Source organism: Podarcis raffonei, chromosome 5 (genome assembly GCF_027172205.1).
Source record: "Podarcis raffonei isolate rPodRaf1 chromosome 5, rPodRaf1.pri, whole genome shotgun sequence".
NCBI lineage: Eukaryota > Metazoa > Chordata > Lepidosauria > Squamata > Lacertidae > Podarcis > Podarcis raffonei.
In genome coordinates this window covers 38266988-38327935 of record NC_070606.1, presented here as the reverse complement: position 1 = coordinate 38327935, position 60948 = coordinate 38266988, and the positions used below count along the sequence as shown (strand labels likewise).

The following is a 60948-nucleotide window of genomic DNA, read 5'->3' as shown; positions in this document are numbered from 1 at the left end:
AGTGGCAGCACTGCAACAATGCTAACCACTTATTAGAACACTGGGATGATGTTATAGCTGAACTAATGTAAAACTTCCCATTCAGGAGTATGTGTCTGAGGCTACTTTACATAGGTGAGCACGGAGAGCAAAGCAAGCTCACTCACACCATCAAGGATATGGAAGCATGAAGGGGGTTAATTACAATAATCACAAGATTTAGTGTCGTTTGGCAAAAGTGAGTAACTTCTCAATAGAAATGTCCTTTTGTGTGACTGTGCCTATCCTACATAGCTGCCTTTGTGGTCCAAAGAGCAACTCTAAGATTGGGGAAACATGATTATTCCTTTGTATAGCCAACTTTAGGGGGAGGTCACTTTAAATCTCATTCTGTACAGGGAATCCTGCTACTTGAAGAACAAGGACTTCCAAAACAACTACTTCACTTGCTCCTGACAGTCCTGTCAGAATTAATTTGGTTTCCCCTCTTCTTCTGCAGAAATATGGGGAGTAAGGCCAGGCCACAGCAATGCAGCCTTCAAGCAAGATAACAAGCAGTGAATAATTATAATTTGCGAGTGAACTTAACTCCAAAGTTTAAGGGAGGGGGGGGGAAATGTCTGCTGTTGGTGGGTCGCTGCCCTTTTTGCCACGCTTAATTGTAATGATGCAACCATACCAAAAAGTTTGTGAATGAAGTTTATTTGGGGCTGAACGGAATGGAATGTCGTACAATACAGGTAAGACACTTCAAGATGAGTAAAGCACTAATTGCACAGGAGGCTGGAATTTCACCTCAAGTCAACACAAGCAAAACCATTACTTCAGAAAAAGCAAGGTATGTCATGCAAAATTAAAAACAAAAAACCATTCTAACCAATCTTGTGGTACCATTTAAAATGCTACCCATACCACAATAATTTACATCACATTAAATAATCATTCACAAAGAATGAAGTATTTTCAGCAATGAAATGAATTATCTCAGTGCTTAAATGATAGTTAGCAGATTTTGCATGAACACTCGATCCAGCATTTAATTAAGCTAGCGAGTGGAAAACATGCAGTGATATAGTACCATACAAATCAAGACCCCTTTATATTTTTGTATTGCTTGCAGGAGCAATCACATAAAAGTGATATTTACTATATTTCCCACATGATTTGATAACTATCCATGCACTGACTTCATGTGCAATGCAATTGTTTAGGACTCAAGTCTCAAGTCCCCATATGAATCAGACAGCCCAAGCAGTCTTGGCAATCTCTCTTAAACCCTAATGTGATAATGATCCACAATTAAATTACATTATGGGTCACAATGTTGAAGAACTCCCATTGAAATGCTTAATTAAAGAAGTGGACAAATGAAACGTGGGATTATTTACATTTACGTAAGAGACTCTGAAACAAATGGGTAATCCTAGATGGAACTGAAATAAGGAAAACAGATGTTAGGAGAGGGTGTGAAAAAAGTTGACAGTGCCTTGAGGAGATGTGAGTACTTCCTTTTCTGCCTTTTTGCCTCCAGTGACTTTCATGGGGAAATCCAGCTACCGTCTACAATGAGCAGAGCATGTCTTACAGGAAGTTGGTTAGCTAAACTGTAGACAGCAGACTTCACTCACGGAGTCCTACATGCAAAAAGAAATTTGATCTCATTGCATCTCTACGCTTAGCTTTGTACTGCTAGAGGTATAGATATAGATTGGCTCATTACAAAATATATTGCCTTTGTATGAAATGGGTGCCCAAAGGTTTAACTGCACCATGTGTATAAAGTTTATTTACCTCCTCCAATAGACACCCTGTGGAGGATCTGTTGAGGAATTGGAATGTTCTGTTTCTCAGGAATGCATAAGACTTAATGACTGCTGGGGCATTTCCTCCACTAAACTCTGCTTACTTAGCTAAAATCATGTGTATGTTTCTATTTGATTGGCAAATTACATGGGGTTCCCAATTCTCATGGATAGTGAAATGCAGATGAGTAATACAACATTTGGGTGGGGGAATATTTGCGTATGTTGTGGCTGTGAAACACTTTATATTACAAAACCAATGTAAATAAATACCAGGCTAGTAGAAAAGCTCTTATTTACAGGTTTTACAAATACAATTTTACTCAGTGTAAATGTAGTGTTTTAAAGAACACAGTATTAGTAAAATGAGTTCCTATATAGCAATACAATTTGTTAAGATTTCACTGTAACAGCATATAGAAAACAAAGTTCAAGTTAATGTTTTATAATTTAGTACAGACAAACCCAGTATCACCTGGAATGAGATCTGTTAAAGTGCTGAAAAAAGGAAGTTTCTGAAATTTTAGAAAACTTACTATATATTTATTAAAGCTTTACTAAGTCAAAATGTTAGATTTTATTCACATTTTCTACCACAATGCTGTGGGGGTAGGATACATTTTTTCAGCAATTCAGTGTACTCTTCATTTTGATCTCTGCAAAACATCTGGGGTTTCAAGCTTCTGTGGCAGTTTCAGGTTTCATAATCTGGTACGTAATCAAATATTCTGGATAGGCCTGAAATATGAAATTATGTTTATTATTCTCTGTCATCTGTAAACATGTTATGGGAATAATGCATGTGATGAAAAATAAGTGCTTATAGTAAGGACAAAATAGCTAAAAGTACCATGCACTTCTGAGCAAGTGAAGAACTCTCACGGCTTCAGGCTGCAATCTATGTGCTTACTTGGGAGTTAATCCCACTGAAATCAATGGAACCCACTACGGAGTAGACATGTGCAGGTTTTTGTTGCAAAAAGCTATTTCTCTTATTAAACAAACTGGAAGGCGAGATATACAAATCCAAGATGCCTATGAATACCAACCTTCAAATTTAAGGAAAACCGTGTTTAGAAAGTGAAACTAAAAATACACTACCTGCTCTCCTCTGTAGATGACATATTCTGCTAAAGCTAGTCCATTTACACTAGGCCGCCCAGTAACTGAATGGTGTCCTGGAGGAGAATGAGCCATTTTCATTGCACTGAACTGTAGAAAAGACTTGCCCAATGTAACACGACAAAACAGCAACTGCCTATATTAAAGAAAACAAACCCTTTACTTATAAATGCGCAAAGGCAAAAATAAACAAGCAATACCATTTCTTAATATGCAAATAAGCATTACTTTTACTTGAGTATTATCCATATCCTCTTAATATTGAGTTTGATCCAAGAACACCAAGACACCTATTTTTGTTCTCCACACTGTTCTCTCAGAAATTCTGATCACATAACAAAAATGTGTTAAAGCACATGATTAAAGAACACTATGTAGCTTAAAGAATATTGCCTTAGCTTTTCATAGAATTGTAGAGTTGGAAGGGGCCATAAGGGTCACCTAGTCCAACCTCCTGTGATGAAGGAATATTTTTGCCCAACGTGTGTCTTGAACCCACGAACCTGAGATTAAGAGTCTCATGAATGAAAAGGCAACAAACTGCTAACGATCTGGCTAGGATTCCAACACAGATAAAACTTAAAAAGGGAATGCTTGCTAATATAAAACTCACAATTTAAGGGCTCACTACAATCCATAAAACCATAAATGGGTGGCTAAAATTCAGACATGATATTCCAGCTACAATTTGGACAGGTGTGAGAAAAGTCGGTATCTTTACCCTTACCCCACATAGGTAGCAGGCCACTTTCTCCATGACAATCCAACACTGAACCAGGCATATTTTAAGTCTATTTTTTTCCAGTGAACTTAAACTAATTTTAACTTTTACAGATTCTGACCAAAATTGGATAATTAAAAGATCACCTATCCAATGTAGAGAAATTAATGTTCTTATGCAGAAGCAGACATACAAGGTTTTAATAGTCAATACTACTTTTTCCTCATCTGGCAAACTTTACTTGGTTGCAAGTAACATAATATGCACCCATTTTTTGGGTTGATAGCTGTGCTGATAGAGACACTAGGGACAAACAAGACAGAAACATTCTACCTTGATTTTATAGATGTAAATGATGGATTGGATCCAGAGTCTGCACAGGCAGAAGCAACTCAAGCAACAGGACTAACCCTCCCTTCTCAGACCCACTGTAACTCTGTATCCTCTCTCATAAGAGATGTGTCAGAAAAGTAACATATACATTCACTAAATAAGCAATGATGAGTCTTCCTACAATTTTTAGTACAATTCATTTTAGTTCTGTTAGGTTGTTTATTTTATTGCCCGCCCTTCAGCGCAAGGTTCCAGAGTGGGCTACAACAACGTGATCACAAAGATTAAAAACCAGGTCAAACAACTTTTACTACAACTTACCTATGGCAGACGTAACAAGATCTGTCTTTGTGAATTGGGCAACCAGTGCCACCACCAATACCATACACATACTGGTTGCTTTTGGAGGAATTTTCAGCAAAATAAATTCCTGCTCCAAACATTCCGCCTATGTATGCATGCCTCTCGTCAAAACCTTTATGAATAATTGCATTCACAAAAGGGGAGCCTGTGAGTACATTATAATAAAAAGTGTTAATCTTTATTACAGTCATACCTCATGTTATGTTTGCTTCATGTTACGTTCTTTCAGGTTACGTCCCGCGGCAACCCGGAAGCACTGGAAAGGGTTAGTTCCGGGTTCCGCCACTCGCGCATGCGCAGAAGCACAAAATGACATCAGCGCATGCACAGAAGCAGTGAATATCAACCCGCACACGTGCAGATGCGCCGCTGCAGTTTGCGTTCTTTTCATGTTACGAACAGGCCTCCAGAACGGATCCCATTCGCAACCAGAGGTACCGCTGTATATATGTTCTTAGCACTGAATATTCTACCATCTTGTAAATAATACTCATCACTATCCAGGGAAATACTGCAGTGACATTTTTATTACGACAAAATCAGAAGCACTGTCCAACTGAATACATTAGGGGGAGGGGGAAGCAAAAAAAGGGGGGGTGGGGATACAAAATCAGGAGTGCCTTGCTGTTGCTTGCACAAATTTTGGCACCAAGCCTGGTCCATAAATCCCATTAATAGTGTTGCCATAATATCACAGGAGAGGTTTGCTTTAGGCCTGCAAACACATCACCACTGTGCTATCTGGGGATGTTTTGACACTAAAGGAGGCATGACTGGCAACCAAAAATCCTGTTTCAAGTAGAGATGCTGCAGTCAGGAGAAATGACCCTTGAGACTCACAAAGTAGATCTAGGATGCACTGATGTATATCAGGCTGCAACTGTAAATTAACAGGATAGACAGGTGCCTGGCATAGTTGATGACTGGCATGCTCTTTGTGACAACCATCTTTTGGGGATAAAGTGTTTTTGCCCAGTCTCTTTGCTTTCACAATTACACTTGCTGGAAAACTATATACCCCACCTGATTCTCCTTATTGCTTTCTGTGTCATCATACTGAGGGAGAATATTTGGGGTGTGTGGGTATATATAATAAACACACAATTATTAAATACTGGCAAACAAAGACAACTAAAAAGAGCAGAACGAAAAGGCGAAAACAGCTGAGCATTAAAAACCAATATTTTTATGTTCACTCAGCTTTTTAGGCTTTTAATGTTCAATTGTAATGGAAATCTCAATGAAAAAAATCAATACAAATTGTTCTGTATAATATAATCCCAGATTTGAGAAGAGATTTAAGCACACAATGCCATTTTAAGAGGTTTATCGGTTCTTCTCTTTTTCAGGCACTTAATGCTAACAGTATTGTACAAATACCAGTAAAATATTAACAATATGAAATTACATGGTAGCTACTGGTCAATAATATTTATGAGTTTTAAAAGACTTTAATGCTAAACATTATTTGGAGTTGAACTGCAGATCATTTCAAATTTCAGAATTAAAAAAAGCAGAACATTATCAATAGTAATGACTGGACATGAGAAAAAAATAATTTGAAATACCATGGAACAACATCCTTTCATTAGCATGATTATGATTCTCTTCAGAAACTTCTTTCCTCCTGTGAGTGTATCTTTCCCAGAGCTTTTTGTTACATACTTTTTGTATCTAAAAGGGCAGAAAATCCAGACTTCACAATTAGTTTTCTTCAGTTGTCTGAAGTATAAGCAATTTCCACAAATCTGCTTAGGAAAAGGAATTACAACTAAGAAATTCAACTTTCTTGATTTTGCCCTGAATACAGAGAATTAGTTCTTTTCTCACTATAAATGCTAGTTAATAACGTCAAGATGCTTGCTTTATCATCTATCACATTGTTGTACAATATCATTGTTCTTCTCTTGTTCATATTCTAACCGAACTGCCACTATCTGTACTTTTTGTATTTTTCTCTAACCACACTTCCTTACAACCCCCATGTGTGTCTGCATATGTGTATGTGTGTGTATGCAAGCATGCATTTCAGGATTACACTTTATGCATTTGATGAAACAGAACTGTATCCAGAAAAGCAGTTCCATAAGTGTAAGGAGGGTGGGGTGGGGGGAATCCCCAAGAACAGATTTAGGGATGTATGTGGAGAGGGAAGAGAAGTTTCATTCACACCCAGAAGTCCTTGGGCTAATGTAAGTATTTCACTGGAAATCACCCATGGCCTCTAGACCATGACATCTTAGGCCATAACAACATTTATTAATGCCACAACTCATCTTAGTTTTCTTCCTACTGAAGTGTTTCTATTTCTTTAACAGCCTACTGACAGCATTGTCAATAAACTGAAAGTTGCACATTTGTTTCTAATTCATTACAAATCCAGTTTTTGTTTCCTTGGCACAGTATATATTTCTACTTTCCAGACTGCACAATTAATTCAAGGGCAAGGGCAAGAACTGATAGCACAAACAATGACTTCTTGGTGACAGACACACCAATTAGTTACCTTTAGGATGTTGTATCTGTTGAAAACCCCGCCAGCATGTCCACCATCTCTGTGCTCTCGAACAGTGCTCTGCATCTGAAGTGGAACAAACAAAGACTTTCTAACAATAACTTTTATTAGATTCCATTGTGCTGAATAAAAAATTGCCCATCCACAGCAAATACATGTCAGCACTATGTTAGTTCAGGGTATTTGGAAAAGTCACAAGAATTGCTTGGCCTATCTTATCTCAAGTAATACTGTCTCCTCAGTTGGGGACAATGATTAATAACAAAATTAAAAGACATAACATGAGGATGAGCACCATGTGTTTAACACTGAATCAGCCAAGGCTGAAAAAATGAATGAAGTTTATTACATCTGATTACACAACAGTGAGATTTTTTATATGGAATATAAATCGAAAGATATACCTCTTCTTCCACTGACTGAAACTCTTTATCATCAGGGGATAGGTCTATGAGGATTGTTCCGCTACCTGAAGTATTCAAAGCTAGGTAGGGGTTAAGACCTATGAGAAAATGCAACAGGTAATATTTAGACACATACAGCTCAATTAAAAATATATAATAGATAAGGTTATAATTTTAGAACTTAAGAGTTGTATCTAACAAAGCTGTTCTTAGTGCAAGGACTTCTGGTTGCACAATTAAACTTCCCCCTCTCTCTTCCCTCAATTTGCGCCTGAATCTGTCCTGGGTTTTTTCCCCCAACAGTCTGGAACAGGTTTTTGGGGAGCCTGTGCAAATTCTGTTGTACGAGCAAGAAGTCCTTGCGCTAATGGAACTATTGGATTCAAGCCACAGAATTCATGTAATACATAATAATTTCTGCTTGCAAGGTTTCCTGGTTCCAATACTATAGAAAAATGAGCTTGCATATCACAAACATGCTCTAAAACCCCCCAAAAAAACTTAGGGTGACATTGAGCGGTATTAAGCCCACACCCCCACATCAATATGTTCCCTTCCTCTTTTCCTCCACAACTTGCAACACAACCCCGAAAATTTCATCTGCAACATACCTTGTTGTCCTGAGATTAGTCTTTCAACTCCCTTTATTATTTTGTGTCTGTGCCCATAAGCGTTAATACCAATTTCCTTTAATTCTTTGTGCCCCATTTCAACCAGTACATCTAATGTTATCTACAAAGAAAAGTAACATAAATGCAGTTTCACATTAAACTCATCGATTACAGCTCAGATCTTCAGCATGGAAAACATCAAGTTGCTAAGAACTGAAGCTATTATGCGCGCGCGCACACACACACACACGCAATTTAAAATTTCTCATTTTACATTTGCATCATGCAACTTGTTTCCCTAACAATAAAGCTACGCACCTGCTCTCTCTCAAATACATCAATTAGATGTTCAAGTCCAAGATTTCTCACAAATTGATTTATGCTAAAATCAACACCTGAAACTGTATAAGAAAAGCGGACATTAGTTGCATATTAAAGGGCTAAGTGTATTTTACCTTTTCTGCAGGTTCACGAGAGTATAAATTAGAAACAATCTTCTGGATACAGGTCCAATAACACTTGGGACATGCTGTGGCACACTTTACAAGTTCATGGTAAACCATAGGCACTAGTCTGCAGTAAGCATGCTGATTTTGCCTGCTGTGCTCCTTCCCACAAGAGAAACAAACCCACAATCTGTGGCTTAGTGTTAATATTAAAATTATGATCAGCAAGTCAAGAACAAACTTTGGGTACAAATCATAGTTTGTGTATAGTGAAACGCATCCAAACTAGAATTTTTGTTTAACAGAATTAAGCTGGGGACTGTAGCAAAATGGGCAAAATGACCCAATCCCAGTAAACTATTAACTATGGTTGACCCGTGAATGAAGACAATGCATGTTTTAAGCATAAAATCAAAGTACTTGCTGACCTTATATTCTATATAATCAAAATAAAACATATTTAGCTCGATTTATTCTTAGGGAAATCTTCTCAAACCTGTACATAAATCCAACGAAGTGGAAGTACAAAAAATTATTTCAGAAATAACTACAGGAATGGCACTGGGAGGATGAGGGCGTTGTGTGAGAAACCATTCGTAAATTTAACACACATAAGCCTCACATTCAAGTAATCTTTCTACCATACGGCTAATCAAGTTGCCCTGAAAAAAAATGTATTGGCATGTGACTATCTTAGAAATAGAAAAGATCATTTTTAGATATATCTATTTATCTAAAATCCAAATCACACATACATGCCTTTCACTGAATGACCTGCAGAGCACTACTGTGCCTAAAGTTACATCAGATTCTATCTGTCTGCAATAATGAAACTGGTGTGGATAGGAATACCACTTGTAGCACCATTGGTATATGTTGCAGTCTTTGATGCATGTGTGGACTGTCCTAATTCTTCATAAATCATCTACCCATCTGAGTAAGCCAATTCATCAGTAAAGGAAGGACTCACCTTCCTTCTTCTCCAAACCAGCGGCCCCATCAGCACTACTTGTACTAACAACTGAAAGTTCAGAAAAGCTACCAGACAAGTTGTCAAGGCTACTGGCAGCAGACAGATTAGAAGGGCTGGATGGAACAGAAGAAAGTGAATCTGCTGAAGATGCTGTGTTTTGAGATACATTTATAACCTGAGGCTTGTAACAAGATGGCAAGGCGGAAGGTGGCATGGCAGCTGTCAATAATGCACTAACATCATCTGCCTGAAAATAATAATTTAAAAAATTAGAATATCATAAAGACATTCAGAAATTTATTCAAGCATATATGAATACAAGGTAACCTTTACAGTGAGTGGCCTTTTACTTGAGCTATCCTAAGAAGCCAAGTTTTCTTACATTCTGCTATTTACCAGTATCACCAGATATATTATCACTCTTATCCAGAGTCTGCTTGTGTATAATTACAATGCAATGAAAGGCATGACCCTAGAGACAAATCCTATACAAAAATCACTCACTTGCAGTGTACCCCACCTCACACATTAAAAAGGTAAAAAGACCATTTTTTTAATGTGGCAAACACTATTGTAGAAAGATTGGCAATGCAGCCCTATACATACCTACATACCTCAGAAGTCCCCTTAAGTTCAAGAGGATTACTTCCAGGAAAGTATGCTTATGATCCTAGGCTAAATATAAACTGCAAGCTCCTAGGGTGCCACAGAGTGAACAATGATGCTATCTTTAACATTATACTAAGTAAGAAATTCTGTGTTGCGAGTTTTGGACCTAGACATTTTTACTCACAAACTGTGAATGACAGGTCGCTATCAATAGTTTAACTTGAAGACATAAAGTAGCCCAGAAAATACTAGGTAATAACATCAAGCAATATGTTTGTAAATGAGCACAAATTCAATAACATAGTTTATCTCCTCTCTGAAAAATGTACTTCAAAAAGCCACACCTAAACTAAATTCCTTGAGTCCATCTTCAGTCCCAACTTTAGGGAACTGCTTTTTAGCTTCCAGCCCACCATAATAACACCACGTTTTTAATCTCTCAAATTTCATGTCTGGGTCAGGAACCAGGAACTGAAGCTTAATGCAAACTTCTCAAAAAATCCCATCACTTACGGTGACTAGGTCTAAAGGCGTTTGTCCTTCCTGGTTTTTCAGAGTAGGATCAGCTCCATGTGCCAACAATAAGGCACAAAGCTGTGTCCTTCCTTTCTGGGCTGCTTCATGCAAAGGTGTGAAAGCCCATTTGTCCGTAGCATTTACACACGCATTATACTTTATAAGTAAAGCTGCTACATCTACATGCTGGAAAATAAAATACATTTATGTAGTGCAACCCTTGGGGGGGAAGTTTGCTGCAATTTTCCTTTGGATTTCCTAAAAAGTGAACGTTGCAAAATACATTCCATCAAAACAAAGAGGGCAGTTCAAGTCTCGGTACTCCGCTATTGCACGCAGGTCAGCTCACCCCACCCTGTTTTGTGGTTTGTTCAAATAGCCACGCTGTCTTGGAAACTCTAATATGAGATATGATATTGCTAGAAATGCCTTTCTTATTCAACTGTTTGTCTCCATCTCTATACAGGGAGACTCTGGGGCATTGGGGAACAGCCTGCTGGAGAGACAGCGTCTTGCCCAAGGCCATCATATGACCTCAATACCAAGTTGAGATTTGAGCAGACAGCTTGTAGTTCATACTCCATGCTCTTAAACCCTAGCCCCATCTACATGTAACCTTTTACCCATGTGTGTAAACAAGCAGCATGCTTAACAGCATGTCTGTTTTACAATACTGTGAGTAGAACATAGCTATGGAGATTACCTGTTATAATGGTCACTAGAATGGGCAACGTCTGGATAGTGCCTTTCCTAGGGAACATCATGCTGGGTAATCTCCATATCTAGGAAGCCCATGACAGTGTATACACTCAATGTTCGTACAAAGAACACGTGTTCTGCAAGAAATCAAATGTATTCATACACTTTCTTTATCCAGGGCATTAGCAAAGTGTATAACTTGGTTCACAGAGCCACAACATAGCTTTCATGAAACCGTCGCCTCTGAGATATTCTACTTCTGACCATCAGCCTAATTTGGAAACGATTCCTTCAAAGTGTTCTAGGATTAGAGAGCAGATCAGGAAATAAAAGTAAGAAATGGCTTAATCTTGCCTGTAAACTTTAGTTTCTCACAATGTAAACTATTCTGGTTAGATTCCCTTCTTCACTAGAGTTGTGCTAGTAACTAAAAACATCGACGCTCACCCTCCAAAATCATCTGTGGCAGCTGGTTTCGGAAGTACTGCTTCTAGTCTGTTAGCAGTATTCCTCTATCCCATATATTCTTTGGAGTGAGATGGGGGGACACACACAATCAGAGCAGTAACAACAGAAGTTTTAATTACAAGTTCTCAATAGATAGGTGTAAAAATCAACAGCTTGAGTTGGAATTCACTGAAATTAAACATGCAAATACACATGAGTTGAAACAGCATGAGGGACACGTGTGTGTGTGTGTGTGTGTGTGTGTATTACTCAATACTGAGTTATGAAAAAGAACTGTTTTCCACAAATATTATGAAGTTTAGAAAACCCTCATACACCCTGGGCTGTATCCAGGCAAAATACTGGGAGAGTGAACACACAATCCTGTATTTAAGCAAACACCAACAAACATTGATTTGTGCTCAAATAAATTTTAGATCTTCTGGTTCAATCATTCACTTCTTCCCATAGAGTTTATGATATACTTACCCCATAGGATGCTGCATTGTGTAGAGGAATTAGACCCCCTTTATCTTGTGCATTTACATCAGCTCCATGTTGTAACAGATATTCTGCAACCTCCAAATTGTTGTAACCAGCTAGCAAGAGAATAAATTTTTTATGGATTATCAAAAGGCACCTGAAAAATATTACTATAAATGTATCAACAAACTTCTTTTCCAGCTTACCTGAACCATAAAATTCTGAACTTTTTTTTTTTAATTGCAGAGTAAACACGGTTATATGTCTACTCTGAGATGGAGAAGCCCAACTCAAAGGCAAAACACAAGCTTCACATACATAGCCTTCCATATTCAGCCTTGTGTGTGTGCGTCCATTCCCATAAGGTGCTGTTAGCAAGCTTACAAGGCCGAGATACTAGACTTGCACAGTCACCTGTCACTCTTGCTATTTTCTACTATTGAGACAATTTCATTGGGTTGTATCCAATCTCTCTTCCCCTTTCCCGCCCCCTCTCCAGAGGTTCAGGGAAGCCCTCCTTAACAGTGTAGGCTGCACTGCACTGAGTGTGAAAGGTTGCCTAAAACCAGGTGGGGTTTTTGTAAGATCTCTCAAGCCAAATTCAATTCCCTTGGTACAGAACAATACAGCCCATGTTTTTCCACTGGGCCTCCAATGCTTTGGAGAGATTTCTTTTTTCAGGGTGAAGGGGAGTGCAAAGAAAGAAAAGAGAAAGATTGGATGTAACCCATTGTAACTGTCTAAATAGCAATTTTTGAGGGTACAGAAGACTGCAGGGGAAAGGAAGTAAAAAAGCAAGATTAGCCTGAGGATCTGCCTTTGGCTTTTGCAACTGCTGACTACAATCCAATTACTTTAAATAACCCCTTTTCAAGTTCTAGTCCAAGACAGATCCTTAACAAATGCATTAATATGGTAACACCAACCTGCCAAGTGGAGCGGAGTGGAGTGTCGGCCTTGTGTATCACGGCAATTTACATTATCAGGGGAGCACAATTTCTTCACCCGAGCCAAGCAGCCCTTTTTCGCAGCATCTAGCAAAGCTGCATCTCCTCTAAGGAGATCCTGAATATCTGTGTCACCATCTTTAACAAGGTCTAATGGTGTGTTCCCATCTCTGTTTTTCTTTGTGGGGTCAGCCCCATGCTATGTTGATAATAAGAAAAAAACCCAACAACACATTCATTAGCTTTCATAACTCAAGTAGAAACATATTTAAGATTTGTATCATTGTCAGCTGATTATTTCTTTCTCTATTAACAAATATTCAAATATACTAAGAAAGCTCACCAGCTCTATGTGTAGCCCAATTAATGAGGCAAACGAAGGTGATTTGGGTTGTGATTCCATGTTGCTGACTTGGGTCCTGCTATTAACAAGGCATCTTCAGGAGGCTAATGGACCCTCCAAGCATCCTCATTACCCCCACCCCACAAAAGGTTAAATGGACAATCATTCTCCCACCTTCCCTTTCCTGAGAAATGAAACCAAGCTGATTGGGGAAAAGCAGAGGGTGAGTGAGGTGGTGGGATCTGTAGTATTGTGTTTTAAAGTTGTAAACAGTCTTGCAACATTTTATATGAAAGTGCAGTATATAAAATAAACAAACACACAAACACCTTTAAAGGTTCCTGTAGAAAGTCTGTCCAACATTTAGCAGGCTTAATTCACTTAATTCCCCATTATAATCCATGGGGATGAAAGACAACTTCAGATTTTAACCCAAATAATGAACTGAATGGGAACAATATGGCGCAGAAATGAAACACAGTGGACTGCTTCTAAATGCAACAAACACAAGGTGAATCTTGTAGTAGCTGCTCTAATATAGAACATGGGATAGTTTGAAACATTTCTTTAAACACAAATTTAATACCACAAAATGGAAATAAGCAAACTAATGAAACTGAAACATGCTTCAGTTTTCCATGTGACGCACCTGTAACAAAAGCTTACAAATCTCGTATTTCCCTTTTGCAGCAGCTTCATGTAAAGGAGTGAACTTCCATAAATCAGCTACATTGACAACTGCACCATGTTTAACCAGCAGTTCAGCCACTTCATAGTGTCCATAAGAACAAGCATTGTGCAAAGGGACAAGGCCTCTGAAAATATGAAGGAAAAACATCCATTAGTGTTTGCATCACTTGGCAGGGTACCTTAATTTTGGCTAACATTTTCAGTATCTTAAAAAATACCTCAATTTTCTAATGACTGACCTAAACATACAGTTAAGTATAGCTGTTATTAAAAACAAAATTATTTCAGAAAAAAGAAGTGCATGAAGAATTATGTGTTCATATGGTGATAAATCAAATACTTTAGTCAACTAGATACATTTAATTCAAATAGCCTCCAGTTGCAAAGCAGTCTTCCCCAACCTAGTACCCTCCATATATTTTGAACTACAATTCTGATCAGCATAGACACCAGATTGGGGAAGATTAATATAGTGTATATATTTAAGGTCAACACAAAGATCATACAGCCATCATAATTCTGTAATTTGTAAAGTTGACATCAGCTAGAAGACCAGTTGTTGGGGTTCCAGGCTTTGTAAATGTTAAGCCGCTGAAGGTATAGAAGAATCGAGAATTGTCTTCCGCCCTCTGCTCCACTCCCTACATTCACTATGAGCTATTTAATGGAATATTTACCCCTTGTCTTTTGCATGAACATCAGCACCATGCTGCAGAAGATACTCAACCACTGATACTCTGTTGTATCCTGCTGCAAAGTGGAGTGGAGTGGACTGGCGGCCTTCAATATCCCGGCAATTCACGCTTTGTACCGTACATAACTTCTAAGGAACACAACAGTTGAGACACACATTACTTCAACCAAATATTCAGCCAACCCCCCCCAAAAGCAACTGTCTTGAAATCAGAACTTTTATATGATTTTGTATTTCAAAGCAATTAAAATAGTTATCTAAATTTTCAACGTTTTCTCATCTCTGAAGACCTGAGAATAATCTTCACAAATTAGCCTGCAACACTTATATAAGTCATCTTTTTGATAGAAAGAAAAGCCACAATCCGTTTCTAAACTTACTTTTACTGTGTCCACATCACCTGCCTTTGCAGCTTCCAGCAATTGCCGATCTGCTTCTGAGTTGCCTAAAGGGACACCTTCTATAAAATAAATGAGGGTATAAATTACTTAACGAAGTTCAAATAGCAAATACCATTTTGAGATCTCATAGTCTACAAAAATATAACTATCCTAAACAAAAGGCTCGATTTACAATTTAACTGAACATGCCAACTAAACTTTCAATTACCAGTTAGAGAAACTCAGGTACAACAAGTAGCTGCAGGACTATTATTAATGCAAAATTAGACATGCGCTGTTGGAACTGAACCTGACATTTTTTACTCAGACATAAGTATTTTTCATAATGAATTACAGTATGCAGTATTAACATATACAAACTGTCAGATAATTACCACCAGCTGAATGACAAAGGTTCATGAAACAGCCAACTAAAGTTGCAACTACAACACACAATCTTATACTGTAGACATAACTTTAGCAAGATGAAAGAAAGAAGGAAACCACCAGTCATTACGCTCTTCGTCTCTGAATTGGAAAAGGGGGTCACTTGAAGAAGAGTGACAATACTCCCCCACTTTAACATTGTGCAATAGCCTAGCCTGAAAAAGCAAGGCCAACCATTTGTACCTATTCTAAGAAAACAGGCCACCATTAATTGCCCATGACATTTTTTCTGTTTTGAAGTTCCTTCAGCATGTTCCTCAGGTGGAGAAGAATCTGTGGGCGCAAGGGATGAAGGTTTCAGAATTAGTTTTAGCTTGTAGTGCAGCAAACATTTGCTGGTACTGCAAATCATACACATCAATTATTTTTCAGTTCCAACAGAAAAAATTCTAAAGATTGCTTAAGTAGCCGATACATTGACAAGGCAGAAGTGTTAAAATTATTACCTTGTAATAATTGCTGAACACTCTCATTTCCCATCTGAGAGGCTGTGAAACCCTGCAGTGACACAATTGATGGATCACACCCAGAGCTCAACAACAGGCGGCAGGTCTGCAGATGACCACAGTGTGCTGCTCTATGCAGAGGTGTCTGCCCAAGGTTATCCAAAGCATTGACCTAGAGATGATCACAGAATGTTAAAAATATCATTAACATAAAAGTGTGCAGAATACATTTTTCAAGAACAATCTGAAGGAATTCCACTTACAAAAACCAAAAAACTACAGTGTGGAATATTGGTTTGCAAATTTTATTGCCTGCAAAACATCTTTACAGCAAAAATGGACTGTTTATCAAGAGTTCAAACATTCCCAAAAATCTTCATCTTAGTCTCTATATAATGCCAAGAATGTAACAGTTGGGCAAATCACAAAAAGATACCGTATTTTTCGCCCTATAGGACGCACTTTTCCCCTCCAAAAATGAAGGGGAAATGTGTGTGCGTCCTATGGGGCGAATGCAGGCTTTCGCTGAAGCCTGGAGAGTGAGAGGGGTCGGTGCGCACCGACCCCTCTCGCTCTCCAGGCTTCAGGAAGCTATCCGCAAGCCTCCCAAGGCTTGCGGACAGCAGCATGCAGCCCGAAACCCGGGGAGCGCAGCAGCGCTACAGCGCTGCGCTCCCCGGGCTTCGGATAGCAACAAGCTCCCGGACCTGTTCTGGGGTCGGGGAAAGCTCAGGCTTTCCCCGCCCCCAGCCTTGCAAGCTCCAGGAGCGATGGCGAGGTTGCGCAACCTTGCCTTCGCTCCCGGAGCCATTCTGAAGGCTGGGGTCGGGGGAAGCTCGGGCTTCCCCCGCCCCCAGCCTTTCAAGCTCCAGCCCCGAGGCTAAAAACGAAGCCAGGACAGCTAGCGGGATCCATCCTGCTCGCTGTCATGGCTTCTTTGCTCTTTGGGGCTTGGGGGGGAATAAAAATGTTTTTCTTTATTCCCCCCCCCAAAAAAAAATAAGTGCGCCCTATGGGCCGGTGCGCCCTATAGGGCGAAAAATACGGTACACGCCTGAAGGTTATTATTAGGAGTAAGTTACAAAATTTGCAGGTTTGCAATTCTCTACTTTATTATATACAAAAATATGCCTGATTAGAATTAAGTGGCTCATACCTTTGCTTCATGTTTCATGACTACTTCAACAACATCATTATGACCTTTTTCTGCTGCCACATGGAGAGGTGTCAGGAAGCTTGATTTAAAAAAAGTAATGACAGTTTCCACTGAGTTTTCTTAGACTGATAATTAGTATGCAAATACAATGGCTAGAGCATCAGTTTGCAACTGGGGAGAACTCCAATTATGCATTATTTATTTAAGTATTTATAAACTGCACTTCTCATAAAAATATAACAAGGTACTATACATTGATAAAAGCAACATTAAAATAATCTTTGTGTGGCCTTCAACAAGTCAATGGCTACATCTGCATGTCCTGTTAAAGTTTACCATGAAGTCCATAAACCAGAACAAGCCGCAGCCTTCTCCTCCTTCCATGCAACCAAGTAGTTCAGAAGCTTTTGCTTCTGTTTCAAGTTAATTACAGTTTGTCATGTTGCCTGCACCTGGAATTATGGCTGACGTTAACTATTGTTTCAACAAGATAGCTTCATAAACCATGGTTTGAAGTTGACTTGTTATGCAGTGAGCACATTCTAAGGCAACTAAGTCTGCACACTGGAATGAACCAGAGGCTTCATCTGTCTCCCTAGTTCTCATCTCACATGGCCAGAAGGACTTTGGCAGCATTTAGATTCACTTTCTTCCAATCTTAACTTGTTCTGTTGTATGCATCTACAATCATGGTGTTTATCACAAACTGGACAATTTCCAAACCACTAATGGAAGGACTGTCCTGAGATGCTTGGAAGCAGGGTGGAATAAAAAAGTGAAATGAAAACTCACTCTTTTGTCTTTTCATTGATGTTGGCTCCTTTTCTTAAAAGCAGTTCACAGATTTGTTTTCTTTTAGGATATGGAGATGCAGCAGCACAGTGCTATTAAAAGTGAAATCATTATATCATTTGCTTATCAGCTTATGGTGAAACCAAACCATATGAAAGTATGTGACTTTCAAACCAAACCACATGGAAATACGGGAGTATTTTTTTCAGGCCTAAGTGCTTGGGAGAAATGATTTTCATGGAGATTACCTCTGGGAAGGGTTAAGCCTCCACCACTGCCATCTCCACAACAGAAAGGTCACACCCCCAACCAGCAATTAGGCTAAAAACAGCCTTGCATTAAAGTCAACTGGGATGCTCTTTCCATGTTGAACTGCTGCACTAATGACAGTTTTCAGAACTACCTGGAAAATGCTTCCCATTAAGTTTGGAAAAAAAGCATAACTGTCATTTGGAAGGGTCATAGTGCTGGAGGTTAACATGCTCTCCCAAACTGTACCCTACCCATCCCATGTGGCAATTAAGACTTGAAAATGCCTTCCATGGGCTCCAATGGGAGGCTGGTTTTAAGACTAACTGCTGCATGCAGGGTGCAGGGGACAAGGAAGGGTAGCTGAGGACCAGATGCAGAAGCCACACAGGCCCTACACCTTTATTCAGGCGTCAGTTGTTCCCTTCTCCTTAATCAGTATTTTAGAGATGAATGAAGTTCAAGGAACTATCAACAAATGGTTTGGATAAACTATGCCTAAAAAACAACAATGCATGTTAAACAGTATGGCCACCGAAGCTGGTTAAAAGGAAAATAGCTGCATGTCAACTTGCCTAGTTTAGCTACCACACAACATAAATATATATTCAACAAATTACCAAGGCAGTTTCATGAGTCTGGGGATGTTTGAAATTTACAGTCTCAAGAGAAAGGTGCTTTTTTACACGAGCTGCATCAGATTCCCTTGCAGCATGTAGCAGTGAGTGACCTTTGAATTCATCTAGAAGAGAAAACAAGATTTCATGATGTATAGGTCTCAAGCCATTATCACAGGTACATCTTATTGCTCCTAGGATAGAATTACTTTCAAACAAATACACACACTGTTCTGCATTAAGACACATTTGCAGAAATCATTAAGAATGGTTCCTCTAATTTCAAAAAGATAAGAAATTTGTCTTCTCACAGAATAGTCATCATGCCCAGTCTTGAGGGGGGGAAAGATGCCTTTAAATGTCTTGATACTAGAAACATATATATATTTTCTAGTGTATATATATATAGAGAGAGAGAGTGAGTGAGTGTGTGTGGGGGGGAGATTTTGTGCCCCTGATTTTGTGTGTAATAGAGGACTCAGGGGAGAAGCAAGGATGGTAGGTATCACAAATAATGACTGGCTACAAAGTGTGGGTCCCTACTGGAAACTGGGGGGGGGGGGATGTTCATATCCATCAGTTGTTCTCAGTGAATCCCATTTCCTCTATACTCACATGCCAATCGTTCTTTTAACTGAGGTGTTGGGGCCAAGTCGATTGTACTTTTATTATGGCAGTTTAACAGTGTAGGATCAGCACCATAGCTCAGCAAGAGAGAACACACTTCCACTCTGTTCTTAGAAGCTGCTTCATGCAGAGGAGTAAACTGCCACAGATCCATTGCATTCACAGATGCTCCATGCTAGGAGAGGAAAGATAACTTATGATTTTATGCTGGATAATACTAAACTAGAACTCTGATGTCATAGGAAAGACATGATCCATCTAACATGACCCCATAAACACTCATATACAGAAGGTTGAGAACTCTAATGTTAGATTAGTAGTCCTCCTTTCCTTCAAACTGTGACTGTTTAGCTTCATGACAAGACACATGCCTTTATCCATAAATGGCTTGAACTCAAGTTTCCTTAAAAAAACCAAAAAAACCCCAAGACCAATACGTTCAGTAACAATCTCAAAACACGTTGGGCAAGTGTTTGTTACAGCCAATATAATTACAGTAATTTCAGAAGCCCAGTATCTTTATCTTGAATCACTCTCCTAATCCCATGTTTCTCTCATGAGACATTTTTATCAAAAGAAAAAGTAGTATTACTTGATCCCATACAGAAAGTCAAGTGTAAATTTAGCATTTTCAGACGTACAAGCCCTAAACACAATCAGCCCAACATTTTCTTCCATAATTTCTTTTACCTCATGCAATCTAAAATGGGTTACACATTAAATAATATGCATACTTGAATGCCCATTTTGAAAATCTAGGTGACAGGAAGTAATTTTCAAAATACCAAAACAGAAAGAAACAAAATTGCAATAACCTTCCCATAAAAATTGCACACAATTAAGAAACTAACCTTTACTAGAAGTTCTGTTACTTCGTAATGTCCATAGGAGCAAGCATTGTGAAGAGGAACAAGATCTCTGTGGGGGGGAAACCCAATAACTTAGCACATGAACACTGAAAAATCTCCTTCAACAAATAAAATATTGTCAAACACCGTTCATTATTAGTATCAAACAGAAAGCCCAAACATTCATCTGACAAAATGAAAAACCAAACATTGGCTGGGGGGTGGGAGTTCCTCTGTCATTGGGCTCAATGCTCTTCAAAAGTATAACAACTACGTGGTCAACTTATAACAATTAAGTCCTACTGAAGTCAACAAATAATATTGTTGTTTTTAACTGGAGACGTTCAATCAAGTTAAATTAGATTACAAAGAAAGTCAGTTGGCATTAGAGACAGCGATGGGGTAAAAAATAAATATTTGCAGATGATCAGTCTGTAAGTGAAGATAACGACTGCAGAATTAACTCACAAAATTTGAAGGAATGCAACAGTTATAAAACCCCTGGGTTGACCGAGTACAACATGTTGGATGAAAGACTCTGCATAGTTCTCATGCAAGTCCATGTTAAAACATGCCCTTTTTTATTTAATGAAAAGCTTCATGTAATCATCTGATTAAAGGCCAATCAGTCATTCCCTTCCCACATGACTGGAAATTATACCGGTAATAATAGAAGCAGAAGCAAGAACTGCCTCCTCCGGGGCAACACATTTGCCAGTCTTTACACCCCTCCATGCTTCAGAAGACTGTGCTTCAACTCATGAAGGGGTGCACAAACTGGCAAATATTATATGCCCCCCAAAGTGGGGCTTGCTAAGGCATCCCAACCCTTTCAAATAAAGTTAATGTCCAAGAGGGCTTCTGAATTTAGAATTTCTAAAGGCCCGGTTAAGATGGCCTATTCTTTGAACAAAGTGCCACAACCTCCCAAGAAAAACATACCCTTTATCCTTGGCATGTACATCTGCTCCATGCTGCAGCAGGAGCTGCACAATCTTAACACGGTTATAGCCAGCTGCCAAGTGTAATGGAGTTGACTAGAAATAAAAGAACAAATAAATCTAACGGTTATATAAATAGAAGGAAATTTTCCATTAAAAGAATTATAATAAATCAGTTAAAGCAGTCTACGTTATCTGTAGCATGACACTGGGGGCTGCAAAGGGAGGAGTGTCAGCAAAAAGTCACATCCTCTACTACCTGGCAGAAGGATATTTAGGAACATAAAAAGAGCCTGCTGGATCAGATAAGTGGCCCATCTAATCCAGCATCTTCATTTTCTGCTGGATCAAAGCCTTCCCTGATTATTCAGAGCTCTTCCTTCCATGGAATGCTACCTCTGGATCCAACCCATAGATTTAGGAGGGCCTTTCTCATAATAAGTTAAATTTGAGTACAGCACAGTGAGCCAGAGAAAGAATGAGGCTTAATTTCCCACCTCTGATCAAAGGCAAAAATTACTGCAATCTTTTCTCAAGCTAAACTAGTTACATAAATATTTTTAAAGAGGACAGCATAATAAATAAGGGACAACAGATTTTGATTTCTGTCCACACCCCAGGCAAAAGTAATTAATGCTACCTAGCACACTAGTAATATTACTGACACAGCAGGCATTTTTGGCAAAGAAAACCAATGCATAATCTCTCTATTAGATTCCTTAGTAACATTTTTTTCTAACTGGCTTTCAAAAGTACAATTTTATTAAAAACCAAAGAACAACTTATATTGCCAAGACAGAACACCCATGGCTCTTTTGTTTATACAGCTAGGCAACACACATAATATCAGATTTCTACTTTAAGTAAACATTCTTGAATTAAAATATAATTCAAAACATTAACCAAAGTATATGTTACCAAATACATTACCAAATACATTTTAATGTAAAGTGTGGGGTTTTTTTAAATCTAACATTTTAAAGTGGGCATTTGAAAACAAAAATACCTTTCGGCCATCGCTTGCATGACAGTTGACATTTAGTGGTGTGAGAAGAGCCATCAGTTTTTCTTCATTTCCACTCCTAAAAGGCAATTAAAGATTCCTGAACATATGGCATGCATCCTTCTTTATTCAACTTACACAAAACTGCAAAGCAACTACAAACAGCTACCTGAATGCTTTGCAATATTAAAAATAAAACTTTGGAATAGATTTTATTGGTGCAATGGTACTAGCTTACTGTACTTCATATATCATATATTAAAATCCTTAATCACAGTTGCTAGCAACATATCTATTGTAATTTTATTGTAGGAACACTAGTGGTTGCATCCAACACTGCGAGAGCAGTATTCCATTCACATTTGATGTGTGTGAAGATTCCAGCAAGAAGTGTAAAAGTTTGCCCCTTTCATTGAAGAGTGAAATCTAGGAGGACACATAAGGGCAGAGCTTTCTCCAACCCTCTAGATTAAGGTGTGCAGGTGTGGGGGTTACTTCTGGACTAGACACTTGCCTTTTAGGAATGGTACTGAGATTAATATGATGCCTCTGGCAGGTTGTTTGCATGCTGGTTCCTGGTTTCCTAAAAAGTATTGTTTTGTTTGTCCAGAGGCAATGCATTTTAGATGGATTCTATCTTTGTCAAGACAAAATCCCCTGGGTGTATGTGATTTACCTGTTAATAAGTTTGACCAGGGCCAACTTTTTGTTTAGGGCGTAGGCCATTATTGTGAATTCCAGTACTGTAACCAATTAAAAGAGTCAAGTAGAGAGCAAGCGTAGAGAGCAAGGCAGCCTGGCCCTGAGGCCCATGCCAGTATGCATGTGCAGGCCCTTCCTTGAATGTCATTCATGCACTGTCCCTGCCTCCCCCACCTCCACACACAGAGTGGATTGCCTGCATTGGAGAAGTATTGCCATTGCATGGAGAATGCCAGACATTAAGATCATGGTAATAATTTCCAATCCATAACTGTACATAAGAATAGCCTTTGTTATGCAGAATATGAAAAAAATATTCAAAGTGTAGCCTGTCTCATTTTTCGGGTATTTTTGAAAGAGGCTGGGCAGTAGATCCAGCTTACATCTTTTATTATTTCCTACCTGGCACTTTCCAAGAGTTCATCTTTCTTGTATTCACCTGAAAGTTAGCAAAAAGGAGATAGGATTTTTTTATTTCAAATACAAATGTGTAAAACTTTTATAAAGCAAGGGTTTTTTGTTGTTTTTCTGTGTTTTTTATCCTGTCCTCCCTCCCCAAATAGTATGCTGGCTTGCTAGAAACAAAATCTGATAAAGCGATATTCAATATACAGTAATTAAAATTACAGTTATAAAGTTATCTACTTCCAAAGGCCTGGATGTATAAAAATGTATTCCTCTTTTTCTGACTGCACACAACACACTGGGACATGTGGAGGAAGTTACTCCTTCAAGTACTTGGGACAAGGTCATTTACAACTTTTAGGAGCACCAACATCCTGAACTGTTTGATAATTTTAAAATACTGGGTGTGATGTAACTAGGCATTAGAGTAGACCTGTTGAAATTGAACGACTTAACTTAGTATGGTTTATTAATTTCAGTGGCCCTGCTCTCTGTAAAACTTAGCTGAATACCACCCCACTATTTTTGTATAAAGTCAAAAACAGCTAAACATTCAGGCAAGCAGCAAAACCTATGGTATATACAAAATATAATTATGCAAATTTAGATAAATAGCACAGCTGGAATCAAAAGTTTAGCCCTCAAAATGAAACAATCAATTCTGAAGCTAGCTACTAAACTTGCACAAGTAGCACTCTTTTCAAATATTACTTACTTTGCATGATGGTAGGATAAACAAGCCATTATATTTGCTTTCCCATAGGAGTGGTAAAAAAACAAATGGACTGTTCTTTTACCAATCTTACAAAGTATTACTGAATTTTTGTCTTAGCAGGTCTTCTCCAGTTAACAAAGAGTATTACTCTCACCAAGCATAATAGGAGCAATACCACCTTAGCAGTAACCAAAACATAAATCTTACAGATTACAAAAAGACAACATTTACCTGAGAGCACTGCTTTTGCTGATGGATCCGCCAAGTCCAATGCTGTTCTTCCATCTGTATTTCGGATAGCTGGATCAGCACCATGCTGTAACAGTACTAAAAGGAGAAAAAAATAAAGCTTTCATCAGAACTTGACAAGGAAGTAGCTCAGCGGAGGTGCTAAGGGATTAGATGCCCTAATCCAAAACTATAAAATAAGAGTTAGAATTATGCTAATCTGATAATGAAACATAACCCTGAACATTTCAGTGTAAAAGGCTAGTTTCACTTGTGAAGTGTACACATATTTTCAAAAGCAGTTATACAAACAGCAGAATCAAGCAAAGGTAGTCACAGAACTAGTCTAAAGGATGAAACAGAACAGCGGGAAAATACTCCATTGTGAAAATACAATTTCCATGCTTTCTTTTTCAGTCACAAGTACAGTCTATGCCTGCACATACACTCCCTTTCCTTCCTTGCTGCCTGTACATACAGCAGAAAGCATTAGCTAGAACAGAAGGAAAGTGTTTCCTGTGTCTCTATCACTCCCCCCTCTCCAACACAGTAAATCCCTCCTGGAGCCCTAGGGTGGGAAAGGAGAAATGTATGGAAACATTTCAATGCACATATTATTCTGCATCTAGAAGGAGGCAGGCTCCATCGACCTTATAATAACAGCCACATTCACATGTAATTACAGTTTGACACTCCCCAATAAGCCACTATTATCACTATTAGGTCTAGGGTATTGTTTAGGCGTTTTTGTTGGGGGGCTTTGTTGCTGTTATTGATTTTTTTGGTATCTTTATTGTATATATGTTATGCTGTAATTATGTAATGAACATGGTCTGAACTATGGAAAGGCAGCATACAAATAAAATTATGGATGAATGGATGTAACAAGAACATACTCTGGCTTAAGGTTGGTTATATTATTGTTAATTAGGTTTGTTATGTGCAAACATAGACAATGTTACTGAATGTATGCAGACAGATCCTGTCCAACCAAGCTGGATAATACCCATAACCAGCTTCTCACAAAAATGAAAAAGAACAAAATTCATTTACATACTATCTATATAACCGCTTATATTTTGATCAACTTGGTATTCCACGGATAGTTGACTAGTTTATATTATTTTAATAAAGAACAATGTATCCTCATTTCTACAAGAAAGCCTCAGATTGTTTGAAAGCTTGTTTTCCAATTTAAAAGATATGCATGATTGTGTCACTTTATAGAAAAAAACACTGGAGACACTTTTAAACCAGTGGTTCTCATACCTTCGCCACCCAGCCCCCATCATGCACTACTTAAAAATTGCCTGTGGATCACTTTCAGCAACCATTGTCAAAACCAGCACCATATTATGAAAATCACAGGCCCTAGGAGCTAGTTCAACAAACACAGCCCTGATGAGAATGGTTTCCATCTCTGTTGTCAGAAAAAAGTAAAAACATCCAGGAACAATTCTTGATTGTTCTGCAACTTCTCCACATATCACCTGAATGGTGATTGAACCACCAATGATCCAGAGACCACGTTTTCAAAAATTACCTATGCAGACATCAATTTTGCCCTTAATGGCAGCTTCATGAAGGGGAGTGTAGTTCCAATTATCCCGTGCGTTAGGATCTGCACCATGCCGCAAGAGAAGATTGACAACTTCAGCATGACCAAAAGAACAAGCATTATGAAGTGGAATGAGGCCCCCATCGTCTCGTGCATGAACGTTACCACCACTCTGAAGCAAATATTCCACTACATCCCTTCGACCAAAACCTGAAACAAAAAAGTAGTTTTACATAGTCAGTCTTCAAAGGAAGAAAGCTAGAGCTAAGAAACAAAAATCTAACTTGCTAATCTTCCTTATATATTCCATGAGTGCTATAACTAGACAAGATGCCAAAGAACTGCTTCTGGCTAACCAAATAAAAGAAAGGCTGAAGAACAGAACAGGAGACAGCTCCTATTTTGGAGATTTTAAATTTCCTTAAGTTTTGAAGTCTCCATATTTTCAAGAAATGGTGGTGGTGGGGAGAGTATACATTGTGTATTTTCTTATCAGTTCTAAGTATACATTCCCTAATTTTATTCAAACAGTATTTGCAAAAACACAATGTGTGCCGATAATAAATAAATAAATAAATAGTCAGTTGGCCAATACCCTATTTAGTTCCAAACATCTGACATTTTGGTGGTTCAAATAAATATTGCCCAACTGTGGATTTTTAAAATGTTACTTTCTGCATTAAACATCCATTTTGTATCATTATATTTTAAACAAATGGAAGTTTTACCATTTGGACAGAGAAACAGTTGCCAGTCAGCATCATCAGTAAACAATACAGAATCCCCTGCATCTCTTTGAGGGAACCATGGGATAACTATATCTATACACAATGTCAACCGGGGATGGGTAGCCTTCAGGATATATGTTGCCTGGAGCAACATAGTGGCTATGAGGTGGCACAGGGTAGCCAATTTGCACCTGACAATGTTTATATAAAAGATGAAGCCTATATCTGAGTTACTCAGGGATCAGGGATTCTAAGACAAAACTCAAGCAATAGGCAGTAGAGCTGCAAAAAAATGAATTAATGCTTCTATTTTACAAGTAGGAAACATAGAAGCTGAGATAAATGATTAACAAAATGTCAGCAATCCCAGAGCTTTATTTTTTTAAAAATATCAAGTTTGCATACTAATATTCAGTTCAGTCAGAAACCCTTCTATATCTATTGCAAATCATGCAGATCTACCTTCTGTCTGCTCCTGCCATAAGCAATGATCCATCTGTTATGCTGCTTCCAATTCTTAAAAAACACTATGGTCTAACAGAATAGGATTTGAATGCACACATCTGCAGTATGCAGTTCAGGAGCCCTCAACCCTAAAGGTAGGTTTGAAGGGGATGCTGGTGGGATGAGGTGAAAGCAAGCAAGTCAACTTTCACCAGCCCACATGGGCATGCTTTTCTCTGGAGTATCTATGGAAGATAAGCCACGGAATCCAATTCCAAGTGTTGGTTATACAATACAAAGCCATGAAGAGCTCAGGGCTAAAGTACTTGTTGGGAGTCTTCCCCTCAGTGGGATTTCCCCAGTGAGTATGGGGGTTGGGGAACTGCTGGCCTGTGGGCTAAAGGGATTTGCATCTAGATTCAGCCTATGACCTCCCCTCCTTGGACTTGCCCCTGCCCTAGGAATTAAGTTTCTTCATAAACCTAAATGCCACATGGGGGATTTCTTGATGGGGGTTGCAAGGGTTAGTCAGTCTCCCTCTCCTTGCCTGCTGCCCCCTCCTTAAATCACCTGGGGCCTAATTCGCATGTCACTCTAAGTCAAACCACAGTTTTGTGCAAATGCAAACATGCTTCTGGAGAAAACCTTGCACCACTATTGTTCCTCCCTGGTATTTTAGGTTAATGCAGAACAGCTGTTAAGCCAAAGTTTGGCTTAGTGTTTCATCCAAACCAGGCAACCTTCTCAACCACTACTTGTAAGTATAATGGAGCCAGTATATTTGAATGTTTGTTAAAAGCCATAGCATGGCTTGGTGTGATATGCAAATGTGGTCTGTTGCTGGTCTAGACATCATTTGGGTTTTTTTTGATAGGATAAGTTTGCTTGTTCCTATCTGGGCAAATTAATGACAGTTAAGTAGTTCACCGTGTCAGATGGACTAAACAACTTGGGCATTAAGGCTACGTGCAATCCAAAACAAACTTATCTGGAAGCAAGCCAAAATCAGTAGGCTTTGGAAAAACCTGCATCTAAGAAGCTCCAGCCTCCTTTTCTCAGTTTGTCTATTTGGGTCAGCTCTAGCAACCTCGGCGTTGCAAAACACCACCTAAGCCTTGGATCTGAAGAAGGCATCCTTGTGTGCAATTACAAAATAATTATCAATTCCGATGTGACATCTGCACACATGCAATTGTGACCAATGATTTCCAGGAACTTCTAAACACACACTTGCCTAATCACAACAACCCATGTATGTGCATGTTTTACACACAATGTGCTTGTTAATCCCCCCTGAGCAACAACATCTTCCTGAAAGCGCCCACAAAGCACAACGTGAACTAATGTTTACAGGTTGTGGACCATCACTCGTTTTAGCTCAGAGTGGATTGCAAACTTATTAACAAATTCAACACCGACGCGTTTCCTTCTCAAACTGGACACCTTTTGAATGTCAGGACTTGGCTAGTACCGGTTTGCTTCCTCTTTGGACGCCACTTTCAGGTATGCAGCAGCCCTTCCGAGGAGACTCTGAAAACAATGCATCCCGCCCACGGAGCGGAAGGTCGGCCCACGCCACCACTTGCAGGTCTCCCTCGCAGTCTGTGTGTGGTGGGGGGGGGGGGTCAGTCTGGCTGCTCTTGGCTACGGTGGCCATTTAAACACGAGCCCCCACAGGCTGCTTTCAGGGACGGGGATCTCGTGAGTTCCTCCTGCATGGCCAGAGATCAGGGACGAGAAGGGAGTGGGTTTATAGGCTCCTCTTATTTCCACGAGGGAAACGTGCGGTCGTGGGGACACCCACCCACCAACTCCCTGAATGATTCCCCTTAAAGCCCCAAATAAACAAACAGCAGCTTCCTCAGCGGAAGTGGCCCAACGCCACGGCCCTAAAGCCACTATACCCCGAACCCCCGTTCACATGCAGAGTCAGGGGCGGAGACGCTCGAGGCGGCGGCCTGGCCACCCGCGAGTACCTGCGGCGAAATGGAGGGGGCTGGACTTCCTGCCGGCCGTGTCCCTGCTGTTCACGTTCTCAGGCCTCACCAGCCGCTTCACGCGCTCCACGTCGCCGTTCCGGCAGGCTTCGAAGAGCTCGCGGGCCGGCTCCGACGACGACGACGCCCCCCCGGCGCAGCACGGCGACAACAGCAACGGCGGCGGCGGCGGCAGCGCTTCCCCCAGGGGACCAGCCGCCGCTCCGCCCCGCCGCCCCGCCATGCCGGGGGCAAGAGCCAACTTCCTCCCGCGTTCGCCCTCAGAGCCCAACACCCGCCATAGGCGGCCCGAGCTCTCTCCGCGGAGAGCGGCGGGGGGAGGCGGCGGTGGCGGCAGCGGCCGCCGCGGGGAGCAATTCGACGCCACAGTCGCCTCCGGCCGAGGCAGCCACTGAGGGGGAAGGGAGGCGGAGCAGCCGAGGTGCGCGCGCAACGATGAAGGGGGGGGAGGCGGGAGGGGAGGCGCATGCGCGATGTGCGCGAGAGAACTGCCGGCGCGGCAGTTAGAGCGGCGGAGTGACGTCGAGAGAGCCGCGGTTGCTCCAGCTGTTGAAGCCCCGCCCCCCCAGCCCGACTTCCTTGGGAGCCGCAGTTCTCAACCTGTGGGTCCCCAGATGCTGTTGGACTACAACTCCCATCATCCCTGAGCTCTGGCATTGCTAGCAAGGGGTGATGGGAGTTGTAGTTGAACAACAGATGGAGACCCACAGGTTGAGAAAGGCTGCTTGGGAGTCAGCTTCCCGTGGGTACCGCTGCTTGGGCAGACATGTGTTAGGAATAACGCAGTGCGCGGCTGAATACGGGATTGTAGCGTTGGAAGGGGATCCCCGAGGGTCATCTAGTCCAACCCGCCCGCCCCCGAAATGCAGGAATCTCAACTAAACCATCCTTGATGGGTGGCCATCCAATCCGCTTTAAAACCCTCAGCCTCCTGAGGGAGACCGCTGTACTGTTGACCAGCTCTTGCTGTCAGAAAGTTCTTCCTGTTGTTTAGTCCTAATCTCCTTCGTTGTAACTTGCATGCATTGGTTCGAGTCCTGCCCTCCAGAGCAGGGGAAAACAAGCTTCCTCCTTTCTCCATGTGACAGATCTTTAGCTATTTGAAGAGGGCTATTCCCTTTCCTCTCAGTTTTTTCCAGGCTAAACATACCCAACTCCCTCAACCGTTCCTCATAAGGCCTGGCTTCCTGTCATGAAGTCAGCACAGTATGGGAGTAAAGCTTCCTAGGCATTGCAATGGGATTGTTGTTTGGTATTGAGTGCCAGTGTTGGGCATGCCCCCTATAGAAATTGGTGGCTTCAGGCACACCTGACAGCAGCACAGTGTAAAGTTGTGGCTTCATCCCAGTGTCGGTGTCATAGGCAAGTAGGATAACTGCTTGTTGGGACTCCCCCTGCCCCATTGCTAATTTCGGTTTTCAAAAACACGTCTGGTAGAAAAAATGGCAAGCACAATTGATACGGCTCAATTTATTTTAAATTGCAAGATTTTGTAATACAATAATATTTGATTATCTTTCTCAATGCAAAGGAAAATGTTTCAGCACATGAAGCATGACTCCTGTGAACTGTAATGTGAAGATTTAAGTCTCTTAAAAGTTTCAGTTAGAGGCACATCAAAATCTCACTTTGTGTGGGTTTTTCCTTTGCAAATAGCTATAGTGTGAATATAATGAAACATGGCTATTACTAAAGGGTTTAGAAAAGCAACAGTTTTGTTGGTCCATAAGAAAAATTCCAAAACCTCAGATTGGGTTATACTTGCATTACAACCTCTGTAGCCTTATGAGGCTTTGCCCTCGGTTGGGAAAAAGTATTGCACCCGGGAGAGGTGGCATCCATGAACTGGTAGAAGGAGCAAGTGTGATAGATTCACAAAACAAGCACGAGTTCACAGCCATTTGCACAGAGTATATATTCCCCTTTCTCCTCCTCTTCAGGAGTCCTGCCCCATGTGTTTCCTAAGCATGAACAGAAAGCTCCTGTCTTGGGACTCTTTTGGACTCTTCTCAGGAAAGGGGGTGAGAAGCCAAGGGGGTCGAAGAGCCTTGTGGTTCAGCATGTCCAAGATGTTGCAACTGAATGAGATAAAAGTCAGTTCTCAGGCTTGCTCTGACAGAGCCTATTCATTAGCTTTTTGAAGCCTTCTTGTACTGATAAAAGTAACTGTTTGCCTATGCACAGCATCTTGTGAGAAAAGCAGAGGAAAACTTTAGCTGTGGATTTTTAGAAGAGAGAAAAGGAATTTTGGACAGTTTTGAGGCCTGGTTGGGGTGTGTGACTTCGGGCCTAGGTGGGGTCACCTGTCCTCACCTCTTTCACCTCTGAAAACATAACAAAATAGAACTTGGACCTGGTATTAAGAAAAAAGGTGGGGTGGGGGAGTTGAACTTGATGTTGAAGCCACAAAGTGTAAATTTAGTCATCATCTTAAAATAGAGCATAAGAGGAGATTTCAGACTTATAGGACAATCCTGAAAATGCTTACTTGAGGTAAGTCCCATTGAATTTAATGGGGGCTTACTCTTTATGCATCCTTTGCTTGGGAGAAAGCTCCATTGGTAGACAAGCATGGGATTTGGATAACAGTGGCTTAAGTTCTGATGCTATGAAGTTTTCAGGTTGAACTGGAGATTGCTGGGACAAAGAAGCATGCAATAACTGATCCCGCATCTTTGAAAACAAAAAATCTAGCTGCTACCAAGATCTACTTGCAGCCTTAAGCAAAACACACAAGAGTTTTGTGAAGAACAGAAATATATTTCAGCTTTTTAAAATTTACTTTAGGAATTAATTTTCTTTGGATTATAGAGCACAGAAGACTTTGTAATCACTTTATGTATGAATATACAAATAGAGCCTGTGTGACGAGAGCAGACTCCTAAAAACTGGCAGCAAAACCCAAGAGAGCAACTTGTATAGTATTCCTATATTATATCCCAGTTCCAGCTAATGCTAACTGGAAAAACACACACTCCAAACTGCTAGTTGTTTCAGCACATCCCTTTAGGTGAATTACCCATTCAGGCAGCTATCCAATTCATTAACATTCTTATTCATATCCCTGAGATATGAATAATGGCATAGTGATAGACTCATTTACAGTAATCATGTCTAAACCAAATGATCATTTTGACCACATTTCCTTCTACACACAGCTATTTCCAAAGTTGATTTGGCAAATAAAATAGTGCCACAATGTATTACATTTTTGCACACATTCGTTCATTCACGGACACACAAACACTTAATCCATTCAGCCCAGTCTTATGTACAGTTAGGATCACCTAGTCAGTGCCTTAGGGGTGTCTAACTCTCATAGACTCATTCTGTGTTTCTTTTTTCTTGGAAAGACACTACTGTGGAGGTCCACACTGCATGCTGCAGTGTGTGGTGCCATCATAATTTTCACCATCCTAAGGCCCTAGAGTGGTAGAGTGGATCTAAAACTGGTTAGTTTCCTGGAAAGGTGCAAAATTTGGGACCCTCTGATGCACGAGCCTAGAACTGGTGCAGCAAAATAATATTAATAACCCATCAGCACCTCCTTCTGCCCTGGCCAGCGCATGCAGCAGCTCTTAGGACAGGGGTTGTCAACTGGTGCCTAACCAGGCCTTTATTGGTGCCCCGGGCAGTGGCCCCAGACTCTTAAGCTTTCATTTATAGTAAGTCTATAGCCCTCCAAGAAAAATAGGAAGTAAAATGTGCTAGTAATTTCTGTGAGGTAGCCTGACTACTCCTACCTATTAGTGTTTTTAGCCAATGCGTCAAGTCAGAGCTGCAATGGATATGTAATGTGTTTGGGCCAGTGGCGTAGTGTGGGGGGTGCAGGGGGGGCCGGCCGCACCGGCCGCAACATCTGGGGGTTAGGGTTAGGGGGCGCAAATCCACGGGTTAGGGGGCGCAAATTACTTGCCTTGCCCCGGGTGCTGACAACCCACGCTACGCCACTGGTTTGGGCACTAGGCAACAGGATCTCTGGGGTCCCAAAGAGATGCTGTTTTCCTTCCCACTTGGTGCATTTTTGCTGCTTCTGTCTTATTTTCTAGTCCTTAGACTCTTCCTAATTGGCCCTTCCTATTCCTCAAGCATCCAGGATGCATCTTTCCTGTGATGGGTTCATCTGAAAGCAGGTGGTCCATAGATGTTATTTTCTACAAATACTACTACACAATAAGTGTGGGTGGAGGTTAAAGAATCCCCCGTCCCTACAGAAAGAAAAATGCGGAAGGAGAATTAGGCTTGTCTCATGCTATGTAGGAGCTGAAGACCAGGCAGAATTAAGAATTCACTTACAGCGCAATAGCATGTATGTCTACTCAGAAGTAAGTTTCTTAGTGTTTAAGAGGGCTTGCTCCCAGGTCAGTGGCTATAGGATGGCAGCCTAGGCTTTGGGGCATGGTTGACATTGGGGGAAACAGGGTTCTTGTGCCTTTAGCAGCCATATGACAGGCGTAAACCGGTTTCTAGTTTAGAAATGCAGTTATGGGGGGAAAGCTCACCATGAGGTTACTCTCTCTATTTTTGGGTTATGCCATGGCCATAATGACAGTGATTTTGTGTGATACCACACACCACACAGCAGCCATTTTGTGACCAGCACTCCCAGCACTCTCTCAAAATTCAACTATGCCCACTGGTCAACAAAAGTTGGAGACCTCTAACTTAGGATGCGGCTGCAGATCCACTTTGATCTGTTCCAGCCTGCTGCTTCTGACCAGGGCTTCCGATTGCTCTTATCATAGTTTTATGCATGTTGACTCAAAGTATTCAAATGAGTTTACTTCAATGTAAGCATGCATAGAAATGCTGTTGCTCTTTGCCTCCAAAAGCCTTTTATTTCCACATTGGCAGAGCAATTCCCTCCTCCCCATTCCTCTAATGCAGGCATGTCCAACATGCCCCCATAGAAGCTTGCCTTAAAAAAGCTCAACATTTTCTCTCTGCACTCCTAAAAAACGGGCCCTCCTCCACCCTTAAAAAAAGCTCAGCAACTCTTTCACCTGAACCCAAAAAAACAGGGCTTTCTTTCGGAAAAAAGCTCAACGACTTTGACCTGAACCCCCAAAAAGGGGGTAGATCACTGACAGTTTTTAACTCTGTGAGTAGATCGCAGTCACTTGGGAGTTGGCCACCCCTGCTTTAATGGATTCCTACAAGGGAAACAGTCACTCCTGTATACCACCCTAGTCTTCAATATTTTGAGGGAAACAAAATTATATTAATAGCATATTCATAGTTTTGTTCTCGACTGAAGATGCCAGTAAATCCACCCCTGGATCATGCTCAGAGGTCTGAGACCCCACTTCTCCAACTGAATTGCCCATTCAGGCAACCATCCACAGTCATTACGGTAACTCTCTTTTGTCAAATCCCTGATCACCATCAAGCAGCAGTTTAGATAAAAGCATATTGATGAATTCATTTACACAGCAATCAGATGCCTAAGCTCACAATACCAAATGATCATTATGACCATTTATTTTTCCACTGGCACTGCCATTCCAGTTTTCAGAATTGGGTTGGCAGACAAAACATTGCCACTATAGATTACATTTCTACACACGTGTGCGCGCTACCTCCCTGTATCCATTCAGCCCAGTTTTGGGCACAGTTAGGTCCTTTTGAACTACTTATTCCCAACTCCATTGAAATTAGTAGGAAAATTCCATTTCATCTCTAGCCACAAGCATTCTTTCAATAATTTCTCATGACTGAGCAACTTCATTAAGAAATAACCCTATGGCACCCACCACAGGGTTCAGTAAATATCCCCTCAAAAATCCATAATGCTGTTTGCACTGGCGTGCCTTCTTGATGGAACGTGCCCCTTTAAACCTGCCTGTGTTTGGATGCCAGACACTCTCCCTCTGTTCCATTCTAAACAGAGGAGAGGTGCAAAATGTTTCTCTTTGAGGCAGTGACTAATACTCATTGATGGGGTGCCTGTACAATTTTGTGGCCCTGCCTCTTTTTCTGCTCTTACAGATGGCACCCATTTGTGCTATGCCACCTTACCATTGCAGCCATTTTTTATTATGCCACACTGACTGTTATAGGCTGGGCTGCTGTTTTGAGCCCATGGACTGCCAGGATACATACCGCTCTGTGTGGCATGTGGTAGTCCCTCAAAGCATAAGGGATGGAGGGGTAGTGTTTTGTTGTTTTTGTTTTAATTATTTACTTGTGTTTTTATTTTGTGTTCTTATTCATGCTCAATATGCAGTGTTATGCCACTGATTCTTATATAGCATGAAGCAACATGGCAGTTAGTGGTAAATTCAAGCCTAAAATTCCTTACCATTCTTCAAGGATTTGAAGACTTGAAAATACTTTTGCCACCAGGGGGCAGAAAAGCACAAAGAAGGATAGCTACAATGCATAGCTTGGAATTAGTGGGGGATGGATTTAAGGCACACTTTTCTTTGACAGAAACATACATTGTAGATTTTTCTGTGGCTATAAATACCACAAAACTAGACCTAGGTTTGGTCATCATGCTTTTTTTTTACTTCTTCAGCTGTCATATCTTCAGCTGCAATCCTAAACACCTCTTCTTCTTCTTCTTCTTCTTCTTCTTCTTCTTCTTCTTCTTCTTCTTCTTCTTCCCTGACTTTTTCAAGGCAGCTGACAGATAAAAACAAGAATTGCTGAAAACAGAAAAAACAAAATTTTAAAATTAATAGAATTAAAAACTATATACATATATAAAATCCATTTAAAGCATACAAATAATTACAATAAAAACAGCACGGCACGGCACCAGCCCTTTCATTAAAAGCAGTCATTTCCCCAGAGGCTGCTGGAACAAGAAGGTTTAGCTGCCAGCAGAAGGACAATAAAGAGGGAGCCAGTCTAGCTTCTCCAGGGAGGGAGTTCCAGAGTCTGAGAGAAGCCACCGAGAAGGCCCTCTCCTGCGTCCCCACCAAAAGGGACTGTGAGGGTGGCAGGACCAAGTGCCTCCCCTGAATATCTCAAAACCTGGGCAGGGTCATATGAGGGGAAACGGTTTTTCAGATAGCTTGGACCTAAGCCATTTAGGGCTTTATAGGTCATAACTAGACTCTGAATTGTACCCACTGGATAGCACAACTGGACACCTTCATTTGCCCCATCTGCAACAAAACATGTCTCTTCCACATCGGTCTCCACAGCCACAGCCGGCGCTGCAACCATCCAACAGCTTGACCTCGCACTCCTCCTTTGTCTCCCAAGACAGACGGATGCCAACTCAAAGGTCTCTTGAGTGAACGCCCAATGGACCCAAAGACTTGGTCAATAAGCCCTATCACTTCACCTCTTTAACACTCCCATTGGACTCAGTTTTGAAGACTCTCCTGAAAACATTGCTCAAGGTACATCTTCTAAACTTCCACAGTGTATAGACCGATGTAAATAATTCAAGGCCTGGGAGATTCTCTCTAAATCTCCTTTAGCATTTCCATCACATATCTGATGCCAGTTCTTGCTTCTTATGTAATGGGAGAGGAGGCATAGAAAGATGACTGGAGGACACAGCAATCTGTTTGCGAACCCATGTGCTCCAACACCAGTAAATACAAACTGAAATACAAATTTAAAGCTTGTTGTCAGATCCCAAAGTTCACAGGCATGTTGCCAGATCACAAATATATCTCACTGAGGACAGATTGGCTGAGCAGGTGCTAAAGAAAACACAAAACACAGCACATGCTGTTCCAGTGTTTTTCATTCGTGGACTCGGGTCACATGATGACAAGGTGCTAGCCAATCGTATTCACTTACATAAGGCTAGCCTCCAGCCTTCTGGTAGTGAAAGATTCCCCATCCACCTGCCCACACATGCATACTTCCCTAACTTACTGAGATGCTCAGTCTATTTGATGAAGTGGGAGTTGTGAGAGAACAAGCTTTCATGACAGGAAACTAGAAATGTCAAAGAAAGGAAAGAAAGAAAGATTTAGGATGCTGTAATCACAGTAGCTATTCCTCAGCTTGAGAAACCCATCCCCTTCTTGGTTCAGCCAGGTCTGGCTGATATTTAACATTTTCTTTCCAGATTTACTCAATTTCCAGTAAACTGCACCTCCTTTAATTCCCACTTATTAGAAAGATATCTAGGAGAGTTCAAGTATTCCAAGAGAAAGGGGGGATTCTTAAGTTATTAAAAAAGGTGTTTTTTTCTTCCTAAGGCATTTAGCCATAAGACCAGTGATGTTTTCATTGCCAGATTTTTAATCGGGAGAAAGGACATGGAAGGAGAACAAGGAAGCAGCTGAGTTTTAAAAGCTGTAATAATGTGACTTCAGCAGCCCACACATAAAATGGCTAAATGTCAGTTCAGGACAAAGCTTAGACAGGCAGTTTCTCAGCAATTTAGACATCCTTTTCATGGAACACCTCGTCTCAAGGCATACAAAAGGTGAGCCTGTTCTCAGCCTCATCCCTGTGATTGATTTAGCCTACACAATGCACCATTCCAATTACTAGCAATAGCAACAATGACCTAATATAATTATGTTTAACACCTCAATAATTAGTGAGCTTCTGAGGTATAGAAATAATGAATTGGAAGTGGCAGGAGGGTGAGAATAAAGGGTGGCAGTTCAAAAGGCCTGGCACATCAAATGCTCTGAAGTGGTTTTCAAGCTTTTTGCCTTCCAAGACCCCTTTCCTCACTGACTTGTCTGCTTTGGAATCCCTGTGCATATGCGCAGAGCCCTTGTGTGCTGAAGAGCATTCTGGGACATGTTCTAGGGTGGACTTAAAAAGTTTGCACAAGCCAGGACGTGAACTTATATATGCAAAACTCCCCACATGTTGCGCAATTGTATGGGGGAAGATCAAGAGTGCGGAACAAATGGTCTTTCATGGAAGCCAGCTCATCTTTGCTGGTTTTCTCATTGAAGAACACCAGGGTCCTCCAGAATGTAGTTTGAAAACCATCGAGTGCTATAGAGAGAGTGAAGAGATGCCTCTGATCATGCCATCTTTGCATAGTCAAAGCTTTCTTAAACCCTTTTCAGGCATTAAACACCTGGAGGGGCAGTAAGGATGGGAACAAGACATTTCCCTCTCCATTGCTATTTCACAGCAGGGAGACTTTTGTTTCTTTAGAAGTTTCTGTGGGAGGAAATATATGAATTCCTGTGACACGTGTGCACGGTAAATAATAAAAGAATCAGCTAAGTGCTTTGATTCAAAACGTGGGGCTGAATTCTCTCTCCAGAAGGGGAGAGCCACACACTCAAGCAGTACAGTGAAGCGTTGGCATGTAGGCTGTTAATGTAGGCCTTTTGCATATTCCATTTAGTCCACTTGCAAAGCGCTCCTCTCTTTCTACCCCTTTTGCAATGGACAGACCACTTACTGTTAAATAAGCTTAAAATGTGTTACTTACCAAATGTTAGATTCATGCATTTACCCAAGCAGCAGGAAGGAGAACACAGGCAGAATACTCTTGTGTAGAAAACACAGATAAATAGCTTCAAACACATGCTCTAAGCTTGGAGCAAAGCTTAGACACATCTTCCTTGGTCAGATACATGGTGAGATGAGAGACAGGAGGAATAAGAAAATTTCACTTCCTCCCTCATCAGAGAAGAGATGGCATGGCCTACCTGAGTCCAGGAACACAGTTCTCTGACCTTAATCCCTTCATGCACTCACTAATGGTCATGCATAGTTATGTCTGGGTGCAATTTCCTGTGGCCCCTTGCATAATTAGGGTTCTGTAATGTGCAAGAAGACTCCAGGAATACAAAAAGCTACCCCTTGCAGACTCCAGGCAGCTGAGCTAGTGTTTAAGAGGGCTTTAAACTGCTTTTCAACATCTATACCAGACATAGGCAAACTCAGCCATCCAGATGTTTTGGGACTACAATTCCCATCACCCCTGACCACTGGTCCTGTTAGCTAGGGATCATGGGAGTTGTAGTCCCAAAACATCTGGAGGGCCCAGTTTGCCTATGCCTGATCTATACTCCCCTTAAGAGTATGCTATCTGCTATCAAGGAGCACATGGGTATTATCCTTCCCCTGCGTATTATCCTCTCCCCTAGTCAGGACACCCATCCTGTCCAGAGCACAGATAATAAACCTATCATGAGTTGGAATCATTCTGTCAAACCCTGACTCATCTGCTTGGAATTCTGATCCCTGTTTCCTGTTTAATAAAGTGATGGTTGTTTCTTAAGTTCCACACCAGGGTCTGAACCTATGGGAAACATACCCTCCAATACTGAGGCCCGGAGTGGATGAATATGTGACTTAGATCATTCCATTTACAAAAGCAATTCCCTACGTTCAGAGGCAGTATTCCCCTCTGTTATGTACTGAAGTTCTCACCCTGGGCCAGCAGGGGAATACTGTAGATAGTTATGCAAATGAAGGATCGAAAGTGACGTTCAGCTATTGGATAGTTTTAGAAAGTTGCTACAGTAACTTTGTAGTGGAGCTCTATATAAGCAGGCTGACTGAGCCCTTCAGCTCAGTTCTGTTCTGGCCTCTGAATAAACAAGAGCTGCTGAAGAATCGCTGTGTCGTCTGATATGTTCACCCACAACTTAACACCCTCAATGCCGGTTGATGGAAATCACAAGTGGGGAAAGTTGTGTTGCATTTAAGTTCTGCTTGCCAGAAACATCTGGTTGGCCATTGTGAGAACAGGACACTGGACTAGATGGAACTTTGGCCTGAGCCAGCAGGGCACTTCTCATATTCTTATATTTTTACTCTCTTACCCTGCTGAGAGTTAAAACAAAACTGGCTGATTGAAAAGCAGTGACCTACAATTGACATGGACAGGATTTTAATTCTACTTAACAGACACCCCTACATAACAGATAGTAAGAAAGGACGGCTGTTTTCAAAAGCCAAAGAACACACGTTTTTAGCTCTGTGTCAACACTAATCATCCTTCAGACCATTTGTTTATAGAGTCGCAACAGGTTCCATTTTGCGTCTAGAAATAATATATTCCAGTAGGAAACCACGTTGTGATAATCGCTGCACCAAGGGCAAGATCTCAGAATGTATGCATCTGAAATAATAGTATTAATGACTCATTGGCATCCTACATTTTGATGTACAAAGAAAGCAACGGGATATTCTACCCCCAAAGGTTACCCTCCCTCCCCAAGCATCATTCCAGCCAATAAATGAATACATCTGCCCCATAGTTTTCCTCTGTCTTTTATATGGGTCTATAATAGTACTGATTAGAAGAGCTCTCACAATGTGAAGCAAATGTATGAGAAAGTAACGTACAAAAGCAACATTCAAAAATCCAAAGCCTTGTGAAAGGTCAATATTAAAATATAAGGGATGTTGTGAAAATCTGGCCCATTCCATGGAATTCAATGCACCTTTAGATATTTTGAAATAAAGGGGTAATAAGAACATTTTAAAAATTATAATCGGTACCATTTTTTTTCTGGGGGTACTCAAGGGCATGTAGTACCGGCACCTTTCCTCCTCAAATTGTTAAAAGTGTGGAACTTACTGTAACAACTTCATGATGAGCACCGGCACATTTTTTTCTAAAAGAAAAAAGAAAAAAAGCACTGATTATAATGAGCTACAAAAAGGAATGAATATTAAAAACTGACCATTAAAGGTTACCTAACAAAACTGAAGGAAGGAAATGTCCGTTTACTTGGAGCAAATTTTGTTCAAACATTTTTATATCATAGCATGTGTGGGCCAGTGTAGATATTATAGGGGAATGCATAGCCAATGGGGGCAGGGGGTGTTGTTTGCACTGGCTACTGGTTTCGAATTAAACAAGTCTTCTCCAGCAGTCCATTCAAGCGGCAGCTAGGATTGTCCTCAGCATCACTTGATCCTCTTGCTCTCATTTTGAAAAGATATCTATCCATATTCTGCAAAAAAAGGAGAAATATTTTGATACTATTCCATACCATACCCTCCAACATTTCTCCGATGAAAATAGGGACATCCCATTCCATAATGGTAATTTTACTATTTAGACACCACACATCTTACTGGGTTGCCCCAGTCACTCTGGGCTGCTTCCACCATATATAAAAACATAATAAAACATTGAACATTAAAAAAAAATCCCTATACAGGATTGCCTTCAGATGGCTCGGGGGTCAGATAACTCCATACCCTCCAACATTTCTCCAATGAAAATAGTGACAGCCTAAGGAAAAGTGGAATCAAATCAGAAACTGGGAGGGCTTCTCTAAATCAGGGATGTTCCTGGAAAATAGGGACACTTGGAAGGTCTGCTATACTAAACTGAAATGTTTAAGAGTTTCTTTGATCGTCCTTGAATCTTCCCAGCACACTTGCCATCCACTCCTGCCACACCCTTTGAGAACCACTGTTATACAGCATGCATGCAATAATCTCCTGACAGATGTTTTTTAAAAAATGAAATGAGTCTGCAAGCTTGAATGAGAGAATGTTAATGGGGAAGAGTTGCTTAACCCTTTCCCCTCCAGCCATTTTGCTTCTCAGAATTCTGCCCCCACCCCAACTTACTTTTCCATGGTTGGGGGGGGGATCTCGTTCTGTAGGTGGAAAGGCATCTTGGAGCAAGAAAATGGCAAACCCACCCATACAGGTATATCTAGTAGAGACGGTTGTCTCCTCAAAAGGTGGGCGAAGTCCTGACAGGAAAATATGACGTGAAGATCAAAAGCTTCTAGAACTTCCTTGTTACATATGAATTTGCAGAAACTGCTCCAAGCAAGAGAACAATGTTGGAATAAAGTTTCCCTTGATGCTTAAGACATTAAAGGTTACCATATATCAGCCACAGGGCAAAGTGATCCATAACGAAGCATGCAATTTTCAGATGGGCTGGGCTGAAGAAGATAAAGCAGCAATGTTATAGAAAGCAAAAACATTACATAATAGGATATTAGAATCATAGAATCGTAGAGTGAGAAACATGGGCGTAGCTAGGGGCCCCCGGGAGGGGCAGCTGCCCCCGCTAAATCAATAAAAATCAATGAAAATACATAGCAAACTGAGGTTCTGTCCCCCCCATCAAAAGGGGGGTACCAAGGATAATCTAGTCCAAGCTCCTGCAATGAAGGAATCTCAGCTAAAGCATCCATGACAGATGGCCATCCAAACATTGCTTAAAAACCTCCAGGGAAGGAGAGTCCACCACCTCATGAGGGAGTCTGTTCCACTGTCGAATAGCTCTTAACCATCTGACAGGTCTTACTGATTTTTAGTTGGCATCTTTTTGGTTGCAACTTGAAGCCAATGGTTTAGGTCCTACCCTCCAGAGCAGGAGAAAACAAGCCCACTCCATCTTCCATGTGATAAACCTTTAGATATTTGAATTATATATAATAATTGAATGGCTATCATATCTCCTCTCAGTCTCCTCATTGCCCTCCTCTGTACACATTCCAGCTTGTGAATATCCTTCCTAAATTGTGGTGCCTAGAATTGGGCACAGTACCTCAGGTGTGGTGGCCCCCCGGCTTCTACTCCAGAAGACCCAAGAGCCACCAGCTACCACTGCTAGGTACAGTGTTGCTTTATTTTCAGGTTCCCCCTCTCAATTCCCCCTCTGCCTCGCTAAACATTCAAGGGTGTAGCTCAGGGGCTGCCTTCCCACAAAGAATTCTGGGCACTCAGGTTTAACCCTTGCAGAGTTTCAGTTGCCAGCAACCCTTTGCAAACTATAGTGCCCAGAATTATTTGAAGGGGAAAATGCGCTTTGAATGTGTTTTAAGGGGATAATGTGTATATGCAGGGCAAACAGGAACTGCTCTTCCTGCTCAGTTCCTGTTTGCCCTGGCTCCTATTCTCCTATATGGGACACACCATCTTAAGCATGCCAACAATTCATGGGATGCCAGGATTGGACACCCACCTTCTCTACCACTCCAACCAGGTGTGTGCTTGTGCAAAGAGCATCTCACTGTGAGTGAGTGTAGCAGCAGCTGATGTAGGTGCCTTTCTGGCACTGATGGTGGTGGTGAAGGAGGGATGTCCATATCTTCTGGTGGTCCTGGTCAGCCATTTTGTGCCATACGGTGCCCCTGCACCAGCCACATTTGTGTTACACCATGCCCCCCGGTAGCTATTTTGTGATTCCTCTCACAGATGAACGTGAAAAAAGGAGGAAGGTTGGTGGCGTTAAAAAAAAGAGAGGTGAGCCTTGATGTGTAGTTGCTGACACCTTTGAAATAAACCATCCCATCTACTTTCTAACTCTGGCTTGAATAATATGCATTTTAGTCAAGTCTGGTTCTGGCTGGAGGAAGAGTTTGCCTTTAGTTTGAGGTAATGCTTTTGTTTCTGTACTCAGTGCCCTTTTTCGGAGCCACCAAAAGTTGTTCCTGGCTGTTTTGTTGCAACTTGCAGCCTGGAAGCCTGTGTCCATGTCATGCTAATAATTGAAGTCAGCGAGAGAAAAAGTATTGCAGGGTGTGGCTGCTAACTGCCTGGCTCAAAAGGTGCACCCAGTCCAATCTAAGCAGCATCTACACTAGGGTAAGATATACTGTTCCTTAGGTCAACAGCAGGCCACAGGCACTGATTGTTTTTTGTAAACGTTTCATGCTTAAAACCTAAGGTATTTAGAAATGTTAAATAACCCTGGCTTTCGCTGTTACCTGTATAGTTTTCCCTCTGAGAAAAATTTGGGAGAGATCAATACCAAAAGTACGACACACATGGACACTGAATTTTCACCCTGGTGAATATGACGCCAGTCCCACCATTAGGCAGAGGGGCGGCTGCTTCAGGCAGCAGAAGCTGTTTGGAACAGAGTGGCAGCAAGTTTTTGGAGGGCAGCATGGCCAACATTCAGGGATGATGGGAGTTGTAGTCCACCAGGTTCCCTGTCCTCAGTGGATAGGATTGCAACCATGGTTATATAAGGGCTCAGACCCATGCTATTATCTTTTCATAACAACCTATGGTTTGATGTTAATGGACTTTCTAATACAAAGACTTGGATAATTTAACTGTCTCCGGAAGCTAGATAGCACTTCAACTAGGTCTGTATTTTGGGATGGAAGAATCTAGGAACGTAAGTTCTAGAAGTCCTGACAAACTGTTCCTTCTTTTCTTAGTGCCAGGAACTCTGTTTATATCTTAGAACACAATCTGTGCCAGTTCCTTCTGCCCACGAACCAGTGAGGGTGGGGAAAACATACGATAATTGAAGAGAAAGGCAACACAAGCTCAGTGTGCATTATCAAAACCAACAACTTAAAGCAGCGAGAGGCCCTCACTGTCAGAGGTGGCTCCATTCCTATTTATATAACAGCTGATTCCATGGAGTTATGGCTCAGATATTTATCCACATTGCCACATGCAGATTGTTTTGTATTGCTCCCTTTCCAAGAAAAGAGAACAAATGCTTAATATCGGTGCTTGAAAGGCCTAGCATGAAACCAATAGCAAAGTAATGAAACAGAGTGTTCCAAACACTTTCATGGAATCACAGTGTAGAAAAGCAACAATTCTGCGGATGCTTCCGGAGAGCAATTTGCATTATATGCTGCAGATGGAATTGCTCACATCTGTTCTGACTTGAATGCCATGGGCTTTTATTTTATGTATTTATTTTTATTTTATTTAATGAACTTAAATTCTTCTCCAAGGAGCTCAAAGTGGCGTACATGGTTCTCTCTCTCCTCATTTAATCACAACGACCCTGTGAGGTAAGTTTAGACTGAGAGGCAGTGACTGGCCCAAGGTTACCCCGTGAGCTTCATGGCCAAATAGGGATTCAAACCTCGGTCTCCCAGGTGCTACCCCGGCAGTTTAACTACTACACCACACAGGACATGGGTGGGCAAACTAGGGGCCAGATCCGGCCCAATCGCCTTCTAAATCCAGCCCGTGGACGGTCCAGGAATCAGCGTGTTTTTACATGAGTAGAATGTGTGCTTTTATTTAAAATGCATCTCTGAGTTATTTGTGGGGCATAGGAATTCGTTCATATTTTCCCCAAAAAATATTGTCCGGCCCCCAACAAGGTCTGAGGGACAGTGGACCCAGCCCCCTGCTGAAAAAGTCTGCTGACCCCTGACACAGGATCTTTAACATAGTTGGATAGAGATGCTCTTTTGGACATGTTTCAGCGTGTGCAAGCTGGTGTTGTAGACAGTGCTTTTTTTCTTAAAAAATGTTTAGGGGGTAATGCTCTCTTTGACTCAAGAAAAATCACCATTTTATAGTTCAAATTGGGAAAAATAAATACAGTATATGGACAAAAGTACAAGGAACATGCATTACCTCATATTACACAGCTGACAGCTGACAGTAACTTCCACACTGGCATGAGGTTGTGTGCACTAACATCGACATTCCACACTGCTTCACACATTAAACGCTCGCTTCCATCTAAGACTCAGGAAACATTGTGACAGGAAATGAGGCTGCCACTGGGGGTAGAAATGAAAGTGATGATTCACTGTGCTAGAGAAGAAACAAATTTTTAAATTTTTTTTTAGTTTCTTCTTCCGTTAGATTCACAAAATGTTTAGGGGTGGACTCTTTCATTTTGTATAAGTATCACCCAGCATCTCACGTGCTGTCCTTGAGGAACGTCTTGGAAAAGGTATGGGTATCATCCATGTGGTCTTGGATGTTATGAAAAATTTGGATTTAATCTTGGTCTCTCTGGTAGGCAGTATTAAATAAAATTGGGCAATATTAAAAAGAGGGGGGGAGAGAGAGAGAGAGAGAGAGAGAGAGAGAGAGAGAGAGAGACTATTTTAAATGCCGCTTAACATACATGCCTGTTGGTTTGAAAGAAATGTTAAATAGTACATTTGTAAATTTGTACTCTTACTCAAAGGAATTAACACAGAGCCAACAAAAGGCAGTGTGATGCTTAGCAGGGACTCTTGACAGAGGTTTTAAAATGAAGAAATCTACAGTTAGAGTAGCTGCTCCCCCTCCAATAACTGAGAAGCCAAATGCAGCTTGAGTAATGGCTCCTTTGCAACCCCAATAAGCAATTCCAGGTCCCTTGTCAGTTGGTTGAGCAAGAATGGCTTTCTTGTCAATCTCAGACTGGAGAGAAGTATCATTCTCACCCACCTAACTCAAAGCTAAGCTGTATGCCAGGCCAGCCTCGACCCTAGAGAAATTGAAGAGGGGGAAAAAGAAAACACACGGAAGCAAATTGAAGTAAACAGATCAAGCCCCTAATAAACCCCTATTTTAAGGTTCACGCAAGTAAGAATCTAGACTAAATCTGGAGGAGAAAGGCTCCATTCATCTTGGGTCTATTTTACAGAGGACCTTCCTTGTGTAGGAAATCCAAGAAAAACTTGGAAAAAGAATTCTAACTCTGCTAATATATCTGAGCAAAGACTTCGCCTCTGTGAAACACAAAACAAGGAGGACCTTGTAAGAGACACCCCCCGCTAGCACCCCGAATATAGGAATTAACTGTGTCTGATTAAGAAATAAAGAAAAAGAAAGCCAATGTAAGAAAAGGGGCTATACTCGCTTGGTGTATAGGAAGGACTCACATCTTTCTCTACAAGGACCACTATGGTTTAGCATGGGTTGCCATATTGTAGAGATCTCAGAATTGCACATAGAAAGTTCCAGGTATAATAATAATAATAATAATAATAATAATAATAATAATAATAATAGTATCCTGCCCATCTAACTGGGTTGCGCCAGCCACTCTGGGCAGCTTCCAACGTATAAGCACAATAAAACATCAAACATTAAAAACTTCCCTAAACAGGGCTGCCTTCAGATGTCTTCTAAAAGTCAGATAGTTTATTTCCTTGACATCTGATGGGAGGGTGTTCCACAGGGCGGGTGCCACTACCGAGAAGGCCCTCTGCCTGGTTCCCTGTAACCTCACTTCTCGCAGGGAGGGAACCACCAGAAGGCCCTCAGAGCTAGACCTCAGTGTCCAGGCAGAACCCACTGCCTCCCCAGGTGGGGCAGGGAATGTCTCCTATGAAACCCTCAAGAGTCACTGCTGGTCAGTTTGGACAGCATTGTGCTGGATGGACCAATAATTTGACTCAATGTAAGGCCCCTTCCTATATTCCTGTGGTGTTTTATAGTCTTTGTTTTATGTCTTTATTTGTATAGTGTGAGACAGAGTTTCAGAGACAATGTCACTGCAAGGAAAAGTACTTGTAACAAAAGCATTTTCTCCCTTGACTCACAGATCACAAATCATTGTTTAAAACGAACAAACATACAGTACTCAAATAATTAATCTGTCATACTCTTATCAAGCCCAGGAAGAACATGTAATCAAGTATTAAAACAAAGTTTGCAGTCATTTGCATGCCGCAAATAAAATAAAGTAAGAAAGTATTATGTTTGAAGGGCAAAATTATTTACAATGCAACCTTATATATACCTACTCAGAATAAGTCCCACTGTGGTCAATAGGGCTTGCTCCCAAGAAAGTGGGCCTGTTGCTTTAGGACTTCATTCAGTTTGGAGTCTTATGGTCCAGGGCTACTGTCTTCTTGGTAATTTACTTCATTTTCTCAAAACCTCACCATCCCCATCTGATGGCTTCACCCCTAGCAGTCCAGGGAACTTCAGTGAGCAGATTGAGGAGAGGTCACTGCTCTCAACTGCATCAAACTCATGCCCCTGCCAGAGTCCTATCTGAAGCCAGGTCCTATGAAGATGCAGGAAATGAATCCCACTGCAACAAAGAAAAGATGGAGGAGGCACCTTTTCCAATCTGAGGGCCACGTGGCCCACTGGGCAACCTGCTAAGAGCCACATGCCCGTGGTGGGTGGGGCCAGAGGTGAAAGTGACAACCAATGTTACCTTTGTGCACTAGCCTTGTCTATATACACGCATACTCCTCCTCTCTGTTCTCCATCCAGGTGAGCAAGAGGCATTATTAGAGTTCAAGAACACACTCCAGCCCAGCAAAAAATCTTGGGCTGTGAAGCAGGGCAAGTGAGATGGATATAACCTTGGGAGTGTTCTGAGGATCACTTAAGCCTGGAGGGGCCATATTTGATATGGACCCTAAGGTTCCCCACCTTGTCGTAAAGTCATCACCTGTACTGTATGAAATTCATGTCCCGAAAGAGAAATGCACACCTGTGGGGCTGTCAAGCAGTCGCTCCAGAAAATCTCCAGAGAGCAGCATAGCTGTTGCGGCATCCCTTCTGGCACAATACCATGGCCTGTTGCACAACTGCCTGCCCTGCAGTTCGCAAGAGTGCAGGTATCTGCCAGGAACTGTAAGTTAACAACCCCACAGAGGAACAATTAGGACCACCCCCATGACTACTACTTAGGCATGAGAGGGAGCTTGTCGTCTGCCTGAAACAGAGCATGGGATGGATCCTGTACCATCTCAGAGCCTGTAGAGAGGCAGGAGCATTGAGCTATAGCCAGCAGCTGGGGCACATAGTGCCTGAATCTGGATGCCCAACAGGTGAGGGCATGATAGAGTGAAGAGGGAGAAATGTAGGATACAACTTTTGCTGTGTTTTGTCCATTCTGGTGGCATATCTGGTGTGTTCCCCCAGTGTCTCTTTTGTCTGGCATGTCCCAGGTTCGTTGGCATAGCAGAGCTTCTACCAAATCCTACAGTTCTTCCACCAATGGAACTCAAATATCGGATTGTGTCCTATGCCACCTAAAGAACCATGAAAGCCCAATTCACTTACAAGCTTGGCCACAGGTTATACAGAATGAAGCTCCTTTTATTTTCCTTGTACAGCAAACTCCTCTCGCAAGAAATGAATAAATAAACAAACTATTAGGCATCCGTTAGCTGACATGAACATACAAACATTTTAATCCTTTTAAAAAAGAAAGAACGAAATAGTTTTTTTAAAAAAGGAGTTGGTAAAAAGTTACGTGGGTCGATGACAGAACAGGGCTGGGATTACGAGTCTGTAAGACGATTCTTTGTGGAGTTTCAACAACGACATTTTGTCTTTGTCCAGAAAAAAACCCTCAAAGCTAATGTGGCTTTATGCCACAGAGTATATTTTGCAGCTCTGTGTGCTTCATGCCAGGAGTGACTCTAGACTGGAAACCACATGGCAGTCTCCAAGAATGAAGCTCTTTTTTGCAGGTAACTTTTAAAAATATTTAACATATAAACAATGAAATTCAGAAACATGCAGGGAACAACCCGCTTGCCCTGCACGCACAGCCCTGGTGTGCACAGACTCTCAAAAAAGGCGACTTCCCTCATTCCTCAGCTTATGCCTGAAGGCACAGAGAGGAAGGCCTGGGTGGAAATGCAGGATATGGGTATAAGTCTATCATCCCCACTTATATACCTTATGCTGCCTGTGTGCAGGCAGTGGGAGCGGGAAAGGTGGACCCTTAGGTAGATCTTCCACATGCGGGCATGACAACTGCATCATCGCGAAATGACTGTGTGCCCATTGTATTCATGATGCACAACAAAAATGATCACAAAATGCAGAATACAGTAAGCCTGCAACGTATGCACATTTAGCTTGTGCACATTCAGCTTTACATGCTTGGCAATTAAAATGAAATGAAATGAAATTAAATGATTAGAATAGAATAGAATAGAATAGAATAGAGGAAACGAGAGGGGGGGAATCCAGGGGGGAGGGGAAAGCTTTGGCAATCCCACCCTAATGTGCTTTGACTATACATGATTTTGGCTTTAAGCTTGATCCCCATGCAAATTGCAGGCTTAATGTATTTTCTTATAATACTAAGCATTTTCTTATACTACAGGGCCATGGGTTGCTGCAGCAGGAAAGCTGGAACAGCAGGGCCCATTGAGATCCACAGCCATTGGGCCCCTCCCTCCCTTTCAAGGTGGTCATTCTAAGAACAATTTTGACTGTGTACACATTACTGTATTAAAACTCAGTGAGGCCACTCCCCCCGCCCAATGTATTTGCACATCATTGTACGAAACAGCACAGTTGGATGTGCTTTTGAAAAAAAATGCCATCTGTTTACACCAGCTGGTGGACTGGGAGTGTGGATGTCTTCAGGCGGCTTACATTTTCAAATCGTTTCAAAGGTGTTTGAGGGAAAACACAATATTTCTCAAGAAACTCCAGGACAGATGTGAATTGTGGCCAGCGTGTTTATATGACTTCCCAAACTGGTGGTGAGAATACACTGAACTAGAGGCAGAACAAATGGGAGTGTGTCCACAGCCTCTGTAACCTGAGGAACTGGTACGTGAGTTTGTTTTCCTTCTCTATCCATTTTACCTTTTGTGCTATGCCTTTCAGATTTTAAGCCTGTAAGCAGGAAGTTTTTAATCTATGTATGGCATTTAGAATATCTTAGATGCTTCATAAATTATACTACTACTACTACTACTACTACTACTACTACTACTACTACTAATAATAATAATAATAAATGGGTGGGGAGGCAATTCAAATGGATTTCCTCCATTTCATAGCTTCTGGGATTATCCTGATGGATCCCTGCCTGTGCAAATGATGTTGCACGATTCCAGGAAATGAAACTATGTAAGCTGGATCCCTTCAGTTGCCTTTGTGTGTCAGCAGACTCCAGAGGAATCCATCCAAAAACAACCTGATGTAAGAAAATATTACACTGGAAAGAGTCCAGTCTAAAAACAATGCTCATTGTTGTACTATTAGGACAGCATTATACCCTGTGATTTTTTAAATGTTGACATTCAGATTCTGAGGCTGAAATTCGAGGTCAACGTCAAGACGTTAACGTTTTGTGAATAATTTCATCTTCGCTAAAAATGTATCGTGAGAGCTGATCAAAGACAACAAGTAATGCAGAGTTGGAAAGGGGCTAATTTGTGTATCATCTATATTGGTCTTCCCAAGTGCTATCAAAGAAATAATTTTTTTCCCAAATGGAATTTGCTAACTCTTTTTAACTTAGCTTAAAAGAAAACAAGGGTGCTTCTTAAATTTGCAGTTGTCACTTCCCCTTTAAAGGAAAAGGTGCCAACATCAAAGAAATGGAACAGAGTCCTCTATTTATAAACAGAACAAGTACATTGCTGGCAGCATCATCCTTGGCAGGCTCATGACCTTGTATCACCTCCTTATTTTGCCTTAAGTGGGCTTTGGGAGGGTAGCTTTCCTTATGCTGGGAATCTGCCAACAAGGATGTGATTGACACCTGTCAACAAGGTAGCAGAAAGAGATCATGTGCCTGAGTCATAAATTCCAGACAGATGTCAAGCTATAAAGGTTCCCATCGTGGACTTGGTTTTGATGGCTGGTCCAACATTTTTGGATTACCATCAAGTCCCTCTGTGAATCACTTTGAAAGGTTCTTTATATGTTACTAAAAATAGGATTCATTATTTCATACACTCACACCCAAGGCTGCTACCTTTGGAAGACTGAACTTTCCACAATGTTGGTCCCGCTTATGATTTTAATATTAGATTTATGCAAAGATTTAGTCTTTGCATGAGATTTTACTTAGCAATTGGAAATGTGCAGTTTTGCCCATTTCTCCGTTGGCTGTTCTCTAATCATCTAATGTACAGCAGTGATCCAACTGGAGCCACATTTGAAGGGCTACTTCAAATGCTGAGAAAATACATAAGGAGGAAGAGAAAATGCATTTCATAAATCATGTGAACAAAAAGGGGGGGCTTTATTCTAGCATTTTAAAATTGTATCAGTGGAGGGGCAATGCCTGTCAGCCTCACTTTTTCCACCTCCTAGCCTTCTGGCATTGAGTGGGAAGGTCAGAAGCAAGGATAAACTGAAGGCACTTCTAGTCTTCAAGGATCAACATGGCCAGGACTTGTGCATGATCAGGGTCTCTGATTGTAGAGAGGGTTGTAAGTTACTGGGCACAGTTTCAGAATGTCCAAATAGGGCTACAGTCCGATCTGTTTGACCCACCAAATATACCTCTATGATATAAACTTTCCTCTTTGAATTATCCCTCAGCAAATCTGCAGGGTATTGGTCACAATATACATTATGAAAGTTGGAGAATATGCAGAATATGCATCATGAAAGTTAGCGGCCTTGTGAGCAGGGAGGAGCGTGTGTGTTGCTATGAGCCCTTTTTTGCCTCAATAGGATACAGTGGTACCTCGGGTTACATACACTTCAGGTTACATACACGTCAGGTTACAGACTCCGCTAACCCAGAAATATTACCTTGGGTTAAGAACTTTGCCTTAGGATGAGAACAGAAATTGTGCAGTGGTGGTGCAGCGGCAGCAGCAGGAGGCCTCATTAGCTAAAGTGGTGCTTCAGGTTAAGAACAGTTTCAGGTTAAGAACGGACCTCTGGAACGAATTAAGTACTTAACCTGAGGTACCACTGTACTTGGAAATTCAACTGGATCTTTAACCCATAGAAGAGAACTGAAAGGACTCCCTCCATCTCTGTGCCTCCAATCACAGAAGACTGGCACTGCAGTTTGGAGAAAAAATTATCTCTTTTAAAACAACGAAAAGAAAAGAAAAGAAAAGGAAGAAGGAAATCTATGAAATTGTGGTATTTCTGTGAGGAGAGCGGCTACACAACATGGCACAGAAATATGTGTTGCATTGTTTATCATTAGTGTATCATTCATGTTGTCCTGGGCACTAGCCAATATGTGAAGATGTCACGTAGCACTCGTAACTACAATAGGTACATTTAGCTTGCGAGCGGAAAAATCATTTTTGTAATAAGACACTATTATACTTTTAATGCTAGGGAAACATACTGGCGACAGAAGTGCTACCTTGGAGTGAAACACCTGGCTGCTCTGAAAGAGCTGAAGGACAGCTGTTACAATCGTGACATTAAAAATACATCGCCCAGACTACAAAGAGTTCTTGCGGTAATCTCACCTCAAACACTTGAGACAAAATGCCATTGTCAGGTTTGAGCATAAAATGCAGCAATGTTTAATCAGGGATTATTTATGCCAGAGAAACAAAAACCCAAAGTTAAAAACTTTGGAACTGAAAAACTTTGAAATGGAACAGGTAAGAAACAGACTAGGGGAAGGTGTCCTTGAAGAGCTCTGGTGGAAACAGAGTCACCATTCAGAGAAATCTCATTTCTGCAACGGAGTACTGGTTTACAAGATACAGTATCAGCCTTCATAGGGCAGCTATCCTCAATCACCAAATACCAGCTGTTGATGCTTTTTTTTTTAAAAAAAAAAGATACCCAAACAAGTTAGGCTGCTACCTGAATGTACCAATTATTTGTTTAAGGAAAAAGTGCTGACATTTGCATACTTTTCTGTAAAAAAAGGGGGGGGCAAATGGTTCCAGATCGACTGAGAGGAGAGGATGCTGTTTCCTCTCCTACCTTTGTAGGGCTTGAGGACCAATTTTTGCAGTCCTACTGTCTGATTTTGAAGAGAGTCCAGGTTTCACTTAACACATTGGCATGAGTCAAAAATGAAGAAGGGGGAGATTGTTGCTCTTGCAATGTCCTTTGCCTCTGACATTTCTGCCTTGTACTTTTTATGAGCTTTCCTTGTGCAGCGTGAACGATGGCACCTCTAGCTTTCAGAGGCCACTTGTGATGTCTGCCAGTGTCAAGCTACCCTCCAGATAACCAAGCATGTTCCTTCCATGCTTCTCAGTCCTAATAAAATATGTGTAATGTCATCCTGCATAACTCATCTGGTACTCAGAGTACTCTAGCTGAACAACTTCTTCTCAGTCCTAATAAAATATGTGTAATGTCATCCTGCATAACTCATCTGGTATGTAGAGTACTGAAGTTGGGGCATGTCTGCCCCATAAAGAAAATGATAATCAAATTCTGCACTGAATTCTGCACCGAAATAAACTTTAGATATATATTTTTTGCAAGTGGAATAAATGGTCCCAATGACATCCTTAAAAGACAATTCTATACATCTCTAGTCAGAAGTAAGTCCCATGGAGTTCAGCTGGGCTTAAGTCCAGATAAGTGGTTATTATGGGACTGCAGCCTTATTCACTGGTTTGAGTTTAATTTATATAAGGAGGGACAGAAATGGAGATTGTAAGCAGGGATATGGCATTCCCCTCGACCCGTGGGAATTTTCTTCCTAAAGTAACACTTCATGCAAGGACAGCCGTTTGCCAAGAAAAGTCAGAGAGGGATTGTGGAGCATAATGCAATACCTGTTTGCACGTAGGCTATTTTTGCTTTGCTAACCAGGAGCAAGGTGCTGTGCAGAACACAGAAGCGACACACACAAGCACCTTAGCCCCAGAAGGTGTGCTTCATCCCCATCCCCATTTTATTTTGGTACTTGGCACATGGGGGGGCATCATTTAGGCTGTATACACACAGCATTTGAAATGAACGGAGGCCAATTATTATTATTTACAGTGGGCTTTTGTACACTGCGGTTTGCAACTACGGTATACACACGTTCATGTGATAACATCATCTCAAGTGTTGTATAGTGGTTAGAGTGCTTGGACTGGGACTGGGGAAAGGAAGGTGGAAATCCTCAACCAGCAATGAACTTCACTGGGTGATGCTGGGCTCAATCACTATCTCTCAGCTTAATTTACCTCGCAGGCTTTTTGTGAGGATCAAAACAGCGAAGTTATATATTGTTACAGATCTAGGGTAACAGAGGTTGGGGGTGAAAGGTCACCTGTAACTGCTAGAGTTAGGGAATGCTAGAAATTAATAAACAGTATAATTGAGATAATACTGAAGGGAAGATGCCAGATGTTAGATCTAAAATGCAGGCTGAACCAGGAAATCTCCTTGGGGGAAGGACCATCAAGGTGCAGTTATGACCAGTCATTGACCCTCTGCCTGAGCTCTGGGTAAATAGCAGAGTTGGGAGGGGGATTTACAGGGGGCATGATGTCACATAGGAAAAAGGTGTCCTTTTGAAACTGAGAGGCTGAGGAAGAAGTCAGGGTCAGCAAACTTTTTCAGCCAGGGGCCAGTCCACTGTCCCTCAGACCTTGTGGTGGGCCGGACTATACTTTAGGGGGGAAATGAACGAATTCCTATGCCCCACAAATAACCCAGAGATGTATTTTAAATAAAAGGACACATTCTACTCACGTAAAAACACGCTGATTCCTGGACCATCTGTGGGCTGGATTTAGAAGGCGCTTGGGCTGAATCCGGCCCCCGGGCCTTAGTTTGCCTACCCATGAAGAAGAGGGAGAACGGGATATGCTGCTGTGAAGGCCAGAACCATCTTGGTGAGTTGGCTGAAGAAAGGCTGGGAAAGAGGACAGAGATGTATGGGAATCCAGTGCTGGATTGTGAATGCTGTGAACTCTCTTCAGAGTAGATCCAGGTGTAAATATGTGTACAAGAAACCATATTTATTGAACACACTAGTTTCCACCGCACCTTGATTCCCCAATGGAAACAGCAGAGATTGGGGGTGGCGTGCAACCTTGGAGGAAAGAAGGGGTATAAAAGTAGTAAATAGCTAAAATGAAGCAGCAGCCTGTGATTAAAGCACTGGTGAAGAAGCTGGCCCAAATTCTGAAGCTGCCTTTCCCCCAAAAGTCATTTGCAATCCTGCTTCCCTGGAGCAGAGAGACAGCGGGTGTTTCCCTGGATTAATGATGTGGGTCATTGCTCAGCTCAAAGGCTGCATTGAAGGAGATGGCTGAAAACTGCTGCAGACAGGTGGGTGACAACCACCCTTCAGAACCCTTTTATACATTCCCTGTCCTGGACTGAGACTGAAATAAGAAAAGTGTGAACGAGACAAACAAACGGGATACAGTGTGGGAAGATTATTTCTGGTCTGCAGGAGGCTCGAAAAGGTGGCTGCATGCTTGTCACAGTCAAATAATTATAGGCAGGGGTCAGGGACCTTCCTGGAAAAGCAAAGCATGCCTCCAGGGCAGTGAAACCTTTACACAATGCTCCCGCATAAGTCATTGTTCAATGGCAATTATCACAAGATCTGGGAGGCCCAACAGCTTTGTAGCCATAGGGTAGAGGTGGAGGAATAGCCTCGCTGTCAATTGCCCTTTTAAACACACACATAGCTGGCTCAGGAAAGAAGTAGACAATCGGCAAACAAAACATAATTGTTGTTGTTTAGTCATTTAGTCGTGACCCCATGGACCAGAGCACGCCAGGCACTCCTGTCTTCCACTGCCTCCCGCAGTTTGTTCAGACTCATGTTTGTAGCTTCGAAGACACTATCCAACCATAACAATATATCACAAAATGGCAAGCTATTTCTGGGTGGGTGACCATGAAAAAATATCAATGGCGTATTCTTGCAGCTTGATCCTACTGGTGAAGCTTTGTACAGCTGCAGAAAGAGAAACAAGATCAACGGCTAGTATTTGCATATACAGCCATTATTAATGGCATATCTACAGAGGCCAGGCTAAACAACTGGCAACCCCAATTGTGGGAAGGGAGCACTGCTGATGCTAATTGCTTTTGGCTTTTGTGATGGCTAGTTGGGTGCTCCTCTCCTGCAGCTGTATGACAGGTAAGCTAGGCAATATTCTTCATAGAGAGCATATTAAAGCACATGCACAGAGTAGTGGTACTTGGGGGAATTTATCATGACCTATCACCAGGGTGAACAGACACAAAGGAGGACAAGGGTCTTGTACTTGTGCAGAGGAAGGAATTTTAGCAGGTGCGGTTTGTCATGCAAGCAAAGGGATTTCCTTCTTTTTACACAACTCACAGGGACTTTATTTGCCTCTGGGTGCCCTGCTGATAACCCCACAAATGATAGCCAGTAAGAATGCAAAACATACATCCCAGCCAGCGTTGTTGTAGATACAAATACACTTTCCCACCTATAAAAGTATTTGAATAGGCCTGCTTACTAGAATCATAGAATTGCAGAGTTGGAAGGGATGCCGCAGGTCCAACCCCCTGCAATTAAGGGATCTCAGCTAGATCATACATGACATCTGGTCATCCAACCTCTGCTTCAAAACCTCAGGCTCCCTGCTTGAGACTTCCCCGCCATCCATTAAGTGGAAGGGGACATGGCTGGGTGATGAGGATGCAGCAGAGGGCTGGGATCCAAAAGGATGTCCTTGCTCTCCTCTCACTTCATTCTAATTGGATAAAATGATTGGATAGGGCTGTAGCATTGCTTTGATTAGGGTAGGAGCTGGACTAGGACCTGCAAGACCAGGATTCAAATCCCCATTCAGTCACACTAGGTGACCTTTGACCAGTCACACCGCCTCTCAGCCTAACCCATCTCACAGGGGAACATCACCTCAAGCTCATTGCATGAAAGGTTAATATAAATTCAGTAATAATAATAAAGAATAAGTTGTTCCTTTGCACCATTTCATGCAAGCCCTGAACAGTTTTTGCAGACTCACAGTTGACCTATAAAAAAGCAGCAAGCGTTACCCATGCCTCTTACTTGTTTTATTTGCGTGAAATGAATGAAAGGACTTGGCAGCTGTTTGCTTAGTTGGGTTGAGAAATAACAGCTGCTTTTCATCTCAGTGGCTTTCTCCCGCTTTTTGGAGGTTTGCTATATTGCATCATGAATCCAGAGAAAAGTGGTCTTGCTTAGCAGACTAATTTACATAAGCTCTTGGCTCCAGAAAAAATAAATGACTGGCCTAGTTTTCTTGTTCTTCCGACACACCTATAGACTAATGCTACTAATAACTATTATTCAGAAGTAAGATTTCATATGAGGAGTACTTAGGATTGTGACCTTAATGGTTCCAGTAGTAAGTGGGAGATTGCATTCATATACAACTAGCAAACATAGGGCTAGTTAGTGCATGAAGGGGCTAAGACAATACAGCTGTGTTTCCTAAACTATTAGGTCATGCCCCTTCTTCTCCGATGAGGGAGGAAATGAAGCCCTCTCTTCCTGTCCACCCCCCTCTGCACCATGTAGCCAACAAAGGTGTATATAAGCTTGTTCGCAAGCTTAGAGCACGTGTTTGGAACAAGATTCTGTATTTTCTACCCAAAAGCTTTCTTCCTGTGTTCTCCTTGCTGTTGCATGGAACAATGCATGTGTCAGAACTTTGAATCTGTAAGTAAAGTATTTGAAACTTACTTAACATAGTGTGGTATGTTCAATGATAAGAGGGGTAGAAAGAGGTCCACTGTTTCAGTGAACTAAATGGGATATTTAAACAGATTTAACAGCCTATTTCCACACTTTACTGCTGTACAAGTTGTGACTTGATCTTAAACTCTGCTGGGACTTTCTATGTGCTAGTCCCATGATTTGAAACTAGGCACCCAGCCAATTTATTATCCATCCACCCCACACACATGGGTCACAGGGATTCATATATTTCCACTCCCACAAAATACAAAAACTAAAAGCCTCCTAACTTGTAAGCATGCTTAAATCCAATGTTCTGTAACAGTGGTGCAGGACCCGTGGCCTTTCAGATACTGGAGGATTCCATCAGCCCCAGCCAGCATGGGCAATGGTCAAGGATGATGGGAGTTACAGTCCAGCAACATCTGGAGGGCTGAAGGTTCTCCAGGACTGATCTAGAACATGAGATTAATATTGAGGTCACAATCAAGCAAATGTCTAGAGCTGCATCATACATTAGGCAGAAAATATGAAATTCCAAAATGTGCTGAGCAGGTAAACATGCTAAGGGCTTGGTTCTAGCTCCTCTTCCTTAATAATAATCTTCCTTAACTATATGCATGCATTGCTGGCAATCCTGTTCACATGCATAAGGGTAGCTTCCTTTCCTCATCTGCAAAGTGTCCCATGCCTATAATAAGGGGTGCCAACTTGAATAAAATATTGTGGGAGCCCAGGTAAGCCCCGCCCCTCATAATGGATAACATTACACAGTGCACACACATCATTTGAATGGGAATGCCAATCAACTTTGTGGAGGCCCAGCCTCCTCAAATGTTTTATTGTGGGGGCTGAAGCCCTCAGGGCCCCTAGGAGTTGGCTCCAAGCTGCTAATTACTGAGAATTAGAAGCAAAAAATTGGCAAGCGCAGGGATCTACGCCTTTCTTAAAGATGCAGGAGCATCTTTTTGCCCCTGGGCACCCAAATTACATGGTGTAGTCAGACTGGATCCTGAAATTTGGTAGTAAAGTACTATTAATTTTAATAGGAGTATCAAAGGAATAAAGTTATGGCTCTACATGTCTTTGCAGGACTGAATTCAAGAGATACAAATAAATTCTGTGCCCTTTTCGTTGCTCTATAGGGCCAGACATACTTGTCTGGACAGCACACTATCAGAAGTTATTACTGCATCTTTAAGAGAAGGGATTATACCTGTTGCACTGAAAAGGGTGGTGGTGGTGAAGCCTTAGTTAAATAAATCAGATGTGGACAGAACGGTCCTGCACAATGATCACCCAGTGTCTAATTTTTCATCCTTAAGTGAAGCTCTGGAAGCACCGCCACTCAAGGCAGTTTTGGATGATACTGATTATTTACATCTATTCCAATCTGGATTTTGGCCTAGTTATAGCACAGAAAACACCTTGGGCAGATCATTTGCACTGGAAAATGGATAGGGGGAGCGTGACCCTGTTGGTTTTTCTGGACCTCTCAATGGGTTTCAGTACCACCAACTACTGTCTCCTTCTGGGTTGTCCAACAGGATTGGGTCTCAGAGACACAAATTTATAGTGGCCCCAGTCCTTTCTGGAAGGATGAACCCAGTCAGTGATGCTGAGTGACTTCTGTTCCTCCCCTTGGCCATTAGCTTTTGGGCTGTCACAAATGTCCCCTATGTTTTTGAATATGTGAAACTGCTGGTGAAAGTTATCCAGCAAACCTGGGCTGCAATGTCATTAACATTTATTAAATCTGTTAATTGTTTCCTGCAACCTATGGAAGTCCTGAAGTGATTTTGTTGGCATCCGCCTGTCTCAGGAGGCAACGGAAGAGTGTGACTTTGCAGGCGAAGTCAAACCGTTGGAGAGTTAAGAGCGCCTGCTGTGGCTGTAGAGACCAAGACCAGGGTTTGAACCAGCCAGCCAGCCACAAAAGTCACTGAATGACCTAGGGTCAGTCATCATGTCTCAACCTAACCTACCTCACAGGGTTGTTGTGAAGATGGAGTGGGGGGGGGAGGAGAACAGTGTACACCACTTTTAGCTCCACAGAAGAAAAAGGTGGTATATATATATATGTGTGTGATAAATAAAACAAATATGGAAAAGGCCTGTTTCCTTGCAGCTGGGGCAGAGGGAAGTCGTGCAGTAAGTTACAGAAGAAAAATAAATAAAACAAAACACAGAAAGGTGCGCTATATAATGAAGCATTCCCCCCCCCCCAATTGTCCAAATTCATTCTGGGCCTATTTATATATTTTGTAAAAACTGCCTTAATTTCCTGGGTCGCCGGCAGGGGCTGACCTTGAGCCGAGGGTCTTCCCGCTGGAGGCTGTGTCAACAGAGCCGCATGCTTCGCCCCCATCCCACGGCACCTCCTGGCAGCGGAGCTATCACGCCTCCCCCAGCGCGGGCAGCCCGGCGCTGATTCGCTCGGCAGGCGCCTGGCCTGCGACGCGATTGGCTTCCGCGGAGCTTTCACGTGGAGCAGACGGCGCAGCGTTTGATAAGCAGCAGCAGCGAGGCTGGCGGGGTGCTGAGTCTGCGGGCGAGGATCGGGGGGACGCACTGGGTGAGTTAAAGCCAGAGAGAGAGCAAAAGTCCCGAAGCCTCGTGCGGAAGTTACTCCTCCGTCGAGCCGCGCGGAAAAGCCCCGATTGCCGTTTGCACGACCGTCCCTCCATATTTATGGGCTTCTCCTCGGGTCCACTTTCTTCTATTTAACGCAGGTGAGCCTGTTGTGTGCGTGTAAAAAAAAGGGGGTTCCTTTGCAGGGGGGAAAGGCCATGCCTAGGAATGAACGGGGGTGATTTCAGCAAGGTTGCAATCCTGCACCCACTTGCTTCGGAGCTGAACGCGGCGGGACTTGCTTCCGAGCAAGCAGGGGAAGGATCGGGGTGTTTTATTTTTGCTTCGTCATGAGTCGCGCTGTGGCCGCAACCTAGCGCAGGTTCTCTGACGAGGCGTTTTTGGAAAGCCGCATTTTACAGGAGGGGGTTTCGGATCCTGTACCTAACTCCTACTTAAGGAAGGTGCTGGCGTGTTTTCTGTCAGCAAAG

General features: G+C 41.7%; 2 protein-coding genes and 1 long non-coding RNA gene across 7 annotated transcripts in view; 1 reads left to right on the top strand and 2 right to left on the bottom strand.

The window, feature by feature from the left end:
* Positions 1–665: 665 nt before the first annotated feature.
* On the bottom strand, positions 666–29392 carry TNKS2 (tankyrase 2). 5 transcript variants are annotated; one of them, XM_053388694.1, is made up of 28 exons: positions 28960–29392; positions 25797–26021; positions 24257–24352; positions 23308–23344; positions 22207–22282; positions 21202–21296; positions 20263–20329; positions 19400–19586; positions 18788–18909; positions 17919–18010; positions 17127–17205; positions 15971–16142; positions 15708–15797; positions 15078–15157; positions 14681–14823; positions 13963–14128; positions 12950–13169; positions 12030–12139; positions 10392–10580; positions 9267–9516; positions 8169–8251; positions 7851–7971; positions 7240–7337; positions 6827–6901; positions 5889–5994; positions 4279–4465; positions 2883–3039; positions 666–2519 (listed from the first exon to the last, which is right to left on the bottom strand). In XM_053388694.1, the coding sequence occupies exons 1-28, from the start codon at positions 29201–29203 to the stop codon at positions 2457–2459; spliced, it is 3630 nt and encodes a 1209-aa protein (XP_053244669.1). In that variant the 5' UTR covers positions 29204–29392; the 3' UTR covers positions 666–2456. The 5 variants fall into 5 exon arrangements, with proteins under 5 accessions (XP_053244669.1, XP_053244668.1, XP_053244672.1 ...); XM_053388693.1 differs by having other exon boundaries at positions 14681–14826; positions 28960–29391; XM_053388697.1 differs by lacking the exon at positions 10392–10580 and having other exon boundaries at positions 14681–14826.
* A 1043-nt stretch (positions 29393–30435) lies between these two features.
* Positions 30436–32779, bottom strand: LOC128413421 (uncharacterized). The gene is made up of 2 exons (XR_008330335.1): positions 31303–32779; positions 30436–30753 (listed from the first exon to the last, which is right to left on the bottom strand). It is a non-coding gene; the product is annotated as an uncharacterized LOC128413421 (long non-coding RNA).
* Positions 32780–60369: 27590 nt separating this feature from the next.
* Positions 60370–60948, top strand: part of PPP1R3C (protein phosphatase 1 regulatory subunit 3C) — a 4585-nt gene continuing 4006 nt past the window's right edge. The window contains exon 1 of the mRNA XM_053388690.1: positions 60370–60618. The gene's annotated coding sequence lies outside the window, so the exon portion shown is untranslated. The remainder of the gene's footprint in view (positions 60619–60948) is intronic.

Coding starts and splice junctions, on each gene's coding strand:
- TNKS2 (XM_053388693.1), bottom strand. CDS start 29,203: ATGGCGGGGCGGCGGGGCGGAGCGGCGGCTGGTCCCCTGGGGGAAGCG. Junction 24,353..25,796: donor CAAAATTGATGTCTGCATAG/GTAATTTTTGAA, acceptor TTCTCCTTTTAG/TACTGTTACAGCATGGTGCT. Junction 21,297..22,206: donor ATGCAAGCGATGGCCGAAAG/GTATTTTTGTTT, acceptor TTTTATTTCTAG/TCAACTCCATTACACTTGGC.